Source organism: Monodelphis domestica, chromosome 2, assembly GCF_027887165.1.
Source record: "Monodelphis domestica isolate mMonDom1 chromosome 2, mMonDom1.pri, whole genome shotgun sequence".
Classification (NCBI taxonomy): domain Eukaryota; kingdom Metazoa; phylum Chordata; class Mammalia; order Didelphimorphia; family Didelphidae; genus Monodelphis; species Monodelphis domestica.
Genome location: NC_077228.1, coordinates 265,081,450 through 265,153,538, shown reverse-complemented (window position 1 = coordinate 265,153,538; position 72,089 = coordinate 265,081,450). Strand labels below are relative to the sequence as shown.

Genomic DNA, 72,089 nt, shown 5'->3' with positions numbered 1-72,089 from the left:
CAACTTTCCAGAACCCAGACAGAGCATTCCCCTTCTCCAGTAGGTGACAAGCCAGGGACTCTGCCCAGGCTTTGGAGGGGCCTGGAAGAAATGGGAGCCCTGCTGGATGGAAATAAGACCTCCAGAGCTGCCCCGGCCCAGATCATCTACTGGTGCACGTCAGACAACAAGGAGCTGATCCCCTGCTCTGTGGACTTTACCCCACTGCCATCCCCAGGCTTCCCCAAGCCCTACAAGTGCTCCCACAGCAGCAAAGACCTCATCCACCTCTCCAGCTTCTCTAGTTACCAGCGAAGCTACCAGTGCCCTCAGTGCGGCAAGCTGCTTGGCTGGAACTCTGACTTTACCCGCCACCAGCGCACGCACAGCGGCGAGAGGCCCTTCAGCTGCCCCCTGTGTGGGAAGCGCTTTGGCCACAGCTCTGACTTTACCCGCCATAAGCGCACACACACCGGTGAGAGGCCTTACCAGTGCTCCGAGTGCCCCAAGTGCTTCAGCCGCAACTCGGACCTGGTCACGCACCAGCGAACACACACAGGCGAGAAGCCCTACTCGTGTGGGAACTGTGGCCGCGGCTTCAGCCGCAGTTCGTCGCTGGTCACGCACCAGCGTGTTCACACAGGAGAGAAGCCCTACCAGTGTCGAGACTGTGGCAAACGCTTCAGCCTCAGTCCAGACCTCGTCAAGCACCAGCGCATTCATACGGGGGAGAAGCCCTACAAGTGCAGCCACTGTGCCAAGTGCTTCAGCCATCGGGCCAACCTCATCACCCACCAGCGAGTCCACACAGGTGAGAAGCCCTACAAGTGCCGAGACTGTGAGAAGAGCTTCAGTCAGAGCTCGCACCTCATCATCCACCAGCGGGGCCACACTGGGGAGCGCCCCTATCGCTGCGGCGACTGCAAGAAAAGCTTCAGCAGCCGCTCCTACCTCATTACACACCGCCGTGTCCACACGGGGGAGAAGCCATATTCCTGTGGCATGTGCGGGAAAAGCTTCAGCCAGAGGACCAACCTTCTCACACACCAGAAACTCCATGGGATGGAGAAGGAGGGAGTGGGAGGGGTGGCTTCCACTGGGATTGCCAGGCTAGGGCGAGAGGCTTAAGTTCCTGTCCCACAAATTCAATGCAACAAATACTTATTAGTTTGCCTAAAAGATAATTGGGGTACGAAGGGTCTCTGCCCTCACGCAGCTTATGGCTTACTAGAGGCAATAGCTCCTTTTGAAAGACTTCCGGGGGGGGGGGAAGGCAAGAGAATGAGATGGGAAGGACTTCCTGACCTTAGCATTGTGCAGGGTCTCCAGGGGCTGATTCCTATCCCAAATGGCCGATTGGTTATTTTCTGCTTCTTTTACTCCTGAAGGGAATCTTTAAGAGTTTTTCAAAGTGGTTGTAGAGGAAAGAACCTTCTACTGGAAATCAGGAGATCTGGGGTTCAAGACCTAGCTCAGGCGCTGGCGGTTTGACCTTGAGTAAATCCCTTCCTCTAATTGGATCTCAGTTTCCACATTTATAAAATGAGAGGTGTTTTGTTTTTATTTTAAACCAGTTTGTCTTTGTGGTCTCTTTTAGTCCAGATAATTCATGCCATATTCTTCTGTGAGAACTAGAGGTGGGACCTAGCAAAAGGGGTTAAGGAATTAGAATTTATATAGTACCTACTATGTACTATTTGTTAGTGCTTTACAAATGTCAGCTCATTTAATCCTTACAACAACCCTGGGAGGCAGATGCTGTTGTTATTCTCATTTTATAGTTGAAGAAATTGAGGCAAAAAAGAGAGGTTAAGTGAATTGCCCAGGGTTGCACAACTAATACGTGACTGAGGCTGGATTTGAACTCAGGTCTTCCTTAATCAGAACCTGCACTCTCCACTGTACCACCTGGTCGAAGAAGAGATTGAGAAGTTAGAGGGAATGAATTGGTTTCCTTCAAAATAGGTTAAATACATTCTAGGCAGGAATGTTACAACTCTGGGGCAATTGGCCTAAGTAAAGTTACTAGTAGGAATCAGTTTCCCAAAGCAGTGTTCACCCAAAGGTGATACTAAGAAGCTTCCAATGGCTGAAGTCTTTTTTACATTTTCACTATTGCCATCCTGCTCCCTGGGAAGTATGGGTAATCCCAGTGATCAGAAAGCAAATACAAAATTGTTCAATTACTATTTGGGGAAATCTCACCCTTAAGGGGAATAGCTAAGAGAATAAAAAATGGAGTTAAAAGAGGTATTGTAGGATTGGGAAAGAAGAGATTTGGCATTCAACTTTTTTCTTTTTTTTCTTCTTGTTACAGCTTTCTCTAATAATAAATCTAGAGATTATCTGTTTTTCATTCCCTATTACTCATTCTTTTCCCTTCCAACTTAGCTGTCTTAACTGGTCCTACTCCAGACTGGTCATAACTTATCTTCTAAATGAGGTGAATACCCAAAAACTGTGAGGAGTTTGGAAGTCTGGCGTTATAGATGATCCTTAAACTAAGAAGGCTAATAAAAGTGATCAAGGAGGAGGAGAAGGTGGCTGACTAAATCCAATTAAAACTAAAATTGATTCTTCCACCAAAAAGCTGTTCTGAATTCTGATTTCCTGAGAACTCTTCCAAAACGCTTCTTTCCCATTACTGCTCTAACCTTCTTGGTCGATAAACATCAACAGGAAACTTACGACAAATAGTCGCATCATCTAATTTCTTCTTTTCCCTAGCACCTGCATTAATTTGGTTGTGTCTAAATTTTTATGGTATCACAACAGGTTAGAAATTTTAGCAGGAAAGAGAGAAAAATGAACTGTCCCTCAGAGAGTGAAGGGTAGAGAGTCAGACTTGGGGATTTGGGAACTAATGGGGTTGGGCAAGATGCTTGTAGAAGGATCCCATTTATTAATCTCTACCTAAGAAATCTGCATTTCAGAAGGTAGAAATTACAGAATATGTGTATCAAAAAGGTCATGTGGACATGCCAAAGGCAATTGGGTGGTTGTCTTTACGTTTTGGGGCCAGTGCCCCACTGAAAGGCCTACATGTTACCATTGGGGAGAAGAATCTTTGGTTTGGGAAGAGGAATGGATCTGGCTCACCTACCCTGCCCTCCACAAGGGACAATTTATCTCAGTACCTATTTACTCTGCCCTAAAATTTCTATCTAGACTTGGTACCACAGAAATTTAGGAATAACCAAATGAAAACAGATGCATTTAAATTTTAGGTAAATTGTGATGATCATATTGGCCTAAAGAATCTATGCTTAATTCTCAAATACTTTCATCTAGACTGAGTATTTTTGGATTTGGGGTGGAAGTGTGTGTCAAGGAAGTTTTATCCTCTTCCCCTCCTGAGTAGCCTGTCCATCAAACATTCCTGAGGTAGCATAGTTGTGCCAGGTTTTGCGTCCCTCTACGTACTGTTTGGTTTGGGGCTTCTGAGCAGGAGAGTTGAGAAAGAATTGGGGAGAATCGAGAAGAGAACAGAGGAGGCAGGTGAGGGGGGGAAGAGAAAGAGACATGCAGGCTAGGCACCACGTAGTCAGGTTACTTAGAGGAATAGTTGTCTACCCTTTCCAATAAACTTTATAAAATATATATATATGGGTAGAAATATTTTCAATTCTCACAGAAGGGAAGTATTTTCTAATATTCTCTTGGGCACAGATATTTTTCACTAAAATGCTGTGCCAATTTGTCATTATGCCAGTCATTTTGTCACCTAGTGGATGTAACCGGAAAATACAGCTTCTCCAGTATCTTGCCCAGAAGGAAACATGATCTACTCATTTAGCTGGAGCAGCCCTGTTTGAGAAACCCCTATCCCATAACAGGTCTGCTGGGTTCTATGATCCAATCCTATGATCCAAGTCCCATTGCACCCAAAAGGATAGCGTGCCAAATTATTTGAAAATAGGCTTCAGGTGATGGAGAAGAAAAGGCTTGCATCTTAGTACCTCTATAGGTATATAAGGTAGAAACAGAAATTATGAAATTAGAGTAGAATTGAAATAACTCCTTGAGGCAGTGTGCTCTACTCCATTGAGCTTTGGAATTAGGAAGACCTGGGTTTGAAAATGACCTCATAGATTTACCAGTTTTATGATTCTGGGGAAATTTTTACATAATCTCTGCTCAGTTTTTTCATCTGAAATGAGAGACTTGTACTTGAGATTTCTAAGGGCCCTTTCTTGTTGAAAATTTTTGATTCCAAGAGACTGGGCAAAAATGTTAATTAGGCCATTTGTTTTTCATATCCTACCATTAAAGCCTTTCTACCCCTCACTTTTTTGGAGCCCTGCCTTCCCCTGCCCTTCTCTTGTTCCATTCCTCCATGTCTACAATTTGAGCCCTTTGGCAACCTATTCTCCACCTTACGAAGATTTGCCCCTCCCAGAAGTAATTTTATTTTAATAGGGGCCTTGAGAGGGTATAATACCCTCAAGACCTTCAAATTCAACAGATATTTTTCAAGTGCCTACTATATGCAATGGCAGCCCACTAGATGAAGGGATTTATAGACACAACCACAATAAGCTCCACTTTCAGGGATCTTAATTTCTCTTGGGGGAGGGAGAGAGAGAGACATTAGAAAATTTATTCCCAATGGAATAAGACTCTAACGGTAAAATTTCTGCTACCAGAGTAGCCATTGGGGTTGATGGTTGGAGCTCCATTCACCACATCTCAGAATTGACTACTTATTTATAAAATGGCCCTGGCCTCCAGCCTCTTGCCTTTATTATTGACAGTTTACAAGTAATATAGTGGGGTTAAGGGTGGAGGTGAGGCCTATGAACATTGTATGGGACACAATAGATGATATTTTCTAGGCTTCTAGGAAGACTAGAGAAGTTAGAACCAGAGCACAGAATTCAGAATTCAAATGAACTAAGTTCAGATAATTACTTGGATACTTATTACCTGTGGTAATAGGTGACATTATCTGTGAGATTCAGTCTACTCATTTTAAAGTGAGGTTGAGCAGGATGATTTCTAAGGTTCTTTTTCACCTTGGAATTCTGTGATCCATTCCGATGAATTGGGGGTTTCACTAGAAAGAAATGGAAAGAAAGTTGGTGGCTGGAAGGAAGTGTCATCAGAGCTTATATGGGAAAGTGGATTCTTGCCTCTCTGTATGATTCGCTTGTCTTGTTGTCCCAACTCTGCCATTGTTTTCCTTTCCCTCCAATATTTGAGATGTGTTTAATTGTCTTTGCTAGGACAGAATAAACATTTTTAAAAGTCTGGCCCGGACTGACTTATTTTGGGTCATAGTTATGGATTTTGGTGGCTGCCATGCTAACAGAATGACCATAGTCATATCTAATGAATTTGGAGCCTCATTTGCCCCTCTGGAAAGAAAACAATTTAAGAATCCTGTCTCAAGAGAGGCTCCTCTACCAGTGATGTAGCAAGGTATAGAAGGGCAGATGGGATACAGCTCCTAAACGGAGATCTCCAAGGAAATAGAAACTCATATTTCACTTTGCTCTTCCATTGCTATATTCCTTTAACTCTGACAATGTTTCCCCAAAGTTTCTCTTATATTTTACTTATTCTCTAATGTTTTATAAAGTCCATTCTCCAACTCTTCAGATGCGTTTAATTAAGTTGCAGATCTAACCATATCACCTCTGTCTTCAATAGACACCAGTGGTTGTTCCCTGGCACCTCTAGGAGAAAACATATATTTGTTATTCAGTGCACTTCACAACTTGTCCTCTTTTCAACCTTATGATACATCAGTACTTCTTTTTATATAGCACTCTAAAGCCTGGTAAAATTGGCCTTGTTCATACATAACTTTTAACTTCCAGTATTTTTACCTTAGTATTGGCTGACTTCTGTCTTTCTTTGTTTCTTAGTATTCCCAGTTTCCTTTGAGACAAGTATGTTTTAATTCCTCCAGCTGCTAATATGCTCACCCCTTTCCCCCTACCCCACCATCTTGCAGATACCTTATATATGAAGGATAATGGAGTATACCACATTCACTAAGACTTTTAATTTGACTCATTTTCATATTCTTATCCTGATCCCTAGGATAATCCAGGAGATATATTTGCTTCTAGTAAAATACACTTATCTTTGAATCAAATAAGCTGAGTCTCTACCCCATTATCAAATATTTATTGATTGAATTGGGAAAACTACTTTCTAAATAGTAACTCACTTTGATATATTTTAAATTCCTTAATCTAGGCTTAAATAAATTATAGAAGCAACTGAATTGCATTTAATCATTAAGTTGGCAACAAAACAAATTTACAGTCTTCAGCTATGACAAAGGTATTTTCCCCCTCATTTTATTTATTTATTTTATTTTATTTAGTCAATTTAGAACATTATTCCCTGGTTACAAGAATCATATTCTTTCCCTCCCCCTCCCCTTCCTGTAGCTGATAGACAATTCCACTGGGTTTTACATGTGTCCTTGATCAGAACCTATTTTCATGTTGTTGATGTCTGCACTAGGATGATCATTTAGAGTCTACATCCCCAATCATATCCCCTTCAACCCATGTGATCAAGCAGTTGTTTTTCTTTGGTGTTTCTACTCCCACAGTTTTTTCTCTGAATAAGGATAGTGTTCTTTCTCATAGATCCCTCCGGGTTGTTCAGGATCACTGCATTGCCACCAAAGGAGAAGTCCATTACATTCTATAGTACCACAGTGTATCAGTCTCTGTGTACAATGTTCTCCTGCTTCTGCTCCTTTTACTCTGCATCACTTCCTGGAGGTTGTTCCAGTTCACATGGAATTCCTCCAATTCATTACTCCTTTGAGCACAATAGTATTCCATCACCAACAGATACCACAATTTGTTCAGCTATTCCTCAATCGAAGGGCATCCCCTCATTTTCCAATTTTTGGCCACCACAAAGAGCGCAGCTATGAATATTCTTGTACAAGTCTTTTTTCCTTATTATCTCTTTGGGATACAAACCCAGCAGTGCTATGGCTGTATCAAAGGGCAGAAAGTCTTTTATTGCCCTTTGGGCATAGTTCCAAATTGCCCTCCAGAATGGTTGGATCAGTTCACAACTCCACCAGCAATGAATTAATGTCCCTACTTTATGACAAAGATTATTGTCACCTCAAACTTTACTAATTTCTTATAAAAGTAATATTTAGCATTTGTAAAGTACTTTTAAGGCTTGCAAAGCACTTTATAAATATCTTTTTATGTTCATAAAAGCCCTGGGAGGGAGGTAGTATTTTTCCCCCTTTCAAAGATGAAGTAAAGTATTGGGAACAGGGTCACACAGCTGTGAAGGGTGAGGCTGGATTTGAACTTAGATTTTCCTGACACAGTCCAATGATTTGCCCTACTACCTAGCTGCCCTATCATGCATATAATCTTATTTATGCAATACAGTTCCTCACAATTTAGTTTGTTCAGGATATCAAAGTCTCTTCACAGGAATCCTCTTCATAAGCTAAAGGTTACAGTAGTTTGTAAGATAAAGGTTGTAGCAGTTACATAAGGAAAGATCTTTTCATTCTTTTGTCTTCTCCAGTTAAAGATCGGCCACAAAAAGAAAATAACTTATTCAGTCTCTCTCAAGACTTCATTTTTATTTTTAAACTTTTACCTTCCATCTTAGAATTAATACTGGGTATTAGTTCTAAGGCAGAAGAGTGGTAAGGGCTAGGCAATGGGGGTTAAATGACTTGCCCAGGGTCACATAGTAGGAAGGCCAATTCTGAGGCCAGAATTGAACCCAGGACCTCCCATCTTTGGGCCTGACTCTCAATCCACTGAGTTACCCAGCTGCACCCAAGACCTCATTCTTAATGGTCTGTCTCTAGACTCACTCCTAATAAAATTATCTTTACAGATTTTTCAAAAAATAATAGTTGAATATTCTAACAAGAAAGAGGAATCTTATTTCTGTATTCTCCATAATTTATGGATCTGATCCTTATAGGTCAAAGTTAAAATATCACTGGTTCCTTCCTTCTATAGAGCCTCTAAGCATGCCATTTATATCTGATTCTCATAACTTTTATTTTATTTTTTATTAATTTGGATTTTTTATTTTAATAACAAATTTCCATATTTCCCAAAGTTCTATCATCCATATTGTTTCTATCCTTTATTCCCTCCCCTGTCCTGGAGCTGACAAACAATTCAGTCTGGGTTATACATGTATTACCATGAAAAACATTTCCATATTATTCATTTTTGTAAGTGAATAATCTTATAAAACCAAAACTCCAAATCATATACTCAAATAAACAAGTGATAAATCACATATTTTTACCTGCATTCCTACTCCAACAGTTCTTTCTCTGAAGATAGATAGCATTTTTAAAGTCCTTAGAATTGTCCTGAATCGTATTGCTGTTAGTAGCAAAGTCTATCACATTTGATCATTCCACAATATTGCAGTTACTATGTACTATGTTCTTCTGGTTTTGCTAATTTCACTCTGCATGAATTCATACAGGTCTTTCAGCTCTTTCTGAAATCATCCTCTTCATCATTCCTTATAGCACAATGGTATTCCATCACTATCAAACACCACAATTTGTTAAGCCATTCCCCAATTGACTGATCTCCTCTTAAAGAGACTGACAGGCAGATTCCACTCCTCTTAAGTCCCAACAGTTAGTACAGTTTTAAAAGATTGATGAACTTCAGAAATATAAATGCTACAAACACGCAAAAAAAAGTCATCTATTCCTTGCTCTCCATCATCACTTTCAAGTTGTCCCCTTTTCTCTATCTATTGATGTCTCTTCCTTTGAGGTTAATACTATTCACATCTAGTGGCAGAATTGGTGAATGAGAAATGTTTGTTCCATGGCCATGAAGCTGCTGTGGAGAATTTAGAGCTTGACCAGACATTGAAGATACCAAGGCCATTCAGTGCATCTCAGGCCATCACCAGTTATCCTGACTTTTGTCTTGCCACTGGAATTGGATCACTCTGGAAGAGAGAATAAGACTGATGACTTCTTGTAACTCTGCCTCACTTCAATTCATCTAAAGTTAGGTATCACCTGCTGATGTCATTGGTCCTCTTAAAAAATGAAGGATGGAGAAATGGTTTACTTACTAATGACTTCCTTACTAAGACTAACCCCCTTTACTTGTTCATTCTATCCTTTCTCCAACAGACTGCCACCTCTTTCATGCCCACTCTTTCGCTTATTTTCAATTTCGTCCTGTTTACTGGATCATTCCTTCTGCATACAATTGTAGCAGGTAAATGTATACAAATATCTCCCCTATCCTGAAAAATCCCTCACTTTATCCTTCCGTATCCACTATCATCTAATATCTCTTGTTCTTTGCAGCTAAACTCCTCAAAACTCCTTCATTTTGTTTCTTCTCATTCTCTTTTTAACCCCTTAAAATCCAGCCTCTGATCTTATCTTACCGTTGAAAGTGCTCTCTAAAGTTATTAATAATCCAATAGCATTTTCTCAGTCCTCATCTTTCTTTCTTTCTTTCTTTCTTTCTTTCTTTCTTTCTTTCTTTCTTTCTTTCTTTCTTTCTTTCTTTCTTTCTTTCTTTCTTTCTTTCTTTCTTTCTTTCTTTCTTTCTTTCTTTCTTTCTTTCTTTCTTTCTTTCTTTCTTTCTTTCTTTCTTTCTTTCTTTCTTTCTTTCTTTCTTTCTTTCTTTCTTTCTTTCTCTCTCTCTCTCTCTCTTTCTTTCTTTCTCTTTCTTTCTTTCTGTCTTTCTTTCTTTCCTTACCTTCCCTCTTGGAGTCAATACTGTGTATTGGCTCCAGGGCAGAAGAGTGGTAAGGGCTAGGCAATGGGGGTCAAGTGACTTGCCCAGGGTCACACAGCTAGGAAGTGTCTGAAGCCAGATTTGAACCTAAGACCTCCCATCTCTAGGCCTGACTCTCAATCCACTGAGCCACCCAGCTGCCCCCTCTTCTTTCTGGTTGTTTGGGACACAGCTGTCTCCTGGTTTTCCTCCTACTTATTTTTCTATTTCTTCTTTGTCTCCTTTGCTGGATCCTCTTCCAGGTCATATTCTTTAACTTGTAGATGTTCCTCATGATTCTGTCCTGGGTCTTTTTTCTTCTTTCTTTAATACTTCTTCAATTGGTAATCTCATTAGCTTCCATGGATTTAATTATCATCTTTATGCTCATAGATCACCAATCTTCCTGTCTTATACTGATCTCTCTGCTAACCTCCAACTGTTTTTCAGACATCTCCAGTTTAATATGTCTAGTAGATATCTCAAACTCATCATGTTCAAAACAGAACTTAGTATTTTCCCCTTAAACTCTCCCTTTCTCCCACCTTCTTCCCTGTTGTTGTAAATGGCAACACTATCTTCTTCCCAGTTTCTCAGGCTCCCAACCTGGGAATCATGCTGGATTCCTCACTATCTCTCATAACCCATATCCAATCTGATGCCAAGGCCTGCCTGATTTCAACTTTGTATCATCTCTCGAATATGTCCCTTTTTTCTCCTCTGATATTGCCACCATTCCTAGACAGGCCCTTATCATCTCAGCCTGGATGGTAAACTAGTCTGCCTGTTTCAAGTCTCTCTCCAATCCAGTCCATCCTCCTTTTAACCATCAAAGTGATTTTCCTGAAGTGAAACTTTGATCATCTCACTCCTCACCTCCCAACTTCTATCACCTCCAACAAACTCCAATGGTTTTCTGTTGCTTCCAGGATAAAATATAAAATGCTATTTGGCATTTAAAGTCCTTCCTGACACATACTCTTTAATACAGTAACACTGGTCCCCTGGTTGTTCCACAAAAATATATTCTATCTCTTGGCCCCAGGTATTTTCTCTGGGCTGTTCCCTATGCCTGGAATACTCTTCCTCCTCTGCTTTGACTACTGATTTCTCTGACTTCCTTTAAGTCCCAACGAAAATCCTACTTTCTACAGGAAGCTTTCCCTAACACTTCTTAATTCTAGTGCCTTCCTTCTATTAATTATCTATTTATTCTATATGTAGTTTGCTTTGTATCTATTTCTTTGCATGTTGTCTCTCCATTATGTTGCAAACTCCTTGAGGGCAGAAACTATCTTTTGCTTTTTTTTTTAATATCTAGTGTTTAAAACAGTACCTAGCACATAGTAGGTGATTAAAGATTGATTGATTATTTGGTTGATTAACTATTTAAAATCTTTAAACTTGCTTAGTTTTGTGAATTTTGAATAATTTTAGTTTTTACAAAATGAGTCCCTCTTATGTAATATGTATGGAACAGTTTCTGGCTGGCACTTTCTCAGACTGATGGATAGTTAGAGGAGGTTCTCTTGCTTGGCCACCTTGGTTACCTGAGTTATCATCATTAGACTTTTTCTTGTGGGGTCATGTCAAAATTATCATATATGTATCAAAACTTTATTCTTTGTATGATCTTAGGGCTAGGATGAAAATTGTAATCTTTTCAGTCATTGTGCAGCAGCTAAAGTGAAACCATTTTTTACAAAGTTAAAAAATCAACTAGTTTTATGTATAGATCAATGTACATATTTAGGTTTAATTTTAGTAAATAATAATATTTAATAATTTAAATAATTACCATTTCAATTTCTTTGAGGGAGAGTAAATTTGTAGTATTGATCTTTATGAAGTAATTGATATCAGAGAAACCCAAGGATTCATTGATAGGTTCTGCTTCCCATCACAGAGACAATTTAAGAACTGGTTAGTTATATGTGCTTGGATTATAGGCTCATAATATCTAAAAATGACCAGACCATTTTCATAAGGCTTATAGAGGCTCTTTCCCTATGCCAACTGAAAGATACAGATTACCTCATTACAAGTTCATGGCTGGTTGTTCAAGGAAGACTTCATGGAACAGGTACACTTACAATTTGGAGAGTGAGAAAGAGGGTCATTCTTAGTAGAGGGAACTTTGTTAACAAAAGTACAGAGGCCCAGGAATGGTGAACTAATGATTTTATTTATTTAATTAATTAATTTATAGATTTTCTTTATTTAGTTAATTAATTTAGAATATTTTTTCATGGTTCCATGATTCATGTTCTTTCCCTCCCCTCCCACTCCCCTCCCAGTGCCAATGAGCAATTCCACTGGGTTTTACATGTGTCATTGATCAAGATCTATTTCTGTATTATTAATATTTGCACCAGGGTGATCATTTAGAATCTATATCCCTAATCATATTCCCATCAAGCCATGTGATCAAGCAGTTGTTTTTCTTCCATGTTTCTGCTCCCACAGTTCTTTCTCTGGATGTGAATAGCTGCACTATTCCTGGGTCATCCCTTTGCAACTCTTAGCAACATAGAATTATAGACTTGGAGCTGGGAGGCACCTTAGAGGTCATCATATCCACATGCTTCATTTGACAGATGTGGAAACTGAGGCCCAGAGAGGTTAAGGGAGTTGCCCCAGGCCACTTAGATAGTATGTGTCTGAGGCAGGATCTTAACACAGGTTTTCCTGATTCCAAGTCCAGTGCTCCATCCACTAAACTACCTAGCCTATAAAATTTGTTCTTAAATTTTTTTCTGTACATGCAAAATGTGACATATATATAATATATATATATATGTATATATTCCCCCCCACCCCAAGCAGGCTATTTGAGTGAGTCTAGCCAGTACTCTATTTGTCACTGAGACATTTATGCAAGTATCCAATTGCTTGTGGTCAGGGTTCTACTTGGCTTTTGTGGAAGTCCCATGGTAGAGGTAATCTTTCTTACAGATAACTTAATATTTGAACAGAAATAGCTATGTGTATACTTTCTGCTTAGGTTCTTATAGAAGTTTTTTTTTTTTAAAGATGGGTGTTAGCTTTACACAGTGTAACCTTTGTCATCACACTCCCTTCTACCTCTATTTTAAATGTATTTAATAGATTTTACTACTGGTATGGGCCTGGTAATAGATTGTATGTCTATTGTTGGGGACTAAGTTAATTCAGTTCAGAGAGGCTTATTATTAGTGCTTCTTGGGAAATTTAACAAAAAAGTAAACTGAGACAAGTTTCTCCAAGCAAGATATTAATGGGGCATCCAAACTGATAATAAAAAGTCAGTGGTTTGCCTCCACTTATGCCAAAGATCCAGAATTGAAGATGCAACTCATTTTTATAAGCACAGAACAAAGAACGGAAGAAATATCCTACCATTTGTTAGTAACACAGGGATGAGGGATCATTATTGATTACATGAAAGAAAGTGTGCATAACCTACACATGCAATATAGGCCACCTCCCTATATCTAGAGAATGCTTTTGAGAATTTTTTGGGTCCCAGCTGCAATTGAAGTTATTAACTACAGACTCATTGGTGCTGGAGGACTAAATAGGACTGCTTTACTTACAAAAGTTGGAAAAGGTTAGTTCAGCTTCTCAAGGATAATACACAAACCTTGCATGAAATGCTGAGATAAGTATTGAGAACATTTTTCTTTAACTAAGAATGATTGAAATGAAATAGTAAATAAAATGAAAATGAAAACTAAGGCCTTTAGTATCTATCTTCAAGGAGAAAGGAGATGAACGTTTGGACTCTTAAGATTCTTCATAGAATACAGGATATAGATACAGAATAACATCATTTATAGAGTAAAATCAAATATAAAACCAATATTAATTTTCATGCTAGGTTGGCTTTAGGCTGATTAATTTTTTGACTTTCAGCAACTTTGAAAGCCAATTATTAAGTTATGAAGAGGGCTGTGAGATGTATCAGGAAATGCAATGATGAAATTATCTTTGGTATAGTGTAAAGAGTGCTGGACCCGGGTTCCAATTCCAGCTCTGCCACTTTTACCACCTGTGTGATTTTAGAAAAATCATTTAACTTTTCTGGGTCTTAGTTTTTGAATCTGAAAAGTGTGTGTGTGTGTGTGTGTGTGTGTGTGTGTGTGAGTATTGGCCTAGATGACTGCTCAGGTCCCTTCTGTCTCTAAATCTATGAACATATGGTCTTTCATTAAGTCTTTGAACATGATCCTCCTCAAATTTTGTAATAACCTTCATCTATCTTTTTCTTTTGCCATTATTTTTACAAAAGACTTTTTAAGACTAAAATTCTGAAGACATAAGAAGAGAGGCAGAGTCAAGTTGATGGAATAACAGGAAATACAACTGAACTATTCCCCCAACTACAACAATATTTCAAATAAGATCTAGAAAATACATTGGACTGAGTTCTGAATCTATGAAATCCAAGAAAAAAATCGCAGTGAGTTATTTTTCTAGCCTAGATTGTATAGGAAGATAGACATATCTGTAGAGAGAAGAAATAAGGGTTTTGCTAGAAATGGTTATGCATAACATTTGGATCAGATCACTTTGGGAATATTGAAAGCTTGCAAGACCCCAGAATGAACTTTCCCTAAGATTCTGGAATAACCCAATACTCGATATACCAAGAGTGCAGCAGCAAGACCAGTTCTCCAGAAGTGTATAAAGTCCAACCTTAACACAAAGTCTGAAGTCAGAAAGTAAGGTGGAATGAGTAGAGTTCCAATTTTAAAAATAGATTGTGGTGACAGGGAGATTTTCAAGATGAAAACCCAGGAGAATGATTTAAAAACATCTACAGGCAAAGTCTCAAAGTAAAACATAGTTTGGGCCCAAATTCAACTACAATTTCTGGAAGCAATGAAGCAAGAGTTATTATTATTTTTTTATAAATGAAGTAAAACCTTTGACAGAAAAATTGAAATAGAAATGAATGTTAAGAAAGAAAAATTGTAAAGTAAGTTAACTGTTTTTTTTTCAGAAGTGGAAAGCTTATCCTATTAACAGACTCCCTGAAAATCATAATGGATCAAATAGGAGTTAAATATTTTCTTGCAGAAACAACTGATCTGGAAAACAAAACAAGGAGAAAGAATTTAATAATCATTGATCATAATCACGTGAAAGCCTTGAACAAAAATGAATCTCAACATTTAATTTTGAGAAATTAAAAGAAAACTGTTCAGACTTTTTGGAACTAGAGGCAAAATAGAGATAGAAGTACTCTATCAGTTACCTCCTGAAAGAAATTGTAAAATAAAAATGACCAGAAACATTTTTTCCAAAATCTGTAGCTTCCAAGTCAAAGAAGTACTGCAAATAGTCAGAAGGAAAGAATGCAAATATTGAGTAGTCACAGGCAGAACCACATAATTTATCAACTATCACTATAAAGGAGACACATTCTTTTAAGATGATATTTTAAAAGGTAAAGGATATAAACCTATAACCAAGAAAATGAAAATTTTCTTTAAATTTCTTTAATTACATAGGAGACTTCTAAGAATTCTTGATAAAAAATAAGAGTTTCATAGAAAATTAGAAGTGCAAACACCACAATTCAGAGAAACAGAAAAGTGAATGGTTATAAGGGACTAAACAAGGATAAACTGTATACATTTTAACATGGGGAGATGATATATGCATCGCTTCAAAACTCTATCATCATTAAGAGTCATAGAGAGTTCTTAATTAGGCAGAGGGCCTGTTATTATTATTTTACATAAGCCCTTACCTCCCATTTTAGTATCAATTCTAAGACAGAAGAGCAGCAAAACCAAGACAATTGAGGTTAAGTGACTTGCCCAGGGTCATACATCTAGAAAATGTCTGGGGTCAGATTTGAACTCAGTTTCTCCTGACTCCAGGCATGGCACTCTATCCACTGTGCTTCCTAGTTGCTCCCTGTTATGTTCTGATAATCTTAAAAAAAGAAAGGAAAGGGAAGGGAAAAGGAATACATAAAAGATGAAAAAAGAAGAGTGAGCATGAAGAAAAGTATGTCACAATTAAGGTGTGCAAATGAAAGAGCACCCTAATTATGTGATGCGAAGGAGAAGAAATGGGTTGGGGAGAAGTTAATGTGTTAATGCCCACCAGGGTTCCACAGGTAAGGAATGAGGAAAATTATAGAGGAATAACAAAGGTAGAAATCATAGGGACCTTGCCTGTAAGTAAGGGCAAGGGAAAAGATAAGAATCAAAATAATAACAGACAGTGTGAGGTTAGAAAGGTTTTTGCCCACTGGTGGGGGGACAAAATACAGTTTATTGCAGGCAACTAAGGGTTTTTAAAGGTACAGATCACAAAGAATGAAGTCATACCATTGAGACGGGTCCTTGGCAAAGGGCTGAGACAGTCCTTGGGAAAGTACAACAAGGATGGTAGATATGACACCTGGTGTAGGATAAGGATTCCAGGAATTAGTGTGAGAGAACATTTTCAAGAAATGTGGATAGGCACTTGGGGTAAGATAATGACTCAGACACCATCTGAGATTCATGGAACAGTCAGCAACAGCATGTCTTTGCCAGCAACTCATGAGAGGCATAAAGAAGGGGAAGGAGAGGGCACTTGGGCTCAAATAAGCTCTGACTTTCGACATAACCCTGTGGCAGCCGACACCAGGTATATTGTGAGCCCTTCCAGGTGAAAGCAAAAATATGCATGGAGTTCTCATGTATAGGTATGGAAAAGAAAGCTGAACACAAGTCTACTACTGTAAAGTATGTAGCTGTGCTAGGAATAGATGAAATAATAGTATGTATGTTAGAAACTATGGAGTGTCTCTTTATAACGTGATTATTCACTGACCTTAGATCCTGTACGAATCTATAGAGGTACTTGCCATCGGGCCCTCTTTTTGGTTTTTTAATTGGCAGGATGGGCGTGTTGTATTCAGATTTGCAAGGGATTATTATTCCCTGTTCTATTAATGAGTTAATAACTGGTGTAATATCCTCAATTGCCTCCTTTGAGAGGGGATACTGAGGGATAGAAGGAGGTGGGCTAGATTTAGTTTTTATCTGCACAGGAACAGCAGATTTAAGTAAGCCTACATCTGAAGAAGATGTGGCCCAAAGAGACTCCAGTATATCTTTAGGCATTTCAAAAGTGGAAGGCTCTTTTGCCTCCTGGTTTTCCGAGAGAAGTACAGCGAGTAAATTTAACGATTCCTCTGGTACTTCCAATGATAAAGAACAATCAGGTGAACAAGTCATTGTGGCTCTGAGTTTGCATAGAAGGTCTCTCCCCAGCAAATTTAAAGGGGAGTCAGGCATCAAAAGAAAGGTATGTTGTACCTCTAGGGTCCTACAGACACCATTCTAGGGGCAAGTTTATCAACTCTTTGGGGTATTCCTGATACTCCCATTACACTTTGTGAATCAACGGAATAACAATTTAAATCTGGTACATTCTTCAATACAGACCTGGTAGCTCCAGTGTCTAATAGGCAATCATAATAAGTGTTACCCACCTTCAAGGTAACATGGGGTTCATTAGTATGGGGAGGGCAGTGGATAGGGACAACAGGTAGTAGGACATCAGGGTCCGGGAAATCAAAGGTTGTATTCTCTGGTTCTTGTGCCCCAGCCCCCCCCTCCCCGGACACCTTCATTGTGTTTGGGATATTCCTTGGGCACCCCCCCTGAAAAGCGCCCCCCTGAAGGGCACCCCCCTGAGGGGCATTTGCGCCTCGAGTATTTTTTGGACAAGCACCATTTCTCATATATTGTTGTTGAGTATTATCATTTTCTTCATTTGGAGCATTGTCATTATTTTCCCAATTCCTATTTCTATAATTCTGGTTTCTAAAGTTCTTATTTCTATATTCATTATAGTTATTTCCATAGTCATTATTATAATTTCTAGAATCTCTAGAATTCTGGTTTCTATGACCATTATCATCATTATAGTTATTCTGGTTTCTATGACCATTATCATCATTTCTATGGTTATTATTTCTAAAGCTATTATTAAACTGTGTATTCCTTCCAATTATCTTAAGAAAGGTTCTACATTCCATCATTTTGTGGCCCTTCTCACAGAAGTGGCAAGTTACTGATTTATTTGTGAATTCCTGCAAAGGGGCTATAGTCTCTCCCTTATTTTTCAATTGTCTCTTTAACATTTCAATTTCTTTCTTTAAATCTTCCACTGATGTATGATCTTCCTCAGGTCTTTTTACATGACCTTTATAAACATAGGTTGCTACTCTCCTTAGTTCATCTAGGTCCATAGAGTCCCAATTAGGGCAGCTAGTTTTAAAGTAGTCCTTTACCACTGAACAACAATTCTTAACAAATCGTCTACGTAGTTGTCTAATGTCTCTTTCTCTGGACAAATCAAGGTCCATATATGTATTCCCTACGTCAATAAGTCTGTCTATAAACTGGGAGGGTATTTCATCAATATGTTGTCGGTTTTTTTCAAATTTTGACCATTTTTCAGGTCTATCAGAGCAAGCTCTCATGGCTGTCAATAATGCTTCTCTGGCCTGGTTTAGTTTTGTGTAATCTAATTCAACATTGGGGTTCCAGTGTGGATCTTCAGTTGGCCAATAATGTCCTCTTCTACCTTGTTTTTTATTAGCCAGAGAGACAATATTATTTTTATCTCTCTTTGTTAATAATTCATCTAATATATTCTCAACATCCAACCAAGTGGGGTCAAAAGTTCTGAATATGTTCTCTAATTTTTTCATAATTATTATTGGTTCATCCTCAAATGATGGCATTTCTTCCTTCAATTTTTTTAAATCCTCAGGGCTAAAAGGTGTATGATGCCTTACAGATATTAAGTTTCCATTTTTATTAAAAGTGGGTACTTCCCTTAAAGGAAATAAGCTATCTGAATTATTTGGTACTCCTGTTTCTAGGCATCTTGCTCCATTTTCAATTGGGTAAGTTTGAGACATAGAAGGGTTGGGCACATTAAAAGGAGGGGTTTGTTGTAATCCCATTGTGCCAGAAAATTCAGAGGTAGGGTGTGTACTTAAAATTGATTGTGTTGTGTTGGAAGCCTGGGTGGGGTATGGACTTAGAGTTGATTGATTAGAATTAGAGTTTTCTAAGACTAAGGGGGCAGGGGAAGCAATTGTTTGGTCTGACTGAGAATTGAGTTCTTTAAGGAAATACAATATTAAAATTACAATAATCAAAAATTCAAGGGAAAGTAGTATGTTGATTAGTTTTTGCCATAAGTTCCATGAGATGAGCCCTTTCAGAGAGACAAGGAATTCTGTATTTATAAGATTGGTCATGGGGCTGCTGAGCCAGTTGCTAAGTAAGTTGCAGACCAATGTTTGTATTAAGAAAAGAACAAAGTATTTACTGAAACTCCAGTTGTTAACTAAGTTCTGAACTGTCTGTGACTCCATATTTCTAAAGTAAAAAACGTGGGAAGCAGGACAAGGCCAAGGAAGTTTTCCCAGGTTTTTCTAGTCTTAATTTAGGCAATTGCTAGCCAGGACCTTAGGGCCCTGTTGCTAAGATCTAAAACAGCTTAATTTAAGGAGAAAAAAGGCTTTTTACTCACCCATTCTTGCAGCTGTAAATTTGAAGTCAAGTTAAAAAAAAGAAAACAAAACTGACTGATATGCAAGTAATAAAGCAAAAAAAATAAAGGAAAGAGATTTCACAGAAATATTTTTAGGGTTTTCTCACCAAATTCGTGGTCAGCCATAAACTGTTAGATTTAAATTAGTTTTGAGTGTTAAATAGTTATAGATAAGAGAGTGGGAGCCATAAAATGTGATAATTAAAATGTTTGGGAGCAAAGGAAATATATAACAATTATGACCACTGAAATATGTTTTCTTCTGTGTCTTGGTTTTATATAAATATAAGATGGTCGCCAGGGAATATATTCCCAATTTATGAATATGCCCAAGCCAACTGGGTTTTATAGAGAAATTTAATTTATAATACACTGATTAATCAATAGAAAAAGAGAGAAAGTAAGAAAGGAATAAGGATGAACGGCCTCAAGCCAATAAGGCCTAGACCTCAGTCCTAAGAGATAAATCAGTCAGTTGGTTTTATCACTCACCCAAGATCTCTCTAGGTAAGGCTTCTCATGCCAACCTCAGGCTCCACCTTCAAGAGAGCCTTCTTTCAAGAAATGTTTCCAGAGAATCCTCCTCCTGACTCCTCCTGAGTTCTCCTTCCACAGCCTCCTTCAAGACCTCTCCAGGAGCTCTCCCTCCAGGACTTCTCTCCTCTCAGACCTCCTTCAGAGCATCCACCCTCTCTCAGTCCTCAGACCTCGCTATCTTTAAGCAAAAAATCTAAGTTCCCTCCCCTCAGTTCTCACATCTACCAATCACTGTCGATGTCTCCCCTGTGCCAATGGTGGCTCTAGCTTAACCCAGGACCGCCCAGAGGCCTGTCCCCTTTGCACATGTCTGTTGAAGGTCATATTCTCAAATAATTAAATCTTGATCTTTGCTGCAGCCCTTCCTAAATCCTGTTACTCTGAGTAGGGTGGAGATTGTAGTTTCCAAGACCTGGTTCTGTCATTCCAAGTATCTCTATTGTATCAATTCTAAAATCAATCATGACTCAAAGAACTTCCTGTTCTATGCTTAAGCATAGGTCAAAGCCCTTTCCATTGTTTAGCAAAAGGTTTCTGTCCTAAAGTAGTCTTAAGTAGGGAGGAGAAGGATCCTCCCATGCCAAGGAGTTTCAGATTCCAATAGAGTTCTTACTATCAGTAGGAAATTTTTTCAAGTATGAAATTTCCCAATGGGGAAATTTCCAACATTCATAAGTCTAAGAAATTTTAAGGTTTACAAGCCTCTGGAGGTGTTGAATGAATGTGCGGAGAATGTTGTGTGAGAGTGAGGGGGTAAGGTCTCCTGAGTCATTGACATAGGGCTAAGTGGCTGACCACTGGTCACTGGCCCAGGGGTTGTTCAGGACAGCCTATTGCCAGGCCAGACTCATTCAGGAGAACTGCTCACTTATTTCTGAATGTGGACTTGGAAAGTACACAGTTTCTATTTCCCGTGAGTGAATAGGTCAGAAATTCTGGGAAGTGTGTGGACGAAGACTGTAACACCTCTCTTGGCTACCTTCACCTAAGGATCCCTGACTCCCTCTCCCTTGGATGGGCTGTGGGAAGGATCTGTGGGACTCAACTCCCTTAAGCAGGGTATTCTGGCCAGTTGATTTTAGTTGATTTTATTTGGGGTAGTCAGAGGCCTCCTGGTTGGAATTGCCCAGCCACAATGCTCTGTTTTTGGGACCACCGCCCCTAGGCCCTTGGGGTGAGTAGAGGAGCACATCCAACCCAACGTTCATATTTGTTGTGTCTGTCTTGGCTGTCCAATTTGTCACGTACTGCCCTGTCTGCTTCCATGTTCACTGCCTTTATACAGCCTACTAACTCCTTTCATTCTACAGGACATTATGGGACAGGGAGAGTCCACCCCAGAGTTCCACTCCACTCTCCCTCATGACTACCCATTTCTCTGTCTTCAAGGCGAGGGCCCACAATCTCATTGGCCAATTTCTTCCAGTGACCTTTATAATTGAGAAAATTGGCTCTAAATAACTTGAAAAAAAAAACCTAATTTCTTTTTAATGTTGAAGGACCATGTTATACCTTCGATAAACAGGAGGCATGGCCTATCCCTGGCACCCTAAAATTGTAATACCATCCTCTATGTGGGTAGTGGCTGTACTGGACTTCTCCCTTTTCAGTCTGGGAAGCCTCAGGTATGGAGTGGTTACCAAGCATGAGGTCTGAGCCAGATTGGGACTAGCCAATCCAATTAAGACAAAGGGAGAAGCATCCCCACAGGCCCCTCCTCTTGGGAAGAGATTAAATCTAAGCAGCATGAACAAAAATTCAGGGCAGGGACTTTCACTGAGACTTGGATAGCAGGATCCAGCCCATAAGGCTGTCTTGCCTGCCCTGAGGGTTGCTGTTGTTTCGACCCTCCTCTCTGCCCGGGAGCTCCGAGGGCAATGACTTTCACTGGGACTCAGATAGAAGGCCCTGAGGGTTGTTGTTCCAAGGACCCTGCTCTCTGAGCTGGGCCGGGCTGCGGCTTCCCGGAGCCTTGGACTCTGCGCTCCTACCCCTTAGGTCCGAGTGATCTTGGGTTCTGGCTTTTGAGGGGGGCCGTACCTTTTGATCCGGGTCCAGGTCCAGGAGGAGGGTTCCCAGGGTCTGTGCTGTTGATCGTTTTGAATTTCGGTGCCTTAGGAGCTTATAGTTTGAGATCGGTCGGGAAGGGTTTTCCGGAGATCTGAACTTTAGCTTTCTCTAAGCCGCCATCTTAACCCCTACCCTCTTTCTGTTTACTTTTAAAACACTTTCTATTTAATTTCTATTCAATCTTAATAACTTTCAGGAAACATGAATATTTCAATATAATAAAAAGAGATAAAAGGATTGCATTTGGAATGGAACTTCTATTATAGTTTTAAAGTAAAAAATATGAAATTAAAATGTAATAACAACATTGGCCTTTTTGTTTTTGTTCCCTTATAAACTTTTTGCTCTTTGTTCTTAAAATTTTTTTGATGACACTTTCTTTGAAAAATTATTTTTTTAGTATGTATTACTACACATTAATTCCCTCCCCCCAGAAAAAGAAATCCTCTCTTATAACAGTCCAGCAAAAAAAAAAAATTAACACATTGGCCTTGTCTGAAAATATATATCTCATTTTGTACCTTTAGTCCATTATTTTACTGCTAAGATGTAACTAGCATGTTCAGTTTTCTGAAATTATGACAGGCCAGAATTCTCTAGTCTTTTAAAGTTATTTTCCTTTGTTCTTCTCATTCTGCTTATTTAGCTCTGTATCATTTTGTTCAAGTCCAAGGACAATAAATTTTGTACCAGAAAGGACAGAACAAAAATGCTTAATAGGAAACTAAATATGAGGTGAATGAGAAGATCATAAGAGATCATCATGGTGAGTTCAACTTTTTTAGGGTAAGACAAACAATATTCAGCAGTGGTGGAAGAATTGGCTAAGTCATTTGTTGGAGAGAGAGAGACAGAGAGAGAGACAGAGAGAGAGAGACAGAGAGAGAGAGAGACAGAGAGACAGAGAGAGACAGAGAGACAGAGAGAGAGACAGAGAGACAGAGAGAGAGACAGACACAGACAGAGACAGAGACAGAGAGAAGAGATCAGGAGAGTACATAGACAGATACACAGAGACAGATGGAGACAGAAACAGACACACAGAGATAGAGAGAGACAAAGATAGAGATAGAAACAGTAAGAGAGACAGAGAAAAAAGAGACAGAGACAAAGACAGATGGAGAGACAAAGACATACAGAGACACAGTGAGAGAGGGAAAAGAGACAGAGATAGAAAGAGACAGAGAGACAGAGAATGTGCTTGGTCTCTGGTTTGGAGAAGGGGATCTATAAACCAGTTATAACAAGGAATTCTGTCATCAAGATACAGCTTCACATAAAGGATAAAAGGGGAGATTTCAGATCACAAGAGTTCATGGGGAGAGAGAGACCAGGGCACTACAATAATACTGATGGGGGAGGAAGTTGTGTGGGTCAGTCTGTGGAAGAACTCATGTGGAATCCTGTTGTTAACAAGAAAAAGGAAATCCTCTCTGTTATATGCACTTAACACTATGTGTGCCTTTCCTGTTTTGATTAATGTACCATTTAGACTCTAAGCTTACTCTCTGAAACATATACTAGAAATTTAGGTCTACAGAATATGGCTATTCACCCCCCATCCCCCGAATTTTAGGAATGACCTTGGGAGTGTCTTTCTAATGACATTTTTCACAAGTCCCCATGTGGCATATTTCTCCCAAATCAATCAGTTATCTATATTTTCTTTATCATCCAACCAGGGATTAGTATCCCCAAATCAACTTACCAATTGATTTTTCCTCTATATCAAGTAACCACTTGCCATTAATTAGCTTTTCAAAAGGAATATTCATGGAGAAGATATATCAAGGCTTGAAGTATGAAATCAACTTTTTACCACCTTGGTTCCTGGGAACTAATCAAAAAGACTGCCACTAAACACCTCCCACACCAAGTTCACTTCTGGGTGAATAGCAGATGCAAAAATTACTCCTTTGATTGTAGAATATGGTACCTGGGCTGCTGGGGTGATTCATTAAAGAGCTGGATTGGTCCATACATTTACCAGAAATACTGTTGTGTACTCCAATTGACGGACCTTTGGTGGTTCTCCAGAACTTCAAAACTCACCAAGTCATGACCTTGTCTGTTCTATCTACGATATCCATTCATCTAAGATCAGGAAAAAAGAAACTAATAGCAATAGGAGAATAAAAGGCACTGTTTTTTGGCATTTATATAACAACATAGGTAGGGAGAAAAGGCACCAAGACCAGTGGACGTATCTGTCTCTACCCAGAGACTTCCAAAATTTCTTTCTTCTAACTTGAAAGCAGTCAGGGAGAAAGATCTTTTGTATGTTTGCATCTTTTGTAGGTACAGTTAGTTGTAAGAAATAAGGTTAATGCTAACATTATGTTTCGAATTGGCTCCCATTTAGGTATCAAATTACTGTTGGGGTTTGAGATTTGCTTAGTTTTAGGTGTATGGTATGTTATGGTTGTGTTAGAGTTAGTATCCAGAATGAATTTGTATCTATTAGTGAAGGGTCTTCATGTTGCTTCGTATTTGTGTTTGTTTCATTGTGAGAGTTACGTTTGGGACGGAGTTTGTGTTCTTGTTCTGATTTGCTTTGTTAAGGTTAAGGTTAATAAGATGTTTTGAATTGACTCTCATTCAGGAATCAGAATTATTGTTGGGGATTGAGATTTTGTTAGGTTTAGGTGTAGGGTACGTTAGTGTAGTGTTAGGGTTGTTATCCAGCATGAATTTGCATCTATTAGAGAAGGATCTACATCTTGTTTTGTATTTGCATTTGTTTGTTTGTGAAAATTAAATTTGGAACGGGTTTTGTGCTCTTGTTTCTATTCCCTTTGTTTTAGATTAAAACCCAAGGTAAAGGTTAATGTTAACATGATGTTTCAAACTGGCTCTCATGTAGGTATCAGCATTACTGTTGGGGTTTGAGACTTCCTTAGGTTTAGGTGTAGAGTATGTTATTGTAGTGGTAGGGTTAGGATTCAGCATGAATTTGTATTTATTAGTGAAGTTTCTTCTTGTTGGTTTGTATTTGCATTCATTTTATCGTGAGAGTTACATTTGGGATAGAGTTTGAGTTCTAGTTCCTATTTGCTGTCTTTTAGCTTAAAACCTAAGGTTGAGGTTAATGTTAGCATGATATTTTAAATTGGCTCATATTTAGGTATCAGAATTACTGTTTTGGGTTGAGATTTGTTTAGGTTTGGTGTAGGGTACTTTAGTGTAGTGTTAGAGTTATTATCCAGGATGAATTATATCTGTTAGTGAAAGGTCTCCATGTTGGTTGGCATTTGGGTTAGTTTCTTTGTGAATGTTACATTTGGGATGCAGTTTGTCTTCTAGTTAGTATTTGCTTTGTTTTATCTTAAAACCAAAGGTTAAGGTTAATGTTAACAAGATGTTTCAAACTGGCTTTCATTTAGGTATCAGAATTATTGCTGTGGATTGAGATTTGTTTAGGTTTAGGTGTAGGGTACATTAGTGTAGTGTTAGAGTTTAGTATCCAGTATGAATTGTATCTGTTAGTAAAGGATATACATGTTGGTTGCTATTTTCGTTTGTTTCTTTGTGAAAATTACATTTGGGACAGAGTTTGTGTTCTTGTTCCTATTTGCTTTGTTTTAGCTTAAAACCTAAGGTTAAGGTTAATGTTAACATGATGTTTCAAACTGGCTCTCATGTAGGTATCAGAATCACTGTTAGGGTCTGAGGTTTTCTTAGGTTTAAGTGTATGATATGTTATTGTAATGTTAGGGTTAGAATTCAGTATGAATTTGTATCTATTAGTGAAGTTTCTTCTTGTTGGTTTGTATTTGCGTTCATTTCATCGTGAGAGTTACATTTGGGATAGAGTTTGAATTCTAGTTCCTATTTGCTGTCTTTTAGCTTATAGAGCACTGGGTCTGGAGTCAGAAAGATCTGAATTAAAATCTGACCTCAGATGCTTACTAGCTTTGTGACCCTGGGCAAGTCACTTAATACTGTATGCCTCAGCTTTTTCATCTGTAAAATGAACTGGAGAAGGAAATGGAATAACACTGCAGTATTTTTGCCATGAAAATGCCAAATGGGGTCATGAAGAGTCTGACATGCCTGAAATGACTAAACAACAACACATCCTTTGTATGCACAGTCAATTTTAGCCTATCATCTACTTAAAAAGTCATGATGCAGCACGATGACAGGTAACAGCCATTGTATACATGTCCATGTCCCAACGTCCCAATTAGGCATCATAATGCATTTCTGGAAAGTCTTACCAAGCCTCTATATGGCCTTATATGGACTTGTGGGGGACTTTGGGGGTCAAGGGGTTAAATCCCACCAAAATGCTTTTCCTTCTTCTCCTGACATTTCTCTATAAAGTCAGAAAGAGGGTGCATCTACACAGAAGGAACATAATCTTGAGGACAAAGGTGTGAAGGCAGAGAGTAATTCCCTTCCTGGCTCCAGATGACAGACTCTAGTAAAAAAAAAATTTTTTTTTGACTAATTCCCATAATGAGCTAACCTGGTAGAAGAGATAAAATAGGGACTGCTTCAGGCTCAGGGAGCAAGCAGAAGCCTGAAGTCTTTTGGAGGAGAGCATGATGGAATAAGGAATATTAGAAGCCTGCTGGTGCAGTCTTTTTAACCCTTTCATGTTACACTGCCCCTGTCCTTGAACAGAACTCCTAGTGATGCTCTGGCCCATGTAATATCATAATAAATTCCAATATGGACTCATTGGGCAATCATCCTACATCATTAATTATGTGAATTTTTCTTATTATTTAGAGGTTAAATTATGGTTTTTAAATGCTGAAGAAGCATAAGGATTGACTGCTACTACTCTCTAAAATTTGACTCTGGGAGCAAAAGTCCAATTGCCATATATATGGACTTTTGCTCTGCTTCAAACTATAGACTCATGAGCTTGATCCTGGCAAAATTCTAAAATGTGTTATTAAAGGAATGTCAAACATTTATAAAGAGAAATAGTCATCACTAAAAGCTTGCATGATTTTGTCAAGAATAGATAACTGTAGACTAACCTGTTTCCTTTTATTGATAAGGTAGCTAGCTTGGCCTATCAGTTGGATTCTTCCAGGTCATTTACATTGATTTTTAGGAAAGCATCCTGCTGTCTTTGTGGATAAAATGGAAACATTTGATTAGATGAGAATGTAGTTCAGTGGCTTTGGAAGTAGTTGGATTATTGGATCTAAAGATTATTGTGTCAGTGTTAAATTGGAGAGAAGTTTTAAATTGGAGTGCCCCAGGTATTTGCCCTTGGCCCCATGATATTCAACATCCCCCCCCCCCCAGGTTCTTTAACCAGGACAAAGAAGACATGCTCATCTCATCTACAGAAGACATAAAGATTAGAGGAAGAATTAGAATGTTAGATCATAGAGCAGTGACCAAAAAATATTGTTGGCTAGACAGAAAGTTTTTGGAGAAAATATAGAGCTCTGTGAACTCTAAGTTCGGCAGAGCATCAATAGTGTGACCTAGGCAACTATTTGGCACAGCAGAGTACTGGGCTTGCAGTCAAGAAGACCTGACAATGTTTGAACATTACTATTTTATGTTATCTAATCACCACTGTGCTTTCACTGAAGCAAGGGGGTTCTTTTACCCCTTTTAAAGTTGTGATTCCCACAGTAGCTATTTCTAACCTTTTTTCTCTTCAAGCCTCCTATAACATCTGTTCTATAGAATCCTCTCAGCTGATGACCTTGCCTCATTCTTTACTGAGGAAAGAGGCCATTCATTCTGATGTCCCTCTTGTCCCTTCTCTAGAGTTCATAATCTCTTATATAAAAACCCCAACACCTTATTTTCCAATTAAAATGTGCTTTCTTTTCTTCCCCTCCCTTCCCCTCACTGAGAAAGCAAGAAAAACAAATGTACCATAAGAAACATGTATAGTCAAGCAAAACAAGTACTCACTTTGACCATGTCTTCCCTCCTCCCTCAAATCTCAATTTGCATCTGAGATCATCATTTCTTGATATTATTTCCATTTTTCTCCTTTAGTCTTGATTGTGAAATGACTTTTCTCCTTGCAAAGGTCATATAAATTTGATCTCATCTTTCCCATTTTCTACAGCACATTTTCCTCTACAATGATTTCTTTGATTTCTTCTTTTCAATTTCTCCCTATCTACTGGGATACTGTCTTACTGTCTACAAATATACAAGCTTTCTTCATTCTTAAAAAACATGTTTGGGTATCCCTCCCCATGATCCCCTCTAGCTGTCATTCTCAATAGTCTCTTATCTACACTTCTAGAACCTTCTGTTTACATTATTGCCTCCCTTCCTTCTTGTAACGCATTTCTCAACTCTTCATAATCTGGTTTCCAACCTTATTATTCACCTAGAACTGGTACTTACAACATTGCCAATGGACTTTAAATGACCACACCTTACTGATGGTTTTCTTAAAACTTATCTTTCCTGACTTTTCTATAGTACTATGATCAATTAATCAATTTAACCAATCAATTAATCAGTAAATATCTATTAAGCACCTACTTTATTATGCAAGGCACTGTGTTAAGTGCTGGCGGATAGAAAAGAGGCAAAATATAGTCCCTGTCCTCAAGGTCCTTACAGTCTAATGTGTGTTGTTGACCATTCTCTCCTGATGAACTTTTTTTACATGGATTTTTGTAACATTGTTCCTTGGTGTTCCTTTTATCTACCTGACCACTTCTCAGTCTCATTTGTTAGGTCATCATCCATGTAATGCTTCCTAACCGTGAGTGTACCCCAAAGCTTGATCCACACCTTTTTGTATTCTCTTGCTCTACTTTCTCATTTGGTGACCATATCTGCTTCAATTGGTTTGTTTATCAGGGCTATTATGATGGCTTCAAGATTTCTATCTATCTATCTATCTATCTATCTATCTATCTATCTATCTATCTATCTATCTATCTATCTTCTTATTGCCTTAGTTTCTCTATTAAACTTTAGTCCTGAATCACAACTGCTTAATGGGCATTTTGAACTGGATATCCCACAGGTTTTAGCATGCCCCAACCAGAAATTATCATCTTTTCCTCCAATATCATCTCTATTCTGAACTTTCCTATTTCTATCTAGGGCATTATCACCCTTCTAATCAACCAAATTTGCAATCTCAGTGTCATCCTTGACTCTTTTCTCTTATGTCATGTATATAATTAGTTGCCTAATCTTGTTGTTTCTTCTTTCACAATGTTATTTTTGTATCTGTTTTTCTGTAGCTCATGACTATATTGGGATTTATTGGCAAATGTATGTAGTGAAAATGAAAAAGTCATTTCTTTCTGATTCCCCCAACATTCTTCTGCCTTTGGGCTTCTCTTTCTTCCACTACAGCACCTTATAGAATCTTGTATGCTTTATTCTCTCAGGGGCTTTTGTTGGTCATTTTTTTTTAGTCAGAAAAATAAATGCAAAAATAAGGCATTTCAAGAAGGTATGGGATTTATGTTGGTTTGAAAGAAGAGAGAGGAAATTTTAGCATCAGCTCTTGGGTTTTTCAGCTTTCAATATTTTGTACTAAGGTCTTTGGATTATCAGAGGTAGCATAAATTCCCCAGGGCAAAGTGAGTATTTTAGATTTCTCTTTCCTTATAGTTACAAATATTGAAATTGTGAGTTCTTAAGCTGTCTGTGTGTGTACTTATGCCTGATGAATCTCTTTGGCCTAAGAACTCCCATAAACTATGAACTCCTCAGAATAATCTTTTTAAATGCCTTAAATAGGATACACAGGATTTCGAAGGAAACCAATTGTACTGAAATATAATGATCAGTTAGAAAAATACATGGACCTCACTTTAAGAACCCCTGAATGAAGAGATGTTTTGATGTGTTGGGACCACTGTATTTGGAGTCTGGGTTATATAATTTACTAGTTATTGGAAGTTGGACAAGTCTCATTTGACATCTCACTTCCCTCATATGTAAAATGGGGATAATAGCTTATGTCTGCCTGGATCGTGGAAGCCTTTTGTAAATTTTGAAGCTTTATATAAATGTCAATTACAATTATTATGGCATCTAGGTTCTGTGCTATTCGCTTTGCTAACACACCATCTCAATTCATTTAAAATAAACATCCCCTTACAACAGTGTGTTATCAGTTTATAAGAACTGGTATTTAGAGACATGTACTTTTCAGTAGCCAGTGTCCTTGCTTCATTCAGTCTGAGGCATCTTCAAGAGCGGAGCAACTGTCTTCCTTCCCAAATTCAGGAATTCCCAAGGTCAAGGGACTGTTTCCACAGGGGCAGATTAGGTGTTCTGGTATTGGTGACAGTTTCCTGGTGGAAACTTTTTCTTCTGTATTTTCTTGCTCTACAGGGCTCCATTATGTTTGCTGGCTGACAATCACTGATGCCCTAGATCTCTTTGGAACTCATCTTCTGGAGGGTCCTTTTGAGGGCAGCCTTGACATCAGCATTACGAAGGCTGTAGATGACTGGATTAAGAATAGGAGTTACCACTGAGTAAAAGAGAGACAACAGTGGATCAGTGGCCGAGTCGTAGCTGTCCTTGGGACGGATGTAGATGAAGATAGCTGTGCTATAGAAGAGGGAAACCACGACCAGATGTGAGGAGCAGGTGGAAAAGGCTTTGCGGCGGCCTGTGGCAGAAGGGATCCGTATAATCGTAGCTAGGATCTTCGCGTAGGAGACCAGGATCAGCCCAAAGGGGCAGAGGATGATGAGAGCAGCGGCCAAAATAATCTGCAGCTCGTTGAGGTATGTGTCCCCGCAGACTAGCTGTAGCACTGGTTGAATTTCGCAGAAGAAGTGAGGAATTGCATTGGGTCCACAGAAATTTAGGGAGAAGATGAAAGAGGTGTGGCCAAGTCCCACCAATGCCCCACTAGTCCAGGCCCCAGCGGCTAGCTGCAGGCACACGCGGCGGTTCAGCAGAATCGGATAGCGGAGTGGAGTGCAGATGGCAGCGTAGCGGTCGTAAGCCATAGCGGCCAAGAAACAGCATTCAGTAGCACCGAAAAAGAGGAAGAAGAACATCTGGACTGCGCAGCCGACCCTCGGAATCCGGCGCTGGCCAGTCCGGAGGTGATGGAGCACGAGCGGGACAGTGACGGAGGTATAGCCAATCTCGAGAGCCGAGAGGAGACGGAGGAAGAAGTACATGGGCGATTGGAGCTTGGCGTCGACTGAGACTAGGGTCACGATGAGGAGGTTGCCAACTACAGTGAGCAGGTAGATGGTGAGGAAGAGGGTGAAGAGGAGACCCTGGAAGCCCACGAGGCGAGAGAAGCCCACGAGGATGAAATCTGTCACGACGCCCGAAGTGTTGGCGGGCATCTCAAGGTCCCCAGGGGCTGGGCGAAGAAGAGGGTGCCAAGGAAGAGTCTGGGTTATTTAGGACCAGTGACCGCAAGCCGGGTCTTACAAAAATCCCAAGTCCATGCTGGCAGTTAGTCTTGCCCCGCCTCACCTCCCCTTTCCTATCTTTTCCCACTAGCTCAGCACCTTCTCCAAGTAAAGATTTGCGCTGATACTTATTCACAGTTAGCATTTCTGTAGCTCTTGAGTTTAAGAGAATAATTACCCACAACAGTAGGAAGTGAAAGTATCATGGTAACTATTTTACAGATGAAAGAACTGAAGTTAAGAGATGAGGAGCAACCTACCTCAAGTTGCACTGCTAGTAAGGTCTGGGAGGCAGGTCTCTTGAATTGAATACCAGGTTGGTTTTCAGTTTGCCATGATATTTGTACTGGATGTTTTCCTTCCCTCCCTGTGATTTGCATTTTAAAAGGTACTCCTGGAAGAATTTATAGAAAAAACAGAACAGTAGACACTTGGATAAAGACGTGAATTTTTAATGGAATTATTTCAAAGGTTGATGGTCTTATAATTATAATTATAATTATAATTATAATTTTTAGGAATGGAGGTCAGGCAGATGAAAGTTAGATTTGTTTGGCAAAACTAGACAGTTGCTATAGAGGTGATGAAGAAAGTAATAAAAAAAGGGCTAGTGATTATTAGCATGAATGAAACCAAATGTCTACTACTGAGGGGAAATAGAAGTTTCTGTAATAAACTGTTCATCACAGAAAACTAATTTTAAATTTGCTATGATTTCATAATGCATAAATTAGGATCTGTAACTAACTTCTCATTTAATGCATATCATTCACGAGGGATAATAGATACTTCTCATTTAAAAAAAATCCCTTACTTTCCATGTTAGTCACATTTGGAAGACAGAAGAGCAAAGGCTAGACAGATACGATTAAGTGACTTGATGGGGTCATATAGCCAAGAAGTGTTTGAGGCTAGATTTGAACCCAAGTCCTCTCATCTCTAGACCTGGAGCTCTATCCACCTTTTATTAAGGACTTTCACCCATGATATTAAACTGCATCATTGCACTATTCCTGTGAGTGTGGGTGGGTAATGCCATATAATCCTCAATTCCCTGATGAGGAAGTGTAGTCATATATGGTCAGTATCTAATAGCCCTAGAGATCCAAGAGAAGTATTCAGATCATTTGACTTATAGTATATTGACTTTCCAATATGCTACAGGACCAGAAATATCACCATCAATCCTGCCCTCCTTTATCCTTACTACACCTAGTTCTCTTGGGGATCCAGGAACACTGATCTTTCTTAGTTTTCATTTTCCATCATTCATTTTGAAGGGATTTCATATGAAAGAGATCTTATATGGGTTTTTTACAACAGCAGAGGGCAGAACTAAGAGTAGTAGGTGAAAGTTTCTGAGAGGATTCTTTTGGCTTCATAGAAGGAAACATTTCCTAATAGTTAGAGCTGTCCTAAAGTGGAAGGCACTGCCTCTTTAGGTACTAAGCAGAGACTGGATGAAGATGTTGTAGAGTGAATTTTGATTCAAGAATGGATAATTATAGATAATCATGATGGGGTCCAACTTTGGGATTTTTTTGATTCCATAAGTGAGAAAGATGCAATTCCTTAATCACCCTCTGTGAGTTGGAACATTCAAGGGAATACATGGATGCAGTTTCTATTATCTCTCCTCTAGAAAGCTTTCCTTCACTGCTCTGTTCCATGTTTCCTCACCTATACTTGAACTGTATCCATTTATATTTGTTGACATATTTCCTTGTAATAATTTCTTTATCTTCTGTTTGTGTTTTGTCTCCCAATAGGTATTTTATAAGTAAGAGGCAGTGTGGTTTAGAGAACTGGACTTAAAAAAGTAAAAAAGACTTGGGTTATAGTGTTGCTTCTGAGCTTGGACAATTCACTTAATCACTCAGTTCTCTAGAAAATTCTATGACCATAAATTATGGATTGGGCATTGATCTGCATAGGTAGAGGAAGTTTCCATATCAAGAATTCTCTGCAACTATGAAATCACAAGCCTGAACAATGAATTCTAAGCAATTCAAAGGCAATGATTATATCTTCTTTTTCTTGGCATCTTTCCAAGGGGAGACTATATAGGCAGAAAAAGTATTTTTTTTTTTTGGACTCTCATTGAGGTGGGGTATTGAACTATTTTAGCCCTTCTTTTGCCATTCATCCTCCCCTGTTCTTTATACCTTACTATCTATGTTGTAGGCAAGGGATATCTTCCCTCCATTACCTGTCATTTTGTCATTACATGATCTAGGAATGTATTCCTTCTTCATGTTATGAAAATATCTTTTGTGAGGCAAAGGACTCTGTATACCATTGTTTTCTTTTGTACTTCTTTTCTACCCATTCTATTCTTTTTCTTCTCCTTTCTTTTAAATTTCTGTTTAGCCTTCACCCTCTATTTTCCTTTACCTTTTATTCTATCTCCGTTTTTTCATTTTTCCGTTTATTTTTGTACTCTTCTTCCTCTTTTCTGATTACTCTCCTACTCTATGTGCCTGGACTTTTCTACTTCATGTGAATTAAATTTCAGACCACCAGGAAAGGAAGAGACCATGAAAAGATCATCATATGCAGCTCCTTGCTTCTACTTCAGGTCAGCAGATAAAGCATCCAGGACCTCCTATATTTGTAGGTGCCTACAGAAAGAGAGACAGAAAATTCCTTCAAGTATTTGACTATCTCTCTGGTCCTATCTCAGGTGTGATAAAGCAGACACATATTAATCAATAATGGAAAAACAACAAAAATATACAAAAACATAACTGCATACAGCAACATTCTAACATGAATAACAAAATCATACAAACCCACATAACATATGCAATTATACATACAATCATATAAAACAGCACAATTGAATGGACACACACTAACATGCATTCTCAATTACACATGAACTTAAACTCATATTGTTACCCATATACATGTATGTATAAACATACTAAAATAAGATACACATATGCAGAAATATAAACACACATGTGAATATCTCTTTTTTGCAGATAGTAAATCTTTGATTCCTTTAGAACTCTGCAGGTTACTTCTAGTATAACTCTGAAGAGATGGTATCTGTTCTGACTTTGGAGTTCAAGAAACAACCAGGTGAAGGGAGATGGTGTCTGCATCAACTCAAACTGGAAACTGGCTCCTTCTTCATAAAGAAGAAATCATGTAAAAATGGAGTATGTAGTCATGGTGCCTTCTTAAGTTCCTTGGAGTCTTCAGTCTCTAGACATCTTTATCACCTTAATGACGAGAATTCCCCATGTAGACAATTAACCTGATTTAGTTAGGACTACAATGAGATAGTTAAAAAATTTGGGACTGAAGGTCAAGGGAACTCAGGAGGGATAATTAAAGAGCATGGGCTGTAGGGATTTTATTTTATTTTTTCAGATTTTAAATGAGCTTTTTATTGACATTTCCTGTTTCTTATATCACCATAGTTATCCCAAGTATCCCTCCCTATCTTCATCACCGAGCCATCCCATTTGAAAATTAGTATTTTTTTTAAAGAGGGAAAAAATCAGTAGGCCTGGTAAATACATTGGAAAAAGTCCAAAAACATGTGCTAAATGTGTAACACCTCTGAACCTTCCAGGTCCACAAAGGGTTGGAGTGCGAGAGATTTCTCATATTTCTTCAGTGGAGGCCTAATTGATCTTTGTAGAAATTTAAAAAATTTTTTTATTTTTGGAAATTTTTACTTAGTCAATTTAGAACATTATTCCTTGGTTAAAAGAATCTTATTTCTTTCCCTCCCTCCCTTCCCTCCATCCCTTCCCATAGCCAATGCACAATTACACCGGGTTTTACATGTGTCCTTTGATCAGAACTTATTTCCATGTTGTTGTTATTTGTACTAGGATGATTATTTAGAGTCTGGCTATAGGGATTTTATAATGATGTTTAGTTACTCTTCAATCGAATCTATGATTCAGCTATTCTAGTACTTTTTCATAATTTCTGGACTTTTAAATAAAAAATTTAGTAGGTATTAACAGACATTCAAATAATAAGCAAAATAAAAAAATTCATTCATAAATCCACAAACTCCAAGCTATCTAAATTTTGTTAAAATGTGTATTTTTAACATTACATGCTACAAAGGATAAAATGTCATATTTTTTCCATGTATCCTTATAATATCCCCTGTTCTGCATATTTTTGGGGGGATTGTTGTTATATTATGTTTATATAGTTGAAACCTGTGAAATTGCTATATAATTAATTCTACTTTTCCACCTTGCATCACTTTACATAAATATTCCCAGATTTTTCTGTATTCATTATTTTTTATTTTCTCACACCAACCATTCTCATTTACTTCCTATTCTTTATATAGGGTTACAAAGGGTGTTTAGGGAGGACTAGTACTTCTAGTGTTAGAACTTGCTGAACCCTTTTTAGGATTGTTCTTCCACTTTTGGTGATCACTTTTCACTCAACTTTCATCTGTGTATCCAAGAAGCTGTAGCATACCCAGAGGCCATATCCTGATAAAACCATCTTGGCATATGGGCTAAACCAGTTTGAGGGTAACTGATAGGCCTCAAAACTGGTCTGTGAGTTAGGTGGATTTTTTTTTTTAAAACCCTTACCTTCCATCTTGGAGTCAATACTGCGTATTGGCTCCAAGGCAGAAGAGTGGTAAGGGCTAGGCAATGGGGGTCAAGTGACTTGCCCAGGGTCACACAGCTGGGAAGTGGCTGAAGCCAGATTTGAACCTAGGACCTCCCATCTCTAGGACTGGTTCTCAATCCACTGTGCTACCCAGCTGCCCCCGAGTTAGGTGGATTTTTACAACAAACTGATGTCAGTAAGAAATGTATGTGCTCCAAATGTCCCAGCATTCCGATTTATAAAGGAAACATTGTCTGAGCTACAAAGATTGTCTATATTGACAAGCATCTGAAGACTTTCCCCAACAGAATGGGCAGATGAGAACAAGGAGAATAATTTGTTTCAATGAACATGAAGACAGCTGAAGCAGATGTTGTGGAGCGTTTAGAGCTTGGTTAGACATCAAAGACCCCAAGGTCATCATTGCATCTGAAGCCATCTCCTGTCACCCTGGCTTTTGTCTTGGTACTTGAACTTTGATAACTTTGGAAGAGAGAGTGAAGCTAAATGACTGTTACTTCAACTGACTTAAATCCAATTCACTCAAGTCAACACATCACAATCATGATGCCATTGGTCCTCTGAAATGGAGAATAAATAGCATTCTCTACACATGATTTTCTTGTTGCTTTCTTTTAACTTTTGTATAGATTGTTTCCTTAAATCTGGCATTTTCCAGGGACTTACTTGTTAATCTATATTCTCCCTAATGAATGTTACACATTTCTCCTCTTCTAAGCAATCCTTTTTTAATTTACCCCATTCTTATAGTTTCCTCTTTTAGGCTTCTACTCATCATGAAAGTGCTCAATTTTTATCCTATTCACTTGTACTTCTTAGTAATATTAATGTTTAAGTGTTCCTAAGGGCTTTCATTGGTTATATTGGTACTGATTCCTCATGCCTGCCAGGGTAAGGACTTTACTTGTACTTCTCATGACTACTCTATGACTTAATATTGGGCTATACTGAAAGGTGATGATTACAGAGGCAATGATATTATTTTTCCATTAAAGAAAACAAATATGACATCTGTAAAAATGGAGATTTGAACCCCAGACTTCAATCCCCAGAAGTCCTTGGTACTTCCCAGAATTCCCTATAATCTCACCTGGGTCTCCACCTGGGTAAGAACACAATTTAGTATTTAATGGGCTCTCTGCCTCCCAAGAGCTCTCTTCCTCAACTTGAAACATTGCAACATGTAGTAATTAGGTTGTGAATGGGCTAATAAGCCCTAGGCACATGGTTTATTAATTTGTATCTTTGATTTCTAATAATCTTTAATAAACCTCATAAAATATAATATTTTAATCGGTAGAGACTAAATTTAACTTTTACACATCAAAATAATGAAATAAAAACCTACCTCCAAAGGGAGTTAGATTGTGAAAGTCTGAGATGGATGGGAGATGAGAAACACCTACCTAGGGATCTTCCTAGGGCCAGCAAAACACAAAACCCTTGGGCTTTTGAAACCAAGTTTATTTGGATAACTGGGGTAAAGGGAAAAGTTAGGAAGGATCCTAAACTACAGATCTAAACTCATACCCACCTTCTATACACCTCATAAGAGGTACTGTCCATTGCTTCTTTAGGCCCTGCCTTTCCACTCCCTGCTCTTACCTAAAACTCCCAAATGCTATCTGACTATATGTTAACCTAACTGCCCAGATTGTCTTTAAGAAGGCTAAGAAGACAGGACTCATTAGAAGCTTGAATTCCTCTCAAACCTGGGGTTGGCTTCCTAGTAACCAGGTAACCCAGAGTCCCAGGTTATAAACCCTTGGGATTACCTTAGCCAAGTGGTCTTTGACTGATAGCTCTCAGATAGGCAAAACTCAGTACTCCAGGGAAAAGGTAGGTCTCCTCTGAGACAGATCTCACACCCAGGAATATCTAATCTTTCCACATGATCAGGATTTCCAGGGGAATGCCAGGGCAAAGATCCTCCTTTCAGCTTAGTGGAAAGCCAGATCCAGAGAGAGTGACCATTAAAAACAGTAAAATCCCAAGATCCTCCTGTCCTTCCAGAATCTTTCTCCTCAGGTCTTGTATCCAAATTCTCCTCCTTCCCTCTTAAAGACAATCTATGAAATTTTCTCTGTCCCTTACTTACATTTCTATAATAATCACTGAAAAAAAATCCATATAAGGGAGATAGTGACAATGAATGAGTCTGTGTGTCTCCATGCACATGTGCCATTTGTATTGTTAGACACATTCCAAGACTCCTTTGATTCAGGAAGGCTTCCATGAGAAGGCAGAATTTTGGAAGTTTCTGGAAGAAGAGAGAGCTTTTGTTTTTGGAGCTGGTAGGGAAGGCATTATAATCTTTTGAGAAGATTTCTGAGGACCAGAGAGTAATGTAGTTCATATTGAACCTCTGTAATGGGTAAGAGATAATGACTAAGGAAAACATTTCTTTCCCACTTCATCTTGTTCCTCCCACTTAAAAAAAATTCTGTCAACCTCTTCGATTCAATAATAATGGGGCCACTATTGGCGTAGCACCTTTCTCTACTATTGTTCTGGTTAGGGAGAGGGTGCTGGAGATTTTTTCATGAGTGGGTGCCAGGATGATACTCCTGTTAGATCCAGGGGGTAAAGGCAGTGAATTAGTCTGGCAGTGAAGATTGTCTAACTTATTATAAGAGATATTATCTCATTATTGGGTCCTGTTCTGATAGTGTAGCTAACCTAGGTTCTTGAAGGCTATGCTAACAGAATCAGTTCTGGTAAGTTAATTTTGAAAAGCTCAGGGTACAGGTTTGGTGACAGTTTCTGTAGGTATCTTGTTTTCTTAAAGACCAGTGCCTAGCCTATTGTATTTTCATATAGATGTATAACAAATACTTGTTGAATTATATTGAATTGTTGCTCAAGAACAAATATATTTATATGTGGAAAAGTTCATTATGTGAATGTTGATGAGAATGGAGAAAGTGACGAGAACAAACCTTTGATAAGCACCTACTATGTGGTAGGCACTGTGATAAATGCTTTATAAATATTACCTCATTACCTAACAACAACCCAGTGAGGTAGGTATTATATTTCTATTTTAGACTTGAAGAAACTGAGGCATACAGAGTTAAATGAATTGCTTAGTGTAGCACAGCTAGTAGATGCCTGAGACCAGATTTAAACTCAGGTTTTCATGACTTCAGGCCTGGCACTCTATCCACTGTGCCACATAGCTGTCTGGACAAGAAAAATACCAGATGAAAAAAAAAAGATTCAGAAAAGTCACAGAGAAAGACCATTACAGTCCTTAATCCCACCAGGAAAAGAGAGCCAAAGCTGGATGACTTCTAAGTGAGGAACTGCACCAAGTGACAGTGACCAAAGCCAGTGCATAAACTAGACTACATGTCAGGGGATGAGGCACAAAGACCTAGACTCCTAGGTAGGTGTCTATGCCAAGAGATAGAACTGACATCAAAGATTTTCTAGTAAGAGGCTATGGCAGGAGAATGAGACATATTTCTAGTTTTGATCCCTTCTTAACCCCAGCTTCCAGGATAGGACTCTCGAATAAAGATGCATCTATACCTGGGCAACTTCCCAGCCAGACCGTAAACAGAGGGAAAGACCATGACACAATCATCCTTTATAGAATTGTAGTATGGGAACAATATCTAGATTAGAGCCAGAAATAGGACCTGGGGCCAGCCACTATATCCCAGAACACTGGAAGGGAAAATCCTAGATTTATCACAAAGTCACAAAACTGAGTAAACTGAGGAAAACTGGTCATACATTGAGGCTAATGAATACTAAATATACATGGAAGCAAGAATAACATATTGAAATATATAAAAATAAACTAGGAAATAGAGACAGGAAGAGGGTTTCAGTGATTACGATTCATTGTAGTGAAGAGGAATACTGGCTCTGGACTTTATAGAGGCATTAATCCTCCAGATTAAGTAGAAAGCTACATTAACAGGAAATTTTGTATTCTATGAAAATAGAAGAGGACTTTTATTAACCAGGAATTGTAAGGTACATTTTTTTTTTTGCCACTTGTGCTTTCTCCTATACCACATTACCTTTGTACTTTTTTTTTTGTGTCTATTATTTTGTGTCTACTATTTCCATAGATCTGTATGCAGAGAAGGTGCTAATTTTGCGTTGGTAAATTTCCTGTCCTAGGATTTCCCTTTACCAATTAAATTATAATTCTCAGCTGCTCTTCTTATCTATTTTCTATCACTATGTTCATTAGGGATATTAGTCTATAATTTTGTTTCTTTGTTTCCTCTCTCTCTCTCTCTCTCTCTCTCTCTCTCTCTCTCTCTCTCTCTCTCTCTCTCTCTCTCTCTCTCTCTCTCTCTCTCTCTCTCTCTCCTTTAAGGATTAAGACCATATTTGTGATACAAAAAGAATTTGGAAAGATCCTTGCTACCAAGAACATTGGCATTAGTATGTACTCCTAAATCAGACGTGTTTCCAGCCCAGTCCCTCCAGTCATCATTAAGAGAAAATATTTTGGAGATGGGGCCTTTTCCTTTCTTATCACCACTAGCAACAATGTTGACCACCAACAGGCAGATGAGCACAGAAATCATGAGAGTGATGGCTTCTCCTAGATGATAAATCCTGCTTTCAGGCCAGCCCTGATAGTCATCATTTAGGGAAGTAAATCCTGTGAAGAAGGGGCCAGTTATCCCCACCAATTTCCAATGAATTTAAATGTCCACCAATAGGGCAGGCAAGCCAGCCTAGCTGATATACAGCACAGTCTGAGGAAGAGAGTAGGTGGCAGGCAAATATCTTCATCACTTTGCCCACCATCTTCCCTCAGACCTTGATGGAAACAACTTGGGACCCTGAACAAATGAGCCTTGGAAGTAGCATTACTTCCATTACAATTCCTGTAGCGATCATCCTGTGAAATAACCCTTCTCTCTCCATTCTCCCTCCTTCATACAACAAACTGAGAAAAAAGAAAAGAAAACCTTTGTAACAAATATTCATAGTCAATCAAAACAAAATCTTCTGTACCTTGAGTTCATCATCTGTCTGTGAGGAAGTATGTTTCACCATTTGCCCTCTGGAATTGTGGTTGGTCATTTTATTAAATAGAGTTCTCAAATCTTTCAAAATTGTTTTTTTTTACAAAGTTGTAGAAACTGTACTCCTAGTTCTGCTCACTTCACTCATCATCAGGTTATACAAGTTTTCCTAGGTGTTTATGAAACCATCTCTTCCATAATTTTTTATAATACATTAAAATACTATAACTTTCATATACCACAATTTGTTCATTCCCCTTAATTTCCAGTTCTTTATTATAAGAAAGAGAGCTACTATAAATATTTTTTACATGTGGCTCCTTTTCTTCTCTCCTTTATGGCTTTGGGGATATATACCTATTAGTGGTATGGTAGAAGGTTATGGACTTTTGTGACGTAGTTCCAAATTGTTTTCCAGAATGGATGGGCCAATTCACAACTGTAGCAACAGTGCATTAATGTGTGGCTATTTTCATGCAGCCCTTTCACAACTGACATCTTCATTTTTAAAAATCACTTTTGCAAATCTGATGGGTATGAGACAGGACTGCAGAGTTCTTTTAATCTTCCTTTCTATAATTATATATAATTCATATAAGTTTTTCATAGTCTTTTTGATAGACTGGGTTTCTTCCAAGAAATCTTTCTATTCATATTCTTTGGTCATTTATGTATTGTGGAATGGTCTTATTCACATGTTTGTTCAATTTATTTTCCTGAGATTATGCTTTTAAAATTCTCTTTTTCTTCTGTTAACAGCCATATCTTATATATATTTTTGTAAATATTTTTTATTAATTATATGTATATAATAAATTAAACATTTCACTTGTTATTCTTTTTTCTATCATGTTTGGCAAATTTATTTCTAAACTTCTTTATTTGAAATTTCCTGTGAATTCTCCTTTAAAATTTTTTGAATGAGCAGCTTAGGTTTCTTTGATCTTTTACTCTAAAAAATTAGGATAGGTAATGGTTTATCTATCTTGTTAGTTTATTTTTTAAAAAAACTTGTTAGTTTTATTTATCAGTTAATTTTTTCTTTCAATTTTTCTAGTTGTTTTTGATGATCATAATTTCTCTTTTGGTATCTAGGTTTCAAAAATATTTATTTTTGATATTAAAATATTGATTTAGTATGATTACTAAATTAAAAAAAAACTGTACCTTGCATCTTAGAATCAATACTATGTATTTATTCTGTAGCATCCCAAGCATATTCACATCTATGAAATATAGATGACTGTATTACTACTGTGTCTCCAAGCATGAGGCTTTACCTATAAGCTTTGTGAAGGTAACCTTGACCTGATCACGAGACCTATTGCCCAACACAAGTCCATTAACATGTTCGGAGACTTGCCCGGGAAAGTGTGGTTATGTCCTACACGCCCAAAAGGTGTTCCCTCCACCTTGCCACCCAATCTTAATTGTCTATACTTTGTGATGTGGTTACTAGGTCCTTGGGAGTACCGCCCAAGCAGGACATGAATAAATTCAGAGGCAATCCCATGAACTTCCTCTTGGCCTTTCTCCCTTCCATGGAGCTCCACTGGGCTCCTCAATGACTATGTCTCTCTCTTCTTGACCTTCTCCTTCCCCGAGGCTGGAACCATCTCGGCCTGCATTCTCTATCTTAATCTCCTCAAACACCTTGTATTCCATTATCCTCATTTTCCGCCTTAAGGAAAATCGTAGGGGTTGCCTGCCCTATCCAATCACTGATTTGTCCCTGTCTTTCATTTCCACCCTGGTTCTCGGTTCCTACCTCTCCTCGGGTCCCATCACAAAGGTGAGCCCCTTCCCTTGTGGGACCCTGCTGGTCAGGGAAGTCCATTAAGGAAAACCCCACACTTGGCACCCCGGATTTGGGAGCGAAATTCCTTTGTCCCAGGCATTCAAGCACGTGCAACTTGAGGAGCGATCACTGAGGTACGGAATCACAAAGGCGTGACCTTGCAGGTGGCCTCTGAAGGTGAGAAACGTCTTTTATTTCAATTTCTCATTTTAGAAATTATCTAGAACCACGGGTCCATAAGCCTCATCATATACTAGTCACCTTAGATGGTTAATGTCTCTGATTGAACAGAAAGGTATTGAGATCTCTGAAGCATTGCTTAAATAGGCACTGAAGCAAAATCTGAATTCCCAGCAAGGGGAATTCCCAAAGTGCAGCTATGAGATCTGATTGGTAAAAGGAAAAAACGAGGCAGTATCAGAAAGAAAGACAAAATATCACAAGTCAGTTGGAATACTTGGGAAACTACAAGGATGGCCTTGATGGCACAACCTGTGCAGACTTCAGGCATCACAGGTGCTGGAAAGCCAAGCCTCAGTCTAACCCTAATTCTCAGAATGACGAAGGTCCCTCCACCTGTGGAGGAAAAAGCCTCTGCTCAAACCTATCTCTTAGGGCAGATGGCCGAGAGAGCGCCATGGGCAAGTCTAACACTTTCTCCTAATCTTTTCACTATGGAGGATTCCATTCTAAAAAGCGCAGAAGCCATAACGTTCAGTGTGTTTGGCTCACTGCTCCCTCCTCTACCTTTTAAAACGTGGGAAATTAGGCAAAGGGCATTAAACGCAAAGCCATTTCAACATCCTGATCATAAGGTAGAAGGATCTTTCCAAATGCAAGAGGAAGTCCCTTCCTCGGAAGCTTTCAGCTTTCTTCAGCCACATTCATCCTTTAAGGCTTCTTGTCTTGTGCAGCCCGCCCCCTCCCCCGCAGAACTCTGCAAGCCAAAACGGCATTAAGGAGGCTACAGATAGCCCCCTGCAAAGGAGAAGCAGGATTTCTAGATTGTGCCATAGCATGCAAAAATATGGGAAGCTCTCAGCATTACAGAGCTGATCAAAACTCTTTAGCAACAAATTTTACACCAGATGATTGGAAATTAAGAAAAATATTACCTGCTGCTAAGAGCACATGGATTCTAATTACAATGCTACATTAAACAAGGAGGATTGACTTATCTTTCAGTCTTTTGCTCTTCCTTTCACTAAAGATACTAACAATATACTTAACTCACTTCCTTTAACTTACTGATCTATCCTTGCTATCTCTCCCCTGTCTGTTGCTGCAGAAACAGACAGAAATATTCTATGTCAACCTCTGCCTCCACCCATGCTTAATGTAGTATTATGATCATTTAAATTTATAGAAATAAGCAGGTAGAAATGTTTCTTCTACAAAACTTAGAAATGATTCCAATAGTACAAACGGAAGTTTAATTCAGCCTCTGGCCATTGAAATCCTGACTCCTATAGAAATTCAAAGCATAGTATTAAGCTTCTAGCTAAAGCATAGGGGCTAGATAAGACCAGAACAGACAAGTCCTAGAACCAAACCATTCTTATCAATTAAATATAAGTTCATGGCAAGACATTTCTTGACTTAAACATTGCTTATTGCAAAAGTGAGGCAAGAAAAAAGCCAAACATCATAACTCTGTGCCATAACACTCATCTACCAGAAGTTACCTGGCACAGGTGAATGGTGAAAGCTTAATGAGCAACGCTTAAACTTAGAGCAAACCTTTCATCACTTTGGGCTACTAGCGTAAGGTTAAAGTGCGGTGAGGAGACGATCCCTCACATAAGGACCGTAAGATCATATCAAAGCATGAAAACTATTCCTTAAGCACCTAAAGGAAGACCAGTTTAAAAAAAGCAGAGCACGTGTTTGCCCTAACTAGGAAGCAGACAGACATTTTGCTCTCATGAGGACAAACAAGCAAAAAGACTTTCTTATCAGCAAACCTCTCCACCAGTTTAGCATTTCTAAAAGGAACAGGCCTTTTGAAGCAGCACCAGAGAATACAGGAAGAATATTATTTAAATGTAAAGGTATAAACCTGTTATGCAGATCTTTGCTAAAAGATGGTATTATTATGAAGCAAAATTTAAAAATTAAATTGTCTTAATTTGGATTGGACATGGCAAAATTACATAAGAAGGTCTAATTGTATTTCTTATAAGGCAAAGTTTTAAAGTTAAAAAGTCAGAGAAAGACTTTTGTCACATGCTACAGGAGATATTTTATCTGTAATATTTTAAAAAAGAATCATTATATAACTGTAGGCTAAAAAACAAGGTATAAACACAAATTTATCAAGGTTTTCAGAGGTAAATCCTCATGGACTCTTGCAACCATGTGACTCACTACCAAAACTATTTGGATCTGGAAAGAAAACTTAATTCAGCAGTTTCATAAATTGATCCTGCCATATAGAAGGCAATGCATCTACACCTCAGGTTATAAGTTTTTATGGCAAGTATTGAATATTATCAAAAGCAAAATTAAAAATCAGTGCAAATTTTTAATTGACCAACATCAATTGGCATATGCTTTAGAAAACTTTCATATATATTCAAATTTTAAAGATGTAGGAATCATAAGATTTTAAACAGGACATAAGGTCAACAAGGATAAAAATTAGCAGCCATTATTTAAAAACCTGTATAAAGTCAAAAAATTGTATGTAAAGCACATTACTGCCACTTTATCCAAAAAGCAAATTAATTAAAATTACTCAATATCAAAATAATATAGCATCAATTCTAAATATGAGACACATTCTCAGCATTGCAAGGCATCAGAGTAAAAACAGTGCTGATAGGATTCAAATTGTTAATCAGTAATAAATTATTAAGGTTATTAATTAATTTGTAAACCAGTAACAGTGACCTATGTGTGGTTTAGAATGGGCAACACTATCACTTATTCAAATTGCAAATATCAATCCTAATCATTACTGCAGTATAAAACCAATTACTAGTGTACAAGCTCAAATGTTACTTGCACTAGGTGGTCCATCTTGGCAACAGAATCTTGTAAAACTCTTAGGTAAAATTGATAATTCCATTCATATTATCAAAATCCTTTCAGTCATGAATTTAAATTTGACAGTTTAAAAATAAAAATTTCACAGCAATTGCTATGCTTACACTTACTGCATCTATTTAGGGTACAGCAGATATTGTTAAATGCACAGTATAAGTTGATGCAAAAGCTACATGCAGATAGGCTACTGCTTAAGATCACAGCACAAGCTGGTAAAATCAAATGTGATTTATGGTATAATGCTTTTATGAGTATTGGTTCAAAATGTGAATATTAAACATCTTATTGCAAAGCCAAGGTGAAATCATTATCAAAGGCAAATGGCCTTGAGGACACTGCTTTTGAGCAGACACAGATCACTTGCACTCGCTGACACATCAGAGTGCCAAGTCCAGTATTCCTCAATATTTTATGCACACAAGTGAAATTAGCTACCAGTGCAAAATCCTGTGAATGTTATCATGTCACTCATGCACTTCAAACATGTGTCTGAACAAAACATTGTGGACTAAGGGAGGCATTACAACATGCCCCTGTGGTATAAAAATCTAAAAGCTAACATGTGATGGGAGATAATCACTCTCCTGATGTATAGGATTAATCTCAAAATGATAAAGTATGCAAAGTTGTTACAGATCTTTTAAATAATTGGGCATATCTAACTATCCCAAAACAACTGTGGAGTAATAGTGCTTGTAACAGCAAAACATGGGCTGAATGGGATAATCCATGGCCTAAATGCAAGCAATTTCAAAAGGGCTCAAAGGAATTGATAAGTCCCAAACTCCAAACACAAGGAGATATTTTCAGCCACTTTCTAATTTAACAAGACCCAACAAGCTTTCTTTTGGGGTCGAGATTTCTGTTTATTTTCTCAGATACCAGAAGTCCATGGAAGAAAACTGAAATGATCCAGCTGAAAGACAGTCTGCCCAGAAAGTCAATGCAGATGTGCCTGGCACCATCCACAACATGGCACCGATACCAGACAGCAGGAAAAGCAGCCAATGAGCTGGAAAAACCATCCCTGCTCTATAGGCAGGTCTAATGCAATATCCACACAAATGTACTTGTATGAAAGACAATACCTAGAGAAAAACATTGTTACTCACAAGCATTCTATTATGCCAGTATATGGGTATTTGTTGTAAGATCTAAGTTCATCATGTACCTGAAAACTTACCCTTTGAAGTATTTGTACAATATGTAACCTGCAATTATTTTAGTGGAATTGTTCCATGTTACCCAAATTTGATCAAATGAAAATCATACTATTGAAATATTGAAACAGTACAGTGAATACTGTCCAATTGTAACAAATTGTTGCTATCATCCAAAATGTATGTATAATATTTATCTTATAGGGTTCATTTTAAATTTGTAAGAACGAATTAGGTCTTCATTAGAATAGAATCAATCTTATTCAAGATGTTATTGGAAAAGCATTAAAGCTTTTAAAAAAAAAACGGGGTGGAAATGGTATTACTAACCATCTATCTCTCCTACACCCCAGAAGGAATATAAGCTAATATTATTAAATCACAATTCTCATGTAATGATAAATGTTGCATTGTATGTTGTACATGGATTGGGCTGAATATTGCCAGGAGATTAAGACTGTCAGGGACCCAACAGAATGATAATTTTGGGTCGAGGTTTTGTTTGTATGTTTACAGAGAATGAAAACACCTGGTCACCCACCAAGCACGTCATGCCATGAGGCACAGGACCAGGAAGAGAAGCAGACGAGTGAGTACCATCTATGATGCCAGCTGATTGCATACCAAGCAAGCGGCAAGAAACCATTATTGGTGACTATAAAAACCAAACACTGACATTACACTACTTTTAATGACATTTACTATTCTACTGAAGGACAATTATCATGCTGACATCCATTGGTCTTTTATAACTAAACCAACATCAAGCATGTCAACTTGTAAGGACTAAACCCCACTCATATATTTATGACACCAGATGGATCCCACACTCCAAAGACTTTATCATGGGATCTACATCGAAACAGCTATAATTGTTCAAACACTAATGTATATCTTTCATTTCGGATATCCGTTATATATGTCAAAAGGAAATTTATTTTGTATGCATTGTAAAACTCCTTGTATTGTAAAAAATTGGTCTATCAATAAGGGTATAGACATTGGTATGACTCTCCAAAGGACAGGAGATAGAAATTTTTCATTCATGAATACAAGAATTATGTTCAATGCAAGAGATGTTGAACAGGAATGTTTAATGCACAGATGGTCCTGATGTCACTCTTAAAAAAGGGATGAGATATCAGGCAAAATGCACTTTAGAAATTTTTAATTAGGAACCAAGGTTATTGAAAATTGATCATCTACATCTATTTGTAGATTATATTCCTGACAAAATCTATGTAGACATTATGTGCCAACTGCCATTGCTGTAGTTAAATGTTAACATCATTGTTGATCACTACTCCTAAAACTCCATCTTTTGGATTAATATCTTTATGGAAACTCTTTCTTGCTCTCTAACACCAGTCCCAGAATTCAGACGGCCGCTGGATTCGGGTTATATTAACTTCCACTTCAGGTACTGGAAGACGTTCTGGTACATGAAAGTAAAGCCTAGGTTGGACAATCTCTGTGGACGCGCAGTTTTTGAACCTCCTAGATGGAATAGGTTATTACACACATACATGGAGCAAGGGCAAAGTATACACTAAGTTTCTCCTTTTTGGAGTATGTATTGAAAATAAGAAAAATTTTGGCACTAATAAGCTTGTAGAAAAAGCACATTGAATATTATTCATTTACAACTAGGAAAAGTAAGTTACATCAAACTCTGTATGATCAAGTAACTGTAGAAATTGCTTCTACAGAGAAAGCAACTCAAGCTTCTATCACTCCAAACATTGGTTTGGTGGAATGAATTTTGCAAACATCGGTTATGTTATATTCTTGGTTATTATATTGATTAATTCATTTATAGCAGAGATTTAAATAAGGCTCATATAAGAAATATGCAGCCAGAATGTACAAAGTCATTTCATTAGCTTCATTTTTATTATGTCTTCAACAAATCAAAATGTTATATTTATGGCAAAATTGATATTTGTATTAATGTTTGCACTACTGTTTGAAAAATGTAAAAGATGCTAATATCTTTGGTATGCTATTAAAAAAAAAGGGGGATAAGACAGAAAGTATTTTTAAGAACATTTCATACCATTTTTATATCATTTTAATCCTTTTGAGCAATTTTGATTTGATGCTCTCACTTTATTTTCTCTGAATATTTTGATTATACTATGTTGTTTTCATTTTTCTCTTATATTTTGAAAAATATTTCAAGTACTTTTAACACTCTAATCCTGAGCAATGAAGGTGCCAATATTTCTCTTGAAATGTACCCAACAGCATCAGATTACAAGAATGTGACAGCAATTGTTAAAGTTGCAGGTGACTATCCTGGGAAACCATCACTGATGCATAAAAAGGGAATGCAGAGGACACCTCAATGGGCCGGATAGCCAAAGCCACACACACAGGCATATATTCCATAAGAGATGGATATATGTGGGCTACTGAAGTTGGAGGTCCTGGGACACGGTGCTTGACACCCTCATTCACAGGTGGCTCAGGTATCAAAGTCCAACCATATTGCCATGTGGCAGGCATCTAGGCGGCTATATCCCTAAAATGTATAATCAGTACAAGGGAGAAAAAGGAAATTCCCCTTCATATCCAGATGCAGTCATCTTTTATCTTGCTACAAAAGCACTGGCAACTTCTTGTAATCCTAACTGTATGTGGGTGATAATCTAATGCACCTGTCCTATCTTCTATGGGACTACTACCTCAATAATTCAGGACAATAAGAGTGAAAACTATTTTCTCATTACTTTTGTCATTATTTTTAATCGTTTATGAAAATTTTTATCTTTGATTTTGATTGTTTAGTATTAAGAACACATTTTACCTTTGCAATAATCTTTATGAGCAAAGAGGAAGATTTTATTATTGTTGATAATCACACTTACTTTTTTCAGCCAAGGTTTTGGCAATATTTATTGAATATCTATTTTTAATCACTTGAAGCATCAATTGGTGATGCTACATGATTTTTATAATTTTGATTTTGTTCACATTTCTATATCAACCACCTTTCATTTAAAAAAAAAAAAAGGGGGGATATGTAGCATCCCAAGCATATTCACATCTATGAAATATAGATGACTGTATTACTACTGTGTCTCCAAGCATGAGGCTTTACCGATAAGCTTTGTGAAGGTAACCTTGACCTGATCACGAGACCTATTGCCCAACACAAGTCCATTAACATGTTCGGAGACTTGCCCGGGAAAGTGTGGTTATGTCCTACACGCCCAAAAGGTGTTCCCTCCACCTTGCCACCCAATCTTTGTGATGTGGTTACTAGGTCCTTGGGAGTACCGCCCAAGCAGGACATGAATAAATTCAGAGGCAATCCCATGAACTTCCTCTTGGCCTTTCTCCCTTCCATGGAGCTCCACTGGGCTCCTCAATGACTATGTCTCTCTCTTCTTGACCTTCTCCTTCCCCGAGGCTGGAACCATCTCGGCCTGCATTCTCTATCTTAATCTCCTCAAACACCTTGTATTCCATTATCCTCATTTTCCGCCTTAAGGAAAATCGTAGGGGTTGCCTGCCCTATCCAATCACTGATTTGTCCCTGTCTTTCATTTCCACCCTGGTTCTCGGTTCCTACCTCTCCTCGGGTCCCATCACAAAGGTGAGCCCCTTCCCTTGTGGGACCCTGCTGGTCAGGGAAGTCCATTAAGGAAAACCCCACATATTCCAAGGCAGAAGAGTGACAAGGGCTAGGCAATGGGATTTAAGTGACTAGTCCAGGGTCACAATCTAGGAAGTGTTTGAGGTCAGATTCAATCCCAAGACCCAAGATCTCAAGTGAGCCACCTCCTAAAGTTGTTAACAAAATAGGTGCTGGATTTTGTCAAAAGCTGTTTCATAATCTATAGATAAAAGCTTGTGCAGTTTTTATTATTTATGTTATTTACATGGTTTATTATATTTATAGTCTTCCTCATGTTAAACCAATTCTGTATTCTTCATACAAATCTAACCTGCTTACATTGTATAATCCTTTATATGTTATTTTAGATATTTATTAATATTTTTATTTAACATTTTTGCACCAATGCTCATTAGAGATATTCACTTATAGTTTTCTTTCTCTGCTTGTCTTTCCCTGGTTTTACTATGAAGATATTTATAGACTAGAAAGAGATTGGAAAGTTTTCCTATGATTTTGAATAGTTTATGTAATATTAGAATTAATTGTTCTTTGAATTTTTAAACCCTTAATTACTGTGTTAGTATCAATTTTAAGACAGAAGAGTGGCAAGAACTACACAATTGGAGTTAAATGATTTGCTTAGGGTCATACAGCTAGGAAGTGTCTAAAGACAAATTTGAACCCAGGTCCTCCTGACTCCAGACCTGGTGCTCTATCCACTATGCTACCTAGCTGCCTCTGCTCTTTGAATTTTTGATAGGATTCATTTGTGAATCTATCTGGTCCAAGGAATTTTTTTGAAATTTTATTTATGGGTTATTTAAATTTTCATATTTTTTTCTAATCTGAGTATGTTACATTTTGGTAACTATGAGTTCATAAACTCTGTTTTCAATATTGTTAGAATATGATTATGTAGAATAATTAATGATAATTCTTTTCTCTTCAATTATTACCACATCCCTCCATTTTTGATAGAAACAACTTGGTTTTCTTCACTTTTGAAAAACTTTTAAAGCTGAATGTTTATTTATTGTTATTATTTAAAAATTAAATATTCTTTCTTTCAGTTTTGTTAACCACTTTAAATTTCAGGAGTTCCACATTGTAAATTTTGGATCCATTATTATTTAATATTTAAAATGAAATGCCAAAGTAATTGATATTTTTGTTCTTTTGTTGATGAAAACTTTAAGAGATATAAATATAATTTCCACTTTCATCTAGCTTTTATTTTCTCTGCTAAATTTTATGTTCTTTCAGTTTTTTCTTTGATAAAATTTCTTATTTTTATAATTTATTTGACTCATTTTCTGCTTATAATTAATATATATAGACTCTACTTTTTTGATCTATTTAAAATATTTTATTTTTATCAATTACTTGAAAAAACAATTTTTAACCTTTATTTTTTATGTTTGAGCCAAATTCTCACCTTTTTTTCTCCTCCTTATGATGGCAAGTAATCAGTATTTGTAATAGTGTAAAACATTTTCATATACTAACTTTTTTTGTGTGTAAAAGAAAATCTGAACAAACAAAATAAAAAAAGAAGAAATAAAGTGAAGTATAATAAATCTCAGGCTGCATTCATACTCCCTCAGTTCTTTCTCTGGAGACAGATCATGTTTTTATTTTATCATGAGTCTTTGAGGATTGTATTTATGATGAACATTTCTGAATGGCTTAGAATAGCCATTCAGAAATGTTCATAAATACTTATTATATTGCTATGTACAGTGGTTCTGCTCATTTCACTTTGCATCAGTTCATGTAGATCTTTCAAGGTTTTTCTGAGATCATCCTTCTCATTTCTTATAATATGGAAGTATTTCATTACAATATATGCCAACTTGTTCAACCATTTTCCAATTGATGGACATGCCTTCAGTTTCTGAATCTTTGCCACTACAAAAATGGCTGCTATAAATTTTGCTGTATGAACAGATCCCTTTCCTTTTAAAAAATCTCTTTAGGATAGAGACCTAGCAGTGGTATTGCTGGATCAAAGGCAATGCATAGTTTAAAAGTCCTTTGGGCATAGTTCTAAATTGCTATGCAGAGTGGTTGGATGAGTTCACAACTCCACCAGCAGTGTAATAAAGTCACAATTTCCCCACATGCCCTCAAACATCTATTATTTTTCTTTTCTGTCATATTAGCCAATATGACAGGTATGAGGTGGTACTTCAAAGTTGTTTTAATTTTTATTTCTCTAATCAACAATGATTTAGAAAATTTTTCATCTGAAAACTGCCTGTTCATATCCTTTTGACCATCTATTAATTGGAGAATGATTTGTACTTTTATTAATTTGGTTTGGCTCTCCATATGAGGAATAAGACCTTAATTAGAGATACTTGCTGCAAAATTTTCCCCCAGCCTTTTCCTTTTCTTCTAATCTTGGTTGCATTGGTTTTGTTTGTGCAAAACCTTTTTAGTTTAATATAATCAGTTAACTTTTATATACTATAATACTTTCTATCTCTTATTTGGTCATAAATTACTTCCTTGTCCATGGATTTGAAAAGTAGACTATTCTATGCTCCTCTAATTTGCTAATGTTTATGTTTCAGTCATGTATCTACTTTGCCCTTGTAAATCTTGAAACCACTCTCAGACTTGTGAATGTTAAAAATTTTCCCCATTGGGGAATTCTTAATTGGAACAAATTCCCTACTGAGAAACATTCCCCATTTTGATGTGAGAACTCGCCAGGATCAGAAATGGGAGGACCTCTATTCCACCCGTACTTAAGAATGCTTTAGGGCAAAAAACTCCTTGCTAAACAAAGAAAGTACTTGGATCCATGCTTATGGTGGGGCAAGGAGTTCTTTGAGCCAGACCTGTTTTTAGAATTGATGCAATGGGATGCTAGGTACCTAAAAGGGTTGGGCAAGTTTTCTCTTGATGAGATTAGTTGACTCAGCTGTATTTTCTCTCGTTCAGACTTACTGAGGAGATTGGTCGATTTAGCAGGAATTTAGATGGGTAGTCCTTTGGGAAGCATCTACAGTGATTGGTAGATGTAGGGACTTAGCAGAGGTGACATGGGAGAAAAACCCCTATATAAGAAAAAGCAGAATCTCTTGAAGATATATCCTTTTGGAGGAATTCCTTTTGGAGGATCTCTGATGAGGATCGCTTGGGAAGAATCTCTTGAGAGAGGCTCTGGAGAAGGGAAGCTCTTGGAGGACAATCTCTAAGGAGGTCTTGCTGGAGCTCCTCTAAGGGGACTCTGTCCCTCTGGAGGCTCTGGAGAGAGGCCCTTTGGAACAGTCTCTGGCTGGAAGGCTCTCTGGTAAAGTCAGCTGAGATGGAGCTGGCCTGGTGTCACTAGAATCCTTGTTTAGGCAGACCTTGTGGTGAGTGTTAAAAGACTAACTGACTGATTCTCTCTCTTAAGACTCAGGTCTAGGCCATATTGGCTTGAGGCCCTTCATAATTATTCCTTTCCTACTCTTTCTCTCTTTCTCTAATTCCTCATTATATTATTAATTAAAATCTCTATAAAACCCAGTTGACTTGGGTATTTGAATAATTGGGAATATTTCCCTGGTGACCACCTTATATTTGATTTAAAAACCAAGACACTGTAGTGAAACATATTTTTCTGCGGTCAAATTTACTCACCCTCTCTTATATTTATCACAATTTATATCTTCCACCATTTTAACTCACTACAGTTTATGGGCTTCACTATTTTAAATCTCACAACCTTTTCTTGTTATTATATATGCTGTAAGAGGTTAATATATACCCAGTCTCTAGCATACTTTTTTCCAGCTTTCCCAGCTGTTTTTGTCAAATAACAATTTTTTTGTCCCCAAAGTTTGGATGTTTTGGTTAATCAAACATTAAATAAGTGGTCATTTGCCAATATGTGTCATATAGCTAATCTATTCTGCTGATCTACCACTCTATTTCTTAGCCAGCATCAGATTGTTTTGATGATTATGGTGTTGTAATACAATTTGAGATCTGATATTCCTAGATCACCTCCTTTCACTTTTTTTTTTATAGATTCCCATATTCTTGATATTTTATCCTTCCAGATGAATTTTATAATTTTTTATAGCTCTGTAAGATGATTTTTGGGCAATATGGTTGATACGGCACAGAATAAATAGATTAATTTAGGTCAGATTGTATTCACTTTTTAATTTTATATTTAAGATAATTTTATTGAACGTAATTTTTATGGCATGATAACCAGTAAATAATGGGGTTTTAAAAAGTATTTTTGATTTTCTGCTTTTTTTGGGAGCAGTCTACATACACAAACATGTGGTCAATTTTGTAAAGGTGTATATCAGAACATTGAAAAAGTCTGAAAACATGTACAAAGTGTAATAACTGTGGACCTCCCATTACTAGAAAAGTGTGGTTTAGGGGTATCCTCTCAAATCTCTTCAGGTCATGAACTTAATAATATTACTACAATCATCTTCACATGCGTGTAGTTGTCCTTTTCATTTACATTGTTGCAGTTAGTATGTATCAGTCTATGTTGAGCTTTTTATGCTTCTCTGTATTCATCACATCCATCATGTTTATAGTTTAGTAGTACATAAATTCCTTTCTATTCCCATTCAGTAATTTCCAGATATTCGCCATATTTAATTTTTTAAGGTTCTATTTTTGCCATCAATATCTATCTTGTTTATCATTTGGGCAAATTTGTTTATTTCTGAAAAGCATACATTAAGTCCTTTCACTATTAATATTTTAAAATTAAATTTTACTCAACTTGATTAACTTTTCATTTCAATATTTACCTTCTTTACTATAAATTAGGTGTCTATGTATTAAGTAATAATACTGACTAATTATCTTTGGTGCCTATAAGCATATTTTAATTTTCCTCCTAATATATTGTCTATATTTACTGTGGTTCAATTTGAAATCATAATTACTGACTTTGCTTTTTTTGAGTGCAACTGAATCTTAATAAATTTTGCTTTGTCCTTTCTACTTAACTATTTGTAAATCTTGTGTTTTAAATGAATTTATTGTACACTATAAATTTATGGGTTCTGTTTTTGGATTTATTCTGTTATCCTCCTCCATTTTATAGTTGAATCCAACTCATTTATGTTCAGAATTATAACCTTAAAATATGTAGTTCTCTCTCTCTGGCCCTTTTCTACTTTTTCTTCTTTTTGTTCTTACTTCCTTTCCTGAAAATAAGAAAGTGGAAAAAGGAAGATAGTTTACTTGTCTTTTATACTTGAATTCATTCTTTTTGCTGTTTAGAGTGTTTTTGAAGTTGCCCTAGGAACTTTGGATTTTGGCTATGGAATTATTCAGTGTTTTAATTTTAGGATTTTTTCCCAGGAGATTACTGGTGAATTGGTCTTAAATAAGTGATCTATAAATGAAACAGCCTGTTTCCTGTCTGATGTAGCTATTCTCTTCCTCCTTGTCCTACATTTTAAGTTTTTCTTTTCTTTTAGCCTCCTCTGTGCTCTTCTCTCCAACATTTGATTTTGTTTTGCTTATGATTATTCCATGAACTATCCTCTTCCTCAAAAGCCCCTTTCTTCCTAAGTTAATATTGTAATTTTTATTTGTCCCAGCCTGTTCACGAACAATTAATTTCTTTCTACTCATTAAAATCTGACTTTATTTGTGTAAAGAATATTTAATAATTGTGTTCATACAGTCCCTGTATATGTCTTGTCAGTAGACTTACAAGTGCTTTATACTTTCTATATCTGTGGAAATTAAATTCCTTTATTTCTTCTTGCTAGATTTTGTTGGTAATAATAAAAAATTACTGATGATTTATGTGAGTTTATTTTATATCCTGCAACTGTGTTGACATTGTTCATTGTTTCATCTAGTTTCTAGTTCTTTAGGATTATTTAATTTACAATTAATTTTGATCATAACTTTTATTGCATCATCTCTAAAAGATGTATTACAAACATTTCTGCTCTTCTCCATTTGATTGTGAGGTTTTTATACTGAAATTACATATGATAATTTTTGTAAATATGCCACATACAGTTAAGAAATATGTATACTTCTTTCTGCAGGATATTAAAAATGTCTTAGTGATATTTTAAGTGAAGGTCAAATGTTTCCACTTTTGCCTTCCTTCTTATTTTTATAGACTTCCACTTGTATTCCCTAATCATGTAAAACTATTTTCCTTGTCCTCCCTCCTACCACTCCACCTAACATATTCCTCTTCCCTTCTCTTTTTTAAAAAATAAGCATTTATTCATGTTTTCTATCTTCTACACCATAATGGTCATCTCCAATATCTCTCCTATCCCAGAGAGCCAAACCACATAACTAATAGTGTGTTTTAAAGGAAGAGGAAAAAGAAAAAAAATCAACATAATCAAAACATTGAAAAAGTCTGAAAACATGTACAAAGTGTAATAACTGTGGACCTCCCATTACTAGAAAAGTGTGGTTAGGGGTATCCTCTCAAATCTCTTCAGGTCACGAACTTAATAATATTACTACATTCATCTTCACATGTGTGTAGTTGTCCTTTCCATTTACATTGTTGTAGTTAGTATGCATCATGAGCTTTTTATGCTTCTCTGTATTCATCACATCCATCATTCTTACAACCCAGTAATATTCCATTATATTAATGTACCACAATTTATTTATCCATTCCTCAATCAAAGGGCATCTACTTTGTTTCAATTATTTGGTATCACAAAAAGTACTATTATAAATATTTTGGAGTTTATGGTAGTTTTTTTCCTGTCAATGTTTTCTTTGAGGTGTAAGACCAGTAATGGAATTTATGGGTCAAGGAGCATGAACATTTCTGCACTTTATTCACACAATTCCAAATGATTGCCCCAATTTATAATCCCATCAACAATGTGCTAGTATGTCTATTATCTCACAAGCTTTACAAAATTGATTATTGGCATTTTTGTCATTTTTACCAATTTGCATGATGTGAAATGAAGCCTCAGGGATGTTTTGACTTTCATTTCTCTTATTATGTCAGTTTTAGAATTCTTTCAAGTAGTTGTGAATATTTTGTAATTCTTTTATTTAAGCCCTTACCTTTTGTCTTAGAATTAGTACAGTGTATTGGTTCTACAGCAGAAGAGTAGTAAAGGCTAGACATTGGGAGTTAAGTGACTTGTCCAGGGTCACACAGTTAGGAAGGTAATTCTTCTTTTGAGAACTGTTTATTCATATCATTTAACCACTTACCTGGGGAATGGCCATTTTATCTATGTATATAGTTATAATATTCATATATACACATAAATATGCACATGTATCTAATATGCATAAATGTATTTATTTACATTAATTGCTCATATATCTTGGATTCCAAACCCTTAACAGAGAAATTCTAGATTTCCCTCCATTTGACTGCATCCCATCTTATCCTAGGAGCATTAATTTTGTCTGTGCAGAAAGTTTTCACTTCATGTAATCAAAGTTATTTTATCTTTTGTAATTGCCTCTACCCCTTATTTAATTAAGAATATGTCTCCTATGTATGCACACAACGTCTATCTCTCTTTTTCTCTTTACTTTGACCTAGATTGGGAATATGACTCAATGTGATTATTTTTTGAATTTTCTGCTCATGACTCAAAATGTTGCATTCTCTAGATCTTTGCAGAGGAGTTGTGCTGATGAGCAAGATTATCCTTCCTACTACTAATATTAAAGCTCTGAAGAGGCATATTTTGATTCACTTTGATAGAATACTCTAATCCTTCATTCACATGTAACTCTTTTTATTTGCTCAATTGTATTTGTAGGTTTGCCTTTCTAGATTTCTCTAGATTCCTTCCTTTGAATTTTAGAATTTTTATTCATCAGAAATGTTTTAAAGCTCTCTATTTTATCAAAGATCCATTCCCCCCATTTAAAGTTATTCTAAGTTTTCCAGAGAAAGTTGTTCTTGGTTATAAACATTTGTTTATCTTGTGGAGTACTATATTACATGATTTCTTTTCCTTATAATAGTAATTGCCAAATCTTCTATAATTGTAATTGTGGTTCCTTGGTATTTGAACTATTTCCTTTTGCCTAATTTCTGTATTTTGTCTTGGCCAAGGAAGTTCTGATGTTTGGTTATGACATTCTTGGGCATTATTTGCAGTTAAAAAAATAAATCATAGAATGAATCATACTATTTTCACTTTGCCCACTGGTTCCAGAAAGCCTGAGTCAATTTTCTCTACCAATCAAGTCTCAAAAATTTCAAGTTCTCACAAAGGAAAAAAAGGAATCTATCCTGCATAGAGAATGGCCTTAAGAAAAGCCAACCCCGACTTCTTGCCAAGGATTTAGAAAATGTTGCCTTTTGGGACTTTCTAAATCCTCTAACATTTTATTTCACATTTTACCATTGATGAAACTGATCCCTTTCAGGGCAGGGGTAAAACAACCTGTCTCTTTACAGCTCTGAGAAACACTGTGAACATTTTTCTTCCTTCAGAAAACTGGCCTCTATGCACCATCTTCCAGGAGATTTTTGTGTTGTGTATAGTTTATGGGGACATGTTCTATCAAACATCTTGAGTTTTACAAGAAGAATTTTGTTGAAAAAGCTGGGAATTTAATTTCAATGAACAATTCTGATAGAGAATAAGTGAAGATCTAGAAGAATGCTATCACCTTTGGCAATGAATTTAAATATCTATTCTTTTAGCTTTTGTGCAATCCCAATTTTTCATTACTATGGATAATTAGAGTAGACTAAATCCATAGTTATTAAGTTTCCAGGCTTATAGGATGATGGCCTTGGATTTGAGCAGCTATGATCCTCAGGGCATCCTTGACATCCTTGTTTCGAAGTGTATAGATGAGTGGGTTGAGAAGTGGTGTGATGACTGAATAGAAGATGGCAACTACCTTATTGATACTTGACTCATACTTTACAGCTGGACGGACATACATGAAGATGAGTGTCCCAAAATAGATGGTGACTACAGAGAGATGAGCTGTGCAGGTGGAGAAGGCTTTGCCACGAGCAGTAGCTGAAGCCATGGCCAGGATGGTAGCCAGGATTTGGGCATAGGACAATAGGGTGAATAATAGGGCACCTAGAATGATGACAGTACTGAAGGCATAGCCTACTGCCTGTATAGCATATGTGTCAGTGCAGGAGAGGCGAAATATTTGATCTGCATCACAGAAGAAGTGGTTGATCTGGTTGGGCGTACAAAAAGAGATCTGTGTAAGGAGGAATGAGGGGAACATGGGGCAGAGAAAACCCAAGGACCAGCATATCCAAGCTAGCATCTTGCATGTCTTGGGGCTGAGTAATAGTGTATAATGGAGTGGTCGGCAGATGGCAACATAGCGGTCAAAAGCCATGGTGGTTAGGATGAAAAGTTCAGTTGCTGCCAAAGAGAAGAAGAAGTAATATTGGGCAATGCAGCTGGGGACTGAGATGACACCTCTGGTACTGATGAAGTTGGCCAACATCTTAGGCACAGTGACTGTGGTATACCATATCTCCACTAGTGAGAGGTTGCCAATGAAGAAATACATAGGTGTATGGAGGCGCTCATCCAGCACCACAAGGAGCAAGATGAGGGTATTTGCTGCTAAGGACAGGAGGTATATCAGTAGGAAGAGGATGAAGAAGAGCATCTGGATCTGTGGAGAGTTGGAGAACTTCAAGAAGACAAATTCATTAACAAGGGTGTGATTGGCTTTCTCCATGCTCTGTCCTGGCTGACCAATCTGTATAAGATTGGAAGAAAGTATACTGGAACTCCCCTGGTAGCCTAATTTATGAGGCTACTTCTTAATGACTTCCCCTTCCTCTTCCTCCTCCCTGGAAATCCTGCTTAATGACACATTTGTATTCTGACTTTTTGCCCAACATTTATTTTCTCTAAACCAGCTCCAATTTTCTGCAGTAGTCATTCCCTATCCCCATTGCCAGTTTTTCAAATAGACATCTGCCACTCTAGTCATTAAGGAATCTCTTCTTGTAGGAAGAATTCTGGATTGATTAGTAAATAAAATCAAGCATCAATGGCTCTATATAAGATGGATGTATAGACTTCTTTTGGATATTATCTCAATTTCTGAAAAGTGCTTACTATTAGGTATTGTTGCTCCTTCCCATGCCCTGATCCTCAGACTTGCATAAGATATTAATAATTTATGTCTTATTCCTATTTTAATTCTGCTGGTCCAAGACAGTATGTAAGGAAAAGGATGAGTCAGAAGGAAGGATGAGGTGGGTCAGGAGTCCAGGAGAGTGCATGCATGTATTATGAGGGAATTATGGTTTCATTTTGGGGAGGAAAATTTAAGATAGATTGGGATCTTGGTAATAAGCACATACTATCATTATAACTACCTAATCCTTAGTTGATTAGTAGTTGAGAGTAGTTATAAGTTAAATAGTGCCATTCACCACTGTGATAGAGAGAGCAGTGGACCAGAATTCAGGGCATCTGGGCTTGAGTTCCTAGTTGTATGATTTTGAACAAGCCATTTAATGCCTCTGAATTTTCCCATCTGTGAAACAGATTGGACTACATTGATTATCTCTAAAATCCCTTCCAGTTTTGACATTCTATGTCAATGTTTCTATTTGTTTCTAAATTTTGCCCTTCCTATCTCCCAGAACTTAAAGGATCCAGTGAAAAGTTGATGGGAGAGTACTGTGTAAACTTAAAAGACTATACAAAAACAAAGGCTGAGTAGATTAATAATGAAACTTTGACATTACTAGGCAGCTGTCTATTATGATTTGTGATTCTAGAAGCACCCATTAGTTTCCATTCCTTCCTTAGCCCTCCAAGGTCAGACTCTTCTTTGCTTCATTCTTGGATTATAGAAATAGTTCCCTCCCTGTCTACAACCAGTTTATTCCCATTCCAATACATACCTTGCCCACTGTACCCAGATTAATTCTTGAAGCATAGAGATCTTATTCTACACTCCCAAATTTCCTATCCCCTAGAATAATGGCTCTCTACTTTATTAAGATCAAATATCTTTGCTCAGATGTCAAGACCCTTATTAATCTAGTACCATACCTCCTTCCTATACAACCTAATTTCAGTGCCTCTACAACATATATTGTGCATTCCAGTTAAAATGTTCTCCTCAATGTCTCCTGCCAGGCTGATAGCGATAGGACCTGGGCCTATGATTTCACTTATATTGGCAACTCCCAGTTAAGGAAATTTCCTCTGCTAATATAGGTTGACTCATTCTCTCCAACTTATAGAGCGTTACCTAGAGCTGTGAGAGGTTAAACAACTCACTCAGTCACACAGCCGGAATGTGACAGAGACAGTACTTACACCTAATTCTTCTTGGCCAAGTATGGTCAACAACTTTCAATCCCAAGCTAACTGTCACTTTTATATCTTACTTATTTCCATACCCATGTATTTGCTATTCCATTCATTGGGAATGCCCTTGAACTACCTATGTGATGCTCCTCTTTTAATACCTAGCTTAAGTTTTTACCTTATACAAAGACTTTTCCAGATCCTATTGATTTCTCATTTTAGAAAAATTCCCATTACATATAACAACATCAATAATACTGGTGATAGCTTACTTTATATAGTGTTTTAAGGCTTGAAAAATGTTAAAACACATTATTTCTTGAACCCTTGCAACAACCTTGAGAAGTAGCAAAAATAGTCAGTGTTTTACAGATGAATAAGTGAGGCACAAAGAGCAGGTTGGATAATCAGCTTAAGGTCACACAGCTAGTAAGTATTGGAATTTGGGTTCAAACTTAGGGGTAGTGACTTCAAATGCATTGGGTTTTCCACTATACCATAAAGCTATCATTTATGTAGTGCTTTGAAGTTTGTAATGTGCTTTGCAAATATTATCTCATTTGGTCCTCATACCTACCCTGGGAAAGAGGTGCTATCATCATTCTTATTTTACATATAAGGAGAGTGATGCAGAGGAAGGTTATGTGGTTTTCTTAGGCCACACATCTAGAAAGTACCTGAGACTGGATTTGAACTCAGTTCTTCCTGACTCTGGGTTCAGTGCTCTATCCATTGTACCATTAGGCTGCTTCTCTGACCACACTTCTTTTTGTTCAGTCATCATGACTTGGCAAAGATACTAGAGTGTTTTGCCATTTTCTTCTCCAATTTATTTTGTAGATGGGGACCTGAGGCAAACAGGGTTAAATGATTTGTCCAGAGTCATACAGCTAGTAAAATGTCTGAGATAAGATTTGAACTCTAGATGAGGCTACCGACTTTATGCCCAGCACTCTGTCCATTGAATCATCTAACTGCTTCTGACCATAATTAGCACATTATCATTCTTTAAAATTGCTTCCTATTAATACCTTATTCTTTCTGTATTGTAAAGTCATTTGAGGATAAGGGCTATGTTTGTGTTGCTTTTATGTACCCCCAAATCTTTATGTGCATAGCAAAGTAAAGAAGTTTAGAAGCTATTTTGCTAATGGTCATAGCTTTGCATAGAGTGGTCTCTGCTCATTACCTGTTCCTCTTATGACCAACTGCAAGTGTTTGTGACTTGTATAGTCCTTGCATGGCTCATGGACATGGATAGTGAATCTAATTAGCCTTTTGAGGCTAAAACACCATACCTTGGTTTTTTTGGTTCCATACTTTATTAAAAAACGTCAGGCATTTTCTGGGGTAAGAGGATCCTAAGAGATCATCTTGTCCATCCTTCTGTATCCTCACTCCCTACCCCATCCTGGTTTAAGGGCTTACCCAGCTCTCCCACCTTAAACAAAAGAATATCTCCTATTTTGGGATTCTGGTCCCATTCTGTGAGTTGACCTTCTGGCTATCTATTTTTGCATCTAACAAACTCTGGTGCCTCCTGCTACATTTTCAATTCATTTATTTCTCTGCAGAAACTTTTTGGTTTTCTTTTACCTCCATAGGAATCCAAAATCCAGAGTTTTTTTTTCAGTTGAGAGTTCTTTAACTTTTTCCTCTGAGTCTGAATAAAAGGAAAAGGGGTGAGAGTAGCAAATTTTAAGAGAGCTGTGGGCTTGTACTAAAGACGCTTTTTCCTGCCCCTTCTGATATTTGGAGACATTTTTCTCCTCTTTTTCTCCTTAGGTTCTGTAGCTGTTAAACAAGTAACTTAATTCTTTCTGTTCTAAGGTGACTTTCCAATAAGACTGTGTGTTGAGCAGAGTGATGGCAAGGGTCCAAGTTAGTAACTGAAGGAATCTAGTTTGATTATCAGCTTTGCTAAGTAACTTCGAGAAAATAATTTCACTGCCATGGTCTAGTCTTTTTCTTTAATTGCAGACAGAATTATCTGATTCTCTCCTTGCCAGGGATATCGTGAGGTGCTAAGTGACAAAGTGCTAAAAGAATAGAATCAGTGATTACACGACTTTGCAATTGGATGGAAAAGTTGACTTGGATCCATGGAATAATTTAGAAAATATCACATATGGGAAAACCAAAAACTTCTAACATGTCTTTCCTGAACCATCTCTCTCTGCCTCAGAGTACAGTGTAGTGCATACGGTGCAAGTCTTGAAATTGGAAACAACTGGTTTTAGGTCCCAGTTTGAACTAACTTAGCTTTGGGCAACTCCCTCAATATCCCTGACTCTCAGTTTCCTTTTCTTATAGAATCAGCATTACCTGTTATTGTAAATCAATTTTAAGGGTCAGATGAGATAATAGGTGCAAAGAATTTTTTAACTGAAATGTTAGCAGGCAGCTAGATAAAGTGGATAAAGTTCTGGATCTGGAGTCAGGAAAAATTGCATTAAAACCCAGCCTTAGACACTTACTAGTTTTTTGCCTGGGGAAATCACTTAACTTCTCTTTGCCTCAGTTTCTTTTAGCTGTACAGTGGCGATAATAAAAACACTTACCTCCAAGGGTTGTACTGAGTTTCAAATGAGATGGTATTTGTAAAGTGCTTAGCATAGCACCTGGCACATGGCAGGCATTATATAAATGCAAACTAATAATAATAATAATATGATTTTGCAAGTGTAGAAAGTTTAAAAATGATATCTGGAGTTCTAGTTGAGAATGAATTGAGGTGAAAGGAAAGTTAAAAATACCAAAAAAAGGCTTGTTTTTAAAAGCTATATTGTGTAAAATAGGAGGATCAATGAAAGACTAGGATTGCTTCTTGGGGTATATGGGCTGGGAACTCATACCTGATTAGCTGCTTAATCGTATTTTTCTTTTTCTCCCTTCTACCAAGTAGAATAATCTTCAGGACAGAAAAAACAATAAAAACTGCAATAGAGTTGATCCCCAAGATAAGTTGGGAGATTAAAAAGAGCACCTAGCTGTTTTTGAGTTAGAATCATCTGGCCTAGATAAACTACTTTTTAAATTACTAAAAGCAAAGATTACTATATCATCGTGTAAGCACTGACATATATATCTATATATTCAGTCTCTTTGAAAGATTGTGGCAGAGAAGGGCAAGTGGTGTCCTGATTTTCAACAACTGGTATATTGTTGTAAGGATATTTATTCAGACATGGGTTGGTGGAGATGACTTCTCTTTTCTAACTATGAAATTTTGTGATTTTTTTGGGGGCAAAGTATTATATAAGTTCTTTTTACTTCACCTAGGAGAGAAATAGGCTACTAATATCTGAGTAAGAACTTGATTTATCTTTGGCCTCATTTTCCTCAAATGAAAAATGGTGACGTTTGCTTTTACCTTCTTTAAGATCCTATGCTCCTATTATACTTACTTAAAGGATTCTTGATTCCATCTGTAGGCATTTCTTTCAGTGACCCAGATTGCAACTTCATTTCTTAGATGGTCTTCAGATGCTTTGGTCACTCTTCCCCTCTCCCAACTCAACCCCACCCCATTAAAAAATCAATACTTGGTGGTCAATAAACTTCCACAAACTTAGCTAGGTTTGTGTTTGATGGGAAACCATTCTTCAGTGGACTTGTTCTCAAAGCCTTTTTAGTTTGGCAGGTTTGTACTCTTCTGGTATCTCTTTTAAAACCTAGCTTCATCTCTGTCCCATAACAAGGCATCAGAATATATCTTTAATGGATAACATTTAGTTGCATGTAGAAGATTCTTAATAAATTTAATTTAATTGAATAATTACAGATTAATTTGGACTGCTTACATATGTTGACATTAATGTAAACATTAGGCAACTTTCTCTAACCTGTTTTTTGGAGGTTGTTTGGCTATTTTCTCGAATTCATTGTTGTTGAAGAGGATTTATGAATTAGGGAGATATCGAAGATCTCTTCTCACATCTAGCTTGTATGATTCTTTATGGAAGAAAAACCTTATGGTTTATATGTGTGCATGTACACACATAAATGTATTTATGTATACATATATATTTTTGTGCAAAATATGTATATATACACACACACCTATATGTATATGTTTATGTGTAAAACTGTGAACTCCTCGAAAGTAAGGATTCTTTCATTCTTTGTATCCCCAGTGCTTAACTTGGTGATTAATAAATGTTTGCTGTTTGAGTGATTGATGTGGTGATGGGAAAATTAATCTATACCTTTCTTTTCAACTCCCTCTGAGATGTTTCCTGAATGGAAAGGAGTAGTTAAGGAAATATTTTCTTTTCATTTTGAGGAATAACCTTTCTAGAGGCTAATCTTCCTACTCCTACAACTTAGGATTCAACAGTACACCTTTCCAAGTAACACATTCTTGTTATTCATTCATGTCTGGCACTTTGTGACCTTGTGGACCATAAAATCTGTGGAATTTTCTTGGCAAAGATTCTGGAGTGATTTACCATTTCTCTGTCCAGTGGATTAAGGCAAACAGAGGTTAAGTGACTTGTGTAGGGTCACACAGCTGTAAAGTGTCTGAGGCTAGATTTGAACTCAGGTCTTGTTTATTCCAAGCACAGCACTCTCTTGGGCCACCTAGCTGCTCCCTAGCAGATTCTAGTCCAATTCTATTCATGAAAATGAATTCTCTTATTCCTGCATCAATTTTTATAGATGCATCATTTTATTTTCACCCCCCCCCCATAATGCAGGGAGTAGATTAATCATTCTTGTTTCACAGATGAAGAAATGGATACTCAGAGAACTGAAATGATTTTCCCAATATCATATAGTAAATGGTTGAGCTAGGAGTTGAATGAAGGTATTTCTAAGTAGCAAATCTGGAGTCTCCTTGTGTGGGAGCAGAGTGGTGGACACATTTGATGTTCTCATAGATCTTTAAGAAGCCATAGCCCCTGGATTAGACCTGACAGCTAGCCATTCAAGATGATAATCAATAATTATAAGTGTTTTGCCCTTGATTGAGTTCCCAAGATAATGATTCATAAAAGGGTGTGGGGGGGAGAGATATGAGAAAGCAACATGTAACTAGTGGAACCCTGAATGATACATCAGATGGTCCTAAGGGTGTCAGGCAAGTAACTAAGGATGACTTAGAAAGAAATAGACAGGGACTTACAGAAGAAAAACTTGGATATTATTTTCCTTTATGAAGTCATGTATTTCTCTCACTGCTACCTCCTTCAGCTCTATCTCCCACTAAGGATCTTTGGGATATTTTAACAAATTACAGAATTTGAGAGTTAATAGGGACCTTGGTTTCAAGGTAGTAGTCCAAACCATTCACAATAGGAATAACATACCTGACAAGTGGTCATCCAACCTCTGCTTTAACTTTGGAGTTTACTAAATCCTTAGATCCATCTTCCAGTTTATTATTAAGTCATTTACCTGAAAGGACAATGCTTCTGGGAACTAAGGAGGTAGTGTTTTAGCAGTGATGCTTTCCTTCCATAAGGGACCAGGTCCCTCAAGAATCCTGAATGCAGAGATGACTTGGAAGGATAATTTTGGCTCAAAAATACATCATCATTATGATTTCCCTAGACTCTGGAAAACCTAGGGATGGCAGTCCTCTATAGCAGGATCATTTTGATCTTAGGGAGAGAGGCTTATGTGTTTCTCCATTTTCAAAATATCATCTCCAAGAGACCTATGGTTAGAACAAAGCTGTAGAGGTTGTCTCATTCAGTTCCCTTCCTTGTCAGGACCATACTTTACATATGACTTACAGTTGTAATTCCTAAAGTTACCTGTTCTGGTATGGGATGAATTTTGCTGATGTTGGAAAGAGCTTCCTTTGATTCAACTGAAATCCTTTCTGGTGCATTTAGAACCTCATTTTCCATCAATATTCGATAGAATGGTGTATAATATGAAGGACTTTATAGCAATGGGTGAAATGGAGAAAGGAGTTCCTACTGTTTTCCTACTGCTTTCCAATAAAGTTTTTTATGGGCAGAAGCTGAATGGTTTCTTTTGTCCAGGGATAGGAGTAGGAGCCATGTTATCTCAATTATTTTAAAAACAAATTATTGATAATTTTTATTTTTAAATTATTTTCATTCCAAGACATATTCTTCCCTTTCCCTCGGCTAATCAATGATTGAGAAAAATGATCAGTTTAGCAAAATGAATCAATGCATTACCTGGAATTGTGGCTGGTTACTATAAAAGTTAAAAAAGAAAACCCCCCAACCCTTACTAAGTTGAAAAAATTAAATTAATGAAGTTGAACTCAAGTCATAAGAACAACTGGAGCTAATTAATGCTACTGTAGCCACTTTGAAAGTGATAACTTTTTTAGTTTATTTTAATAGAACTAAGAATCAGAAAACAACACACAACATATTTATAGTACTATTACAAATAATTTGGTATATATGGAGACTTCATTTTTGTCAATGACTTTTTGGTGTTTAGACCTACTAGTGAAATCTTTACATCAAAAAATATAAACATTTTTGTCACTTTACTTGCATAATTCCAAATTGCTTTCCAAAATTGTTGTGCTGATTCATAGTACCTCCAGTTATGTATATGTGTCTATCTTGCCGCAACCCATCCAGGTATTGATTTTCCAACCTAGTTTCTTTGTCCTGTGGAAGTAGTTGTAGTTACTTTATATTTAGAACATAATTCTTTTTTTTTTTTTAGAGGTGAAATGGGATTAAAGGATTAAAATGGTTTGGGAAAAGCATTTTATCTGCCATTTTGCTGGTCTTGTGACTAATAAATCTCTAGACTTGGTTTGACTGGGGCAAAGTTTCATGCAAGTCTCATTATACCCTAGTTTTGAACACTCTACCTCTCTAGACTAAGACTGCACATATTTTGCTATATTGCACAGTAGACTGCATCTTTTGAACCAGAGGTCAGGATTAAGGGACCAGCCCTAACTTTATTGTTTATTCTTGTTATGGTATTACTGAAGGAAAAAAAAATATACATATGGGTGGTGACATCTGCTTACTTCTTGCAGTGGTGATTAGTTAGTCTCTGTTACTTCCACACCTGAGTTTCAGACCCTATACTAACTCCTTCATAGTACCTTTTTGTTCTTTGTGTGCAAAGATCCTTTGGCCAGTGAATATGAGTTCTTATTCTCTTTGTTCTGGATAGCCAAATGGGCACATACATACCAGAATGAGTATAGAATAATATTCTTCTGTTACAATAGAGTTGGGTATTCTGTCGGATGTGCTATTGCTCACTAGTAGTAGTCTCTCAGTAACTGAGGATGACGATTGTCTTTGTGTGTTTTCATCTATGATAGATGAGTGTGCACAAAAACACTTGTGTGTGAATGAGATTTAAGTGGAAAAGTCGACGCACAGAGACAGTCCCACTCTCTCGGCGTTGGAAGCCTGGGTCCAGTGGCACGAAAAGTCGTTACATCTGGAGACTTCCTCAGCTGCATTGGGTGGCCGTGTTGTCTTTTGTGCTCCAACACGCCCTAAGCACTCCACAGTGCCTTGCTGCATCGCCATCTCAGCTGTTGAACCTTTTTATTGGTTTCTTCCATCTGTTCAGCCAAAGCAGTCTTCACATGCTGGGTGAGCAAAGCCCTGGTTCACCAGGGGTCAACAATCTGATGGCTACTCTCACAAGATTTAGCTGGCCTGTGGAAGCCGTTGCCCAGGGTGTGGCTGCTGCCGCATGCTAGCAGCTTCTAGGAGCCACAAGTGAGAGCTGGGTGTCAGGTGAGGGTCAGAGGCTGGAGAGCTGCCCTAGAAGGGCATGACAAGCCCTCCATACCAGAGATACTACCCCTCCCTGAACACCCCATACACCCCACATTTCTCACTAGGAAGTAAAAAAATAAACAAACCAGTAATTCCTCACTAATCCTTAACCATGCAGGGTGCTGATACTGGTTCTTTTGCCAACCAGAATGAACTCAGAACCTAAACCTCAGTTACACTGGGGGGGGGGAGTGAAACTATTAATAATGCCTCACTTTTAGCCCTTCAGTGTGCCCCCTCTGTAATGGAGCTGCCATTGCTCCATTATATAGGGCCATGATGGCAAACCAATGGCACAAAGAGGCCTCTCTATGGGCATGTGCAGGCCTCTGGCATGGTAGGATAGGAGGCTGGCCCCACCCTCAAATGTAGGGGGTGGGGCATTCTAGCCTCTTTCCACTATTGTAGGAACTGAGCACAGCCCTGGGCATGGCTGCTCCCTTCCACCCCACCCTCACCCCCACCCCTTCCCCAGGCTCCTATCTACTCACATATCACCCTGCAAAAGGTACAAAGTCCTTTTAGTCTTTGTGGATCTTTACTGGGTGAATAGAACAAGTAACATTCCTGCTTTTGTAAGCAAAGAATGTATTGAGTTCAGGCCCTTTTGATTACATTGACCCTAATTAAAATAACCCCCTGAGCAAATCTAGGGTTGAGCCCCAGTCACCAAGCTTTAAGGGAATGTGTTAATCAGATCTTTCCTAATCCTTTAAAGGAGGATGGGGAGGAAACCATACACCCAGCCCAAAGGGAGGGATTGAACCAGCTAACACCTTGATGGGAGGGTCCCCATCCAGCCATCCTATCCACCCCCACTGCTATAAAACTGGAAGGACAGAATACAATGGACTTATGTCTCTCTCATTAAGTCTTTTATTCCCCCAGAAACAGGTTTTGGTTGGTCTTCTCCTGGGTTTTGAACTGTGTGTACCCAGCTACCTGGGCAGATAATTCCCTAATTCAATTAGCAGTAGGTAAAGTGGGACCCTCAAAGCAAAAAAAAAAATCTATACCTCAAAGGCCTACCAAATGTCTGAGGCTTCCAGAAAATTTGTATCCACTCTAGCTTTGAATATCCCTAGGCCTACAAGTATAAGTGCTTTGATAAGGGTTTGGGTATTGACTCTTTTCCTTTTAATATGACTCATGCACTGTGTAGAAATTACACTGGGAACTCAGTCACATCCTGGAAGGGAATGAGGATGTATTCCTCTACTTGTACATACTGGTATCCTCAGTGGTCATGCCCCTGAGTGCAGTCATGGGGTGGGATATGCAGTTGGGGGTGGGGCATGGCATGGGGGACCCTAAAAAGTTCTAAAAGTTTCACCATCACTGATATAGGGGAAGAAAACCAAGAATGCTCTGTATTCTCTTCCTGGGGTATCTGCTTTGGTGTTAAAAATATTTTCCTTCATCTAGGATTTTCCTCTCATTCTCCTATCTTTTTGTACTTAGAGAAACTGGCTCACTAATAAGATATGGTGTCTCTGGTCACCTCTCTATCTCTGGATGAACCTTCAACCATGTACAGACTCTACTAATGAGTAGGATTCTATCTCTTTGACCTCACTGCAATTTACAGAATTTCTATCACCATAATTCAGCATCCTTTCCTCTTTAGAGGTTCATTCCTTCTAATTCTTTTGCACTGTTCCTGTTTAGTGGAGTGTAAACACTGTGGTGGCCTTGGTCTTCTGATTTGGTTTAAGTCTCAATTCTGCAGTCAAACAGTTCTGTGAACATAGTCAATTCAGTTTCCTCCTTTGTAAAGTTGGGATGAGAGGATGCAGGAAGTGTTGATTGGCCTTGGAATCAGGAAGAGCTGGGATTTGAACCCCATGGGGTCAGTTAAGTGGGAATGACTGCTGGCAAGAACACTAGTCCCTTTGCCTTCCCTCTCTCCTTTCCCCTGTCCTAGGCAAACAGACCCCAATAATTCTTTTTTTTTTAAACCCCTTCTTTGTCTTAGAATTAATACAGAGTATTGGTTCCAAGGTAGCAGAGAGGTAAGGGTTAGGCTATGGGGGCTAAGTGACTTGTCTAGGGTCATCTGAGGCCTGGTTTGAATAGAACCACTTGTCTCTAGGCCTGATTCTAAATCCACTGAGCCACCTAGTTCCCCTCGCCACCTCCTCCCCCCACCCCAATTCTTAAGGTGTGTTAGAATACCACCTCTCTTGTCACTGCTTTCTATGGTCCAGTGGACCTTATCATATGCTCTGATCCTACTCTAGGCCACTACTTCCTTTGGACCTACTGATACATACTGATGTTCCACAAGATCCTCATAGATGGTTTTGCCATCTATATCACTAATACACCCTTGGGATTTCTGGGCCTTTCCATTTGCTGTGTGTATATTGTTTTGTCTTATTCGAGTGTGACTTCCTTGAGAGTAAGAACTATCTTATTTTTTCTATTTATGTTACAAGCAGTTAGCATACGGCTTGGCACACAGCAAGAATTTAATACATGCTTCATTCATTCATTCATTTTGGTGAAGAAAGTATCCAGCAAACCACGAAGAGCAGTGAATATGAGCTATTATTACTAACATCATTTTGACAA

At 37.6% G+C, this 72,089-nt stretch overlaps 3 protein-coding genes across 9 annotated transcripts in view; 1 reads left to right on the top strand and 2 right to left on the bottom strand.

The window, feature by feature from the left end:
- Positions 1-5,229, top strand: part of LOC103098465 (zinc finger protein 501-like) — a 16,988-nt gene extending 11,759 nt beyond the window's left edge. For all 7 annotated transcript variants that reach the window (XM_016430922.2, XM_016430925.2, XM_016430924.2 and 4 more), the window contains one exon: positions 1-5,229. This exon is cut by the window's left edge and continues 173 nt beyond it. In XM_016430922.2, coding sequence (XP_016286408.1) covers positions 1-1,107 — 1,107 coding nt within the window. In that variant the 3' untranslated portion in view covers positions 1,108-5,229.
- Positions 5,230-30,111: 24,882 nt separating this feature from the next.
- On the bottom strand, positions 30,112-31,194 carry LOC100021817 (olfactory receptor 10C1-like). The gene has a single exon (XM_001368190.3). It carries the CDS (start codon positions 31,160-31,162, stop codon positions 30,221-30,223), a length of 942 nt encoding a protein of 313 aa, XP_001368227.1. The 5' UTR covers positions 31,163-31,194; the 3' UTR covers positions 30,112-30,220.
- A 28,015-nt stretch (positions 31,195-59,209) lies between these two features.
- Positions 59,210-60,166, bottom strand: LOC100023445 (olfactory receptor 6Q1-like). Its single transcript, XM_001374950.2, has one exon. It carries the CDS (start codon positions 60,164-60,166, stop codon positions 59,210-59,212), a length of 957 nt encoding a protein of 318 aa, XP_001374987.2.
- Positions 60,167-72,089: the final 11,923 nt, after the last annotated feature.

Excerpts from the sequence above, each read along its gene's own strand:
- LOC100023445 (XM_001374950.2), bottom strand. The coding sequence starts at position 60,166 with ATGGAGAAAGCCAATCACACCCTTGTTAATGAATTTGTCTTCTTGAAG.
- LOC100021817 (XM_001368190.3), bottom strand. The coding sequence starts at position 31,162 with ATGCCCGCCAACACTTCGGGCGTCGTGACAGATTTCATCCTCGTGGGC.